This window comes from Engraulis encrasicolus, chromosome 2 (assembly GCF_034702125.1).
Source record: "Engraulis encrasicolus isolate BLACKSEA-1 chromosome 2, IST_EnEncr_1.0, whole genome shotgun sequence".
Taxonomy (NCBI): domain Eukaryota; kingdom Metazoa; phylum Chordata; class Actinopteri; order Clupeiformes; family Engraulidae; genus Engraulis; species Engraulis encrasicolus.
Window position 1 is genome coordinate 28,494,686 of NC_085858.1, and position 72,089 is coordinate 28,566,774.

Sequence of the window (72,089 nt, forward strand, 5' to 3'; positions counted from 1 at the left end):
GACTATGTCCAACATCGCTCTCCCCTGCAAGAGAGACTGATAGGTGGGCGAGCCGGTCCGATTGCTCTCTGATGCTGTCACCAGGTCCAGACGGACACGGCAAAACAGACACTCAGGCATCATCTACACGCTGCACCAAGGGCCCGGCGCTGTGCCGGTGAAGATGAGGGAGACAAGGTCTCGGCAGGCAGAAGGATGATGCTCTCTGGGCGAGCCTGACACACAAGCCGCCCCCAGGCCCCAACCTCCCAGACAGGTCAACACTGCCAAGGTAGTCATCCTATGGAGAGAGAGGCCATAGCCTGCACCCTAAGGGCTAGAACGGTCAGAAGCTCAAGGTGCTTCAACCCAGAACAGAGGCCCAAACTGTCCAAACGGCCTACAGGACCCAGTGGCGGACCTGACAGCCCAGGCTCACTTGTTCCCACGTCCTCGCCCACACCGGAGAGGAAGATGGAGAAAAGGTTAAGTCTTGCAGGTGTTCAAAATCGGAAACTGCAGTGTCACCAAGCTCAAATCACCCCCAATCTCAGGGTCCAGTAAACATACATTATTCGCACCTAGGCCGTGGGCCAAAGGCGAATCTGTTGATACAAAATAAACGCCAATGCTACACAGAGGGTAATTTCACCAAACTGTTCAGTATACCAAGGTGTTCAGTATACAAAGATCTTTATCTTCCTAGCAAGGGCCAGGAACGATTTGGTCAACACATAAGATGCACATAATGCATGAGAGCGGTCTCATCTCACTAAGGTGTTAAGTAGACTAAGGTCATTCGCACCAAGGCAGAGCCAAAGGCGAATTTTATTAACACAATATACACACATTGTGTCTCACCAGACTAAAGTGTTAAGTAAACAAAGGTCATTCGCATCTAGGTAGGGGCCTAGTGCGAATTGTATTAACACATAACAATGTTAACATGTTATAACATGCACACTTTGCATCTCACCAGACTAAAGTGTTCAGTAAACAAGGGTCATTCGCATCTGGGCAAGAGCCAAGGGCGAAATTGTTACTACATAACTTACACAAGTAATGCAAAGCAGTAGCCTCTGTCTCACCAGACTAAACTGCTCAGTAAACAATTATCATTTGCATCCAGGCAGGGGCCAAGGGTGAAATTGTTAACATTATGCACACAGGGGATACTATCACAGTAGTCTCAGCAGTGTTAAGGGAACAAATACCCCTCGCACCCAGGCGAGGGGCAGATTTGGTAACATAAAGTGGCTCCCCTTGCAGCCTAGGGGTAGCCTCAACATACCAGTGTGCTTTAAAATAAATAAAGAATGCCATCCCCATCCAGGCCTTGGGCCAAGGACGGAGTTGTTATTGAGAAGTCACACACGAGGTGTACAAGTACAATGTACTGACACCAGAAATCTCTCTCAAAAATAAATACGGTACATAAATTTAAAAAAGAGGGGTGCACCACTGTCATAACACCACCAGGGCGCACCATTTCCCCTTTATTGGCAGCGGAGACATAGCAGAGATCTCTCCGGTGACGCTACTAGTGTGCGTCACGTCACGGCTGCGTGGGTAACGTGACTAACGTCATATAAGAGCGACGGGTCATGCTCATCCATGACGTACAGTACACAAACGCAACACTACTTTATTCCACTGTAAGTGGATAAAGAACTTCTGTTGATTAGCCTGGTAAACCAGCGCCACCTGCTGGACGCTGAAATTTTTTCAGCTGCGGGTGGGTCTGGTATCGAACAACTATTCATTTTGAATCTTGCCCTGAATCTGGCAAGATGGTAACTAAACCAATCACAACGCAGAGATGTGTTTTGAATCAACGCGGGCGGGGCAGAGGGTTCTGGGGCGGGGTTTTGAGGGAGTGACGACATAGCAGTGAGACGCTGGGCAGTGGAGAAAGCACAAGAAAGATGGCGGCGGCAATGGAACAGGGCTCGTTTGATTCTGCATTGGCATCACTTTTGGAAGAATTAGACTTGGGGTTTTCGTTAAAATGTGAGCAAGAGGAGGCTCTACGTTCATTCATTTTTAAGAAGGACGTTTTCGCCGTGTTACCGACAGGCTATGGCAAAAGTCTTATCTACCAGTTAACTCCACTGGTAGCCGAAATGATGGGGCTCTTTGAAAACCCGATGGTAGTACCGGTAGTTCTAGTCGTCTCGCCCTTGTTAGCCCTAATGGTAGACCAGGCGAAGGAGGCGAGCAATTTTGGACTCACTGCCATGCAACTGGGCGTCGATAACCCAGCAAACATAAAAATATGTCGTCAGTGCCAGTTGGTCTTCGGAGCAGTCAGGAGGCATGGCTTTTGCTGAACGCGACGTGTTGTCTTCCAAGACAAGGTCCTCGGAGTGGACGAGGTTCACCTCATATAATGGTAAGTGGCATGCTCTTAACAACGTCAGGGTGTGTGTAAAGTATATTCCTAAAAGATGACGGTAATGATTTGGTAAACGCTTCACCCTGTTGCCATTGTAACAGATGGACTGTCGCCCCGGACGTCTCCCTTTTTAATCTCAGTTTACAGTCTTTAATGTTGACTATCTAAACAAAGTCTGTGGTCGTAAGATTGAAGTTTACATGGACGTTGTGTGAGATGAACGTGGGGTTGATTGACTGGGAATGACAGATAAACGGCTGTGTACGGCGGCTAGAGGATACACATGCTGCGTCTTAAGTTAAATTTTACACTTTGGAAATTAGTACACTGCACTTCGACGAGACCAGCATGGCGTCGCACTAAAATAACATCGATGTTATGGAGCTAATGGTGCCATACCGGTGGAGTGATCTACACTAGAATCACACTGATACCGTGTATTCAGACAGTTAATACACCGAGTAAACCAACGAAAACACTTCTGAGACTCATTCTTGTGCGTGATTGTATTCTCAAACACTTCAGTGCGGTGAGCATTCCGAGAAACCATCCGCAGTCAATCAAGCCCCACGATGATCTCTCACAACGCACTTGCTCAATTATGTTGAATTAATTGTTCCGTTGATGTGGAAATAACACTAAGAAGCTAGTTTATATGGACTTAATTGCTTTGTGATTGAAGAATAACGTACTGATTTTCCACAGGGGGAAACGTGACAAAGGGAAGGCCTTCAGGTATTGTTTTGGCAAGCTAGGAGAACACATCTGACAGACAAAAAGGTTTCATCAAAGACACACAGACAGGTAAGCTAGTTCTATCATCTGTGGAAAGATGTCTTGGTTGTACTTTACCATAGCCAAATGTTGTGTTTGAGTTAAGGACTGTTCCCCACCCCATCTGAGTTATTGAGGAGGGTCTGTGTTAACAATATCCAGCAGTCTATTAGGCCTACAATCTGTTGTCACAAGTTAACACACTGATTGTAATAGGTAGTGTGAATGTTAATGAGGATCATGTCTGTTTGCTTGATCTTAACAATATGCAACTGTACCAGTTCACCAGCGAAAATATAGGCTACTGTTTGTCTGCCAGCTACATTCTTTTTTTTTTTCTTTTGTGCAAGCTCCTGAAGTAAAGGACCTACACAGGACCTTCATATCAAGGACATTGACTGTGTGGATCTCGAGGTGCAGTTACCCAAAAGTTGCTACCCACGGAATACCAGGTTTGAGGGATCCTGCCAGAGCAGAGAATCAACAGTAAGTCATATCTTAACTTCACACAAATACACATACAAGGTTGTGCCCAACACACATGTACTTTATAATAGATATTATTTTCTAAGTAATGAGACAAATTGAGGAATACATATTGGCCTGGTTCAGTCAAGTGGAGTTGTTGTCTGTTTCAAGCTACAGGTGTTTGCAAGGCAATTTATTATTTGTCGAAATAAAGGCAAATTTCATACATGTGTGTGACCATTCTTCTTGCCACCTGTATTATTTTGTAGTAGGAAGGCAGAAGTCTTATGGCAGCGTGATGCTACAGTAATGCTTACAGTAATTTAAAGAGTATAGTTTACCTTCCTTAAAGCAATGTTGGGATATATGCCTTGCTCAAGGGCACTTTAGGCATGGATGGAGGTGTATGCAGTGGTCAGAGATTTGAGTCAGCAACCCTAGTCTGATCTTAAGACCACCTCACTAATCATTATGCCACACTGCCCACCATGTTAAGAAACTACAATATCAAGCCCCCCTTTGCCGGTATTCATGACTCATGAATTTTTCTGTTTGATTTGTTATTATTGACAGGATACATTGAAGAGGAGACTCCGACATGACCGCCGGCATCTTGTGTTATTCACCCCCACCACTTGTAATACTGAATGCCTGAATTGTTGTTTGCTGCTCAGACTTTGTCAACAGATATGGTCTTCGACATGTTACCCTTAGGTGTGGAAACAGATTGTGACAGTCCAGCAAAATGAGCCAGACAGATAGTAACACTGAAAAAGGACAACGTTGTTCCCATGGCCTCCCACTGCAGAAGACTACAGACGTTCAGTGAAGCACAAACAGCTGTTCCTCTTGTACTTAATAATTTAGTCAGCTGGATTCTAGGTGCCACTAAGGAGCCAACAGTGGATAATTTTGTCAACATTTCAATGGCATACATTAAAGGGACAGCCTGTAATTGTTTGCCTTGCCTCCATCTTCCTTGCCACCAAGGGGTTGTAGACCGATACCCTACAGTATTCCTCCTGTTTAGTTACAACCATGCATTTAGGCCAGTCTATTGAAGCATATACTTATGACTGTTTGTATGTGTTGTGTATCTAGTAATGGATAAATTACCACATGAATAACTGCATATTCATTATATTGATAATTATAATGGCTTCCATTATTGATTAAAAAGGGATCTACCACCACTTGCATTATTGTTTTGTTATAAATGAAGCACTGTTAGGAATCCAGGAAGACGGATGCTGAGGCACTCAAGGTTGCATTTTTTTTTTTTTTTTACTTTATTTGGCTACAATGCCTCAGCATCTGTCTTCCTGGACCAAGTTTGACAGCCCCTACACTGATGAGCACCAAGGAAAAAAGGTGAAGACCCAGAAGCACTCCAATTACCTGCTTGTGTTTGATAATGTTAGGATCCATTTATCCCACTTTAAATGCATGAATATCACTGAAAATTGGAATTGTTTCCATTTATTTTTATTTTTTTTAAAATGTATATATCATGAAAGGTAACTTGCATTGCCTTTTGAAGCACAGTTTAACAGTTGGACCACTTTGTATAGCCTATATGAACGATCATTATTGATCTTGGATATTATTGATATTGTAGGCCTATTTCTATTTGGGCTCATGTCTTTGCCTTTGGCACCCTCATGCATTATTGTTCTTCAAGATAGAAATTCATCACGGTCATTCTTAACTGTTAAAAAATCAATCTGTCTTCCTTAGAGAGATATATATTTTAAAAACCTAAGTTTAGTACAATTTGTGGAACGCAAGAGGACTGATAGCTGTCCAAATCGGCAACGTGATTGGTTTAGCGCGGTCACGTGGTGTATCGTGTCTCCTCATTCAGCTAAGGAAAATATTCCTTCTGTAAACGTCTATACCCTTGGATGTTTTCACGATCCGAACCTCTCTGAAGTGAAACATAGTGTAGCGTTTGGTAGCCAGGGAACACACAGGATGTAGACAGAAGTGTCCGTTTAATGGAGACAGTTGGCCACAGCCACGCCACATAAAAATAATGAACAAGTAGGGCTACACTGCTTACCAGTAACCCAACTGTAGCACAGCTGCTACGTAGATCTCTCACAGTAAACAGAGAGAACTCCCCGCTCCCCTTATTCGAACCCCAACAGTGCCTCGCACCCACCAAACCATAGAACAGAATCATAGAACCGATGCGTACACAACTTAAGTAACCCCCCCAGACTCGCTACAATAGCTTTGGTCAGTTCATCATCTTATGGGCATCGTGTTCGGATGCTGTGGAGCGAGAATGAACGAAAATTGAGGTGACCTGACGGCCTATAAATACAGGAAGATCTCTTTCAAGTATGTTTAACACCGTGGGCTTCCTCGATGCATGCGAGACGTTAGCTGAAACCGACAAAGCTGAAGTTGAACTTTGGAACAGTTTTGTATAGTGTTGTAGTACACCGGCAACTCGCATGTCTTTTTGGCAAAAGCGACAACTAAAGTCCGACTCCATCTCAAAACGTTAAAGCTATCCACGGTCCTGCTCACAGCTTCACTACTTCCCTTGTTTACAGTCCCCTCTCCACCACAGCTGTCTGTCGCGCTTACTACGTCACAGTCAGTTGCGCTGATTGGTCAGAGCGTTGGCCTATTAGCACAGACATGGTTTGAAAGACAACGGGTTGTGCTCATCAACAATGTTCCGTTTTATCCATTCATCAGAGCCAGACTAAATTAAGACATCCAATACATTTAGGCTGGTTTATCAGGCTATCTGTTGATCACAAAACCACCTAGGTTCAGTGGAACACTAATTTAAGGCCAGTAGACTGAGTTCTCGAGTTACGAACGAAGAGATCCCTTCTTTTCTACTCTAAGGAGCCGTCAATGGGCTCTGTTCAACATACTGCGCGATCTCAGCTGGAAAGCGCATTTTACAGACCGTCTTATAAAAACAGGTATGCCACAATCGCATACATCTGACAACAAGGTGCTTTGTCAATCATATCATCGTCTCGATTTTGGGGTTGTTGTCACAAGAGTTACAGCAGATGATCGTATCACAAGGCTGTAGCCTGTCTGAAATCAGAATGTGTATTATGAGTTTCGCCGCCACGGCAAAACATACAGCATCTCGCTGCCTCAACCGGCGATTGAGGACGGCGTTAGCCCCTCTGACAGGCTTGGGATCAGAATACTGTAATTAAGACAATTTCCCCTATTGCTCCCTCTCGAAGGAGTCAGCATTAGATTCCAGGACGGCGCTAAAGCATCGAGTGAATTTGGGTTCAACAAGTCACCGTTAGTAGTAGTCAGACAAGGTCTAGACTACAGTTGGTGTAACGGCATCCGCTATTACGGTAGCGAGAGGTGTCTCTCTATGATGAAGGGCTTTTACAGTAAAGCTTACAGTAAAGCTTACTGGCCACGTTGTTCATGCAGTGGTTTCACCATCGCACGTCCAGGGCGACCATATACATTAAGTGTTCTAGGCCCTGAAACATTTCCAAAACGATGTAGGTGGTTGAGGAAACTATTGCTGGGTCACAGTTTCTGTTAAGTCTGCAGAACAGGGCCAAGGGGAACATCCTCTCTACTCTCAAACATCGGCTTGTGTGGGGCAGGGGTTGGTGCAGGTTTTTGCTATCTCTACACCTTGTAAGGAAACACACAGTGCCCTCTATTCCTCCTTGGCATAAAAGATGCACTAGATTGCTATGGGCAAAACACCCTGCTCTATGCATTCACACCAATAAGCATAATAACCCCCACACTGGTCAGAGTCAGGCAACAGAGCCTGCTACTGATTTTGTTGGCCCAATTATGTCACCCTATGGGGTCACGATTGTGTAAGGTTGTTCGGAGGGCCCTCAGGGGCCCCACCTCTACTGAGAGATCCTCTCAGACAAGAAGCGATATTTATAATTCACACCTAGACAGGCTGGTCCGGTAGGCTCATTCTGTGAGAGGTAGAATTCAGACGCAGTCGCCCTCTCCCAGCAGTCACCGAGACTGTATAGGGGCGACAGCAGCGTACACACTTCATACTTGGTCATAAATGGCGTGTGTTCAAGGTATGGGGCACACGGAGACACTTCTCCCTAACGCCCTGTTGTGCAGCTTCTTAGCTTCCTACGGGATCTTATACACAGGGTTAAAGTCTTTCCCAATGCAAATGCAAAAGTTTACCTTGCTGCATTTTCAGCCAGCCACTTAAGTTTTGAGTACAAGCCAGCAGGGTAGTACTCCTTGGAGACTTAGTTCTGGTTAAGTTGAGCTACACGCTCACCCCTCCAAATCACTGGTTTGAAGTTTAGCTTGTCAAGACTGTTCTAATACAGCATTAACCACCATGAAATGAGTGAGTGAACTAAAAGCCTTCCTTGTGAGGCCCTCTTGGTTTACAATCTGACTCTGATTTGAAGAAGGTGCGTCTTCTCCCCATTACAGATTCGTGCCCAGAGCAGGACTTTCTTTAGATGTCGGAGAAAGGACCTGGATGCCCCGCACCCTGCCCCCTCACTCAGAGGAGGGTCAGGAGCTCAACTATGTGTGTCCTGTTAAAGCTCTGTGACTATACAGAATTTAGCAGAGTTCAACTTTTTGTGGCGGCCACACACCATAAAGGACTACCACTGCCACGTCAGGGGTTGTCTCATTGGATTGTGAAAGCTACAGCGGTTGCCTATCAGAATAATGTCTCGCCGGCCCCTTAGGGACCTAAGAGCTTATGCATTAACAGGAATGGCCAATTCCAGGGCACTGCCCACGGGGTTGCCAATGGTAGGCCTGTGCAATGTAGCGAACAGGGCCCCAGGGTACACGTTCGCCCGCTTTCATGAGCTAGAGGTATCTGGCCGACACTTATCTCACGCTGTATTAGGTTCTGACTCCCCAGCAGCGATCTATACATTCTGACCGATGCTACTGTAATAAGGGCTTTACATAGCGTGCATTCCGGGAGTGGGCTATATCTCCCATAGTGAAACACCGAGCGAAGTTAGAAAAAGAACGTTAGGTTATGGCTATAACCCTCGGTTCTTTGATAACAGAGTGAGGTGTTTCACCTATTTTTCCCTCCTTGCACTAGTTGTTAGGTGGGGAAGAAACCGTTAAGAATGCTGGACTCAGCGTGTCGACGGGGGTAGACACCCCAAGCGGGCGGAGCCCGACTGCGTCGACTGTCTGTCTTTGACAGACGTAATGTCATTGGAGCTTCCATAGATGGTCACGCCCAAGCGTATCCCATAGTGAAACACCTCACTCTGTTATCAAAGAACCGAGGGTTATAGCCATAACCTAACGATTAGTTTTGCTTCAAAACTATTATTCTAATGTTCTGCATTTATTTTGGGGTTTTTTACAATTAAAACTCAGTGGTACATAAAAAAAAATACATCTCACCAACCCACCGCCATTGACAAGTGNACGTTCCCTCCTTCCCAGATAACATTAGGTTAGCGGCCCACTGGTGGCCCACCGGGGGCAGAGTTGGCGGTCCAACGGTGGTACCCACCGGCGGCCCTCTGGAGTTTTGCTCATCGGTTCTCTGGCGGTCCGCTGGCGGCTCAGAAGCGGTTTTCCGATAAAGGGCCACCCTTTTGCCGCTTACTACCCACCAGCTTTTTATTGGCCTTATTTATGGCCATAATAATGAAAATTATGCACTACATACTAACTAAAGACATTAATTAAATGCATTTTTGTTTATTTTTAGGTTACAGTCAGCAATGTATGTGGAAAGAAAGGAGCATGCTTGGTGCAAGGGATAAAACATGAGGTGTTTTAGGAAAGCCCCTTCTGTTGGATCCTTTGTGTTGTTGTTTCTTCATACAGCTCCTGGGGTAGACATAAAGAAAGAGTAAGAAATATGCCTGCTCCTGGACAAAGAAAGAGTAAAGCATATTTTAGATATAGGCCTAGGCCTAGAGATATCTATCACATGAATAAAATAAGTCCACAATTACAAAAGCTGTTACAAATCAGTCAAATATCTAAGAAGGCCTAAGAGTGAAATAGGCTAGGCTAGGCTAGCTTACTCCTAATTCACAAGTTATTGACCAAAACACAACATGTCATTGCCTGTTTGTGCAGCCAAGCAGGAGTCTGTTTATCCATAAGACAAAGTTTGACTTTAAAAAAATATTTAAGTGTTCACTAATCTTACATTTTTAAAGAAAATTAAGCCATTTCGAGACATCCAACTTACCGTGTCGTTGTTATGATTCATCTGATGTAAACGACAGTTATTTGCTGGCACATGAGTAGTAGGCTATAGATCTTCCAGTGGTCCACCAGCGGTGCGAGGGTGGCATGTCGCCGCTGGAATGCGCGCTGTAATGACAGTTGCTGGCGCAAAATGACTAGTGGTCCACCAGTGGTGCGAGGGTGGCATGTCGCCTCTAGACCAGCTGAAAGTACTCGCGCACTATCGCGGATTGCCAACCAAAATCCGCCGCTTGGCCGATGTGTGTTTTGTAACTGTCAGTGGTCCGATGTCGGTCCACAGTTGGCACACCACCGGCGGCTTGCCGTCCAAAAGCCACCAGTGGTCCGCTATATGCATGCTAGCTGGGTTGCTATATAAAGGCTCCTGTTACCTCCCTTCTATTGTTATGAATACGACAAAACTAGTAAACTCCGCTGGGAATGTGTAAATCATTTAATTTAACCTTACACTTTGTAGATCAGGGGGCCAGGTAGTGCGGGCCTGGATGGTGTGGGGGCCCTAGGTAACGAGGGGGACTTTGGTAGTGCGGAGGCCCTGAGTCATCTGGGCTGACCAATGCATCACTTTAGAATAGGGACCCTTATTCCGCATCTGTTTTCACGCTGTTCAGGGTTTGTTCACACAGTGTGTCGGGAGCTTATACACATTGTATTCTGCCACTTACTACTTACTAATAAATAGAAATATAGGCTTACTGGTCCGTACTAAGGTTATATTAGTAATAAATCCCTAATTGGGCGTGAACAAGACATTTGTGAATACATGCTTATTTTGCTTAGTACATGTCTTACAAGTTACTTACACAGGCATTAATATTGTATGTATTAGTGCTAATAAATGTATCCCTAAAATAAAGTGTTACCAGTAATCCATATCGTGATATTGTTTTTCCATATCGCCCAGCCCTACATAGGGTCAATATTAACCATGCCATGCAAGGATGTACAGTACAGGCCAAAAGTGTGGACTCAGCTTCTCATTTATGCATTGTCTTTATTTTCGTGGATTTTCATTGTGTTTTTTCATGCAGCGCATCAAAACTGTGCTTCAACACATGGAGAATTACGTGCTTACCAAAAAATATAATTCTAGCTGTTGTCCAACAGCAATGTCAGCTGTCTATCCACCTGACGTCAACACAGCACAACTGATGGCCCCACACATTTCAATGAGTTTATTTTTGTCAATTTTCAAACAAAAATGCCCAGTAAGTCATGTCAATCCTAATTGAACATTTAAGTCCTCCAATAACTCACTAGAATTCGCCTTTGGCTAAGCCCCGCCCTCTTTAGTTACAGTTGCTAGGTCGGACAGATAAACTTTCAATGCTGAGATATCAACGTGATTTATGCAGTGACTGCAAATTGCAGCAGTTATTCACTCATAATAAATAAAAAACGCATTCATAGTATTGTGAATATAAGTATTTATTTTCTGAACGGTCATGCGATGCATCACAGCTGTTATGGGCTCTTCTATGGGTATCGATATTTGTAACCAGCACCATGGTAAGCTGAGCTCGCATATCTTTTGAGCCCTGACTCAAACTTGCTAGACGAAAACGAAATCACACAACTTAATGGCTGTAGTCATCTTCAAAGCTACCACAGCAATGTGTAACATTAACGTTTGGCGTTTATATCTTCAGTAGCTTAACAAAGTCACGTCCATCAGCTGCTAGTCAAAACACTCCTGCCGTGACCGATAGTTAACTTTGCTAGCGGTGTTTCTTCATTAATTAGGTCAGAAATCCAAAATCCTACTCTGAAACAGGTTCGTGGTTTGCTTACAACCTTACTGAAAAGGGACATGAATGAGATGGTGTCATGATCGGAGCACACAAAGTATGTTTTTGATCCGTGTGCTTTCTAGTCGAGTGTGAGGCTGCCGAGACCCTTCAAGGCAGACTATTCAGCTGCTATATAGTAATATTAGTCCTGTTTTAGGTAAAGAGGAAAGTGATTACCACCTGTTACATCGCGGGGAAACTTGCACATNTGTCACAAATATCCCAGGCACAATTTCCAATCATATTTTAATAATAATACGACAGTATCTCGCTAACTACTTGAAAACATGCGATTTCAGCATTGAGTTCAATGGAGCGCTGTCAAAACTGTCCGAGGTTTGTCCGAGGTCGTCCTTTTGCTGCACTGTGATTGGTCAAAAAACACTTTAGGGTGGGCCTTAGCCAAAGGTGAATTGTAGAACTAGAATTTTGAGACCTAAAACCTAGTTTTAAACACTTGCCAATACAAGCATTTTACAGACATTTTCTTGAGTCATAGCCAGTTACTTGGAGAGGTCAAACCTGTGTTGGAGGGAATCTGTGGCAGGGTTTTTCACTTTTACTTTTGTATCACTGTTTCACCTAACCAGCTATGCTGACCATGTGACACATTATCAGATCAAGAAAATCTCTCTTGTATTGCTTGTATCAATTAAAATTGACTCGACTGACTGGGTATTTTTACTTGAAAAATAAGCTTGTTGAAACATGAGGGGCCCTCAGTTTTGCTGTGTTGAAGTCACTGTTTGGCATTTTTGATATTTCTTGAAATAATTGTTTTTATTTTTTATATATTTTCATTTTTTTGTTACGTTCATAATTATACATGTGTTCATTCACAGTTTTGATGCCCTCCCTGAAAATGTATTAAGTTCTGTAAATAGCCACAAAAATAAAGAGAATCAATTAAATGAGAAGGGGAGTCCACGCTTTAGGCCTGTACTGTATGTTTCCGCCGCAGTAAACAATGGGAAGGTGTTTGACGATAATCATTCTCATCTCACATTCTCATGAGTAGCCTGCTTGCCTGAGAGGTTTTGAACAAAGCTTCATGCAAATGCCATGTCAGACAAAAACACAATGGCAAACAATCGGAACAAGAGCCGAGGGTTGAACAGTAGCAGCAATCGCACAATTATGAGGGTGTGAATGAAGCTCTCCTACTGTCAAGAAGGGTCATCTTCTGGGTTTGGCTGACAATTACAATCAGCATAATTTCGTGAACTGATTCACTATTCATCACTCCATAGAGGGGATATATAGGGCTTCAGCCTAAATGGATGGTGCACTAGAATTACTGCAAGGAGCACGATATCACATTAGATACCTCTTTTCTTTTCATGTATTCCATGTTCCTGTGGATGAAATACTGAAATATTTTGTCTATATCTATTTATGGAAATTCAAAATGACGGACGTGGAAAAGACCACCCTTTTCATGTATGAAAAGTGCAATTTTCCCAGTCATAATGAATACTTATTTGATGGGAGTGGTATTTGTTTAAAAATGTTACATTTGTGAATGGCCAGCATGAATTTTGGAAATAAACTAGGCCTACTAAAATAATTACACAGTGCACCTTTAATAAAAATGTACTGCATGCTTTCCTTGCTCTTATAAATCCTATCATCTCATATCATCTGATGATGCCAGAATTTTTCCAATGTCAAATGCATCTATTTTCAATCTGAGAAGATACATGCCAAAGGCATAGGCTGTATTCAGACTATTTGCTTACCCATATAAAGTACAATTCACATAGGTAAACCAACCTGTGCCTGTGTGTGCAATGTCAACTGAATAATTCTGGAGTCAGTCCAAATTAATGCAATGATCAAGGCATTGGCCTGTCAGGGTTAATACTGGGCTTACTAAGGATGACTTGTTATGGCATACTCATGAGGCACACTTGATGGGATTGGTGCATAATTGGCCATGGACCTTGGAGCCACAACGCTTGTGACAATGTTGCAAGTCGCCTGCAATTAGTTGTACCCTAGAGCAGTGTTTCCCAACCTTTTTTGTCTTTCGTACCCCCTAAGCCTTTTTGTTTTACCATGAGTACCCCCGCACTCATGCTCTATGTCTCTTCCCCTATCCCAATGGGACTATGCTCCATTAATTTTACATTTTTCCAAGTACCCCCTGCAATGTGCTCACGTACCCCTGGTTGGGAAACACTGCCCTAGAGGAGCCATCTGTGTGTGTGTGTGTGTGTGTGTGTGTGTGTGTGTGTGCGTGCGTGCGTGCGTGCGTGCGTGCGTGCGTGCGTGCGTGCGTGCGTGCGTGCGTGTCATCATTCAAGCCACAAAGTCAAGCCATTCAAGTCACAGAGCCTTTAAAGCACAGCACCACTCTGGCTTCATAGGATCCGGTCTGCACTGATGAATGTGCACACAACGTAATGAGGTCTCTCTAGCCTTTTTTTTCTACTGAAGATAATGAATCATTCTTTCTTGTCTTGTGATGTTTGAAAACTCAACTGTTTGGTAGTTTGCTTTTGTTTTGTTTTTTTAGTTTTTTTATTTTCTTTTCAAGCTCAAAGTTATAAAATAGAACAGTTTTCACAGCTTCCTGCAAAGTGCATTGATGACGTGAAAACTCCTTCTGTTCCAGAAGACATTCACATGCAGTGGGCAATTTGGGGTAGGGGTTAGGGTGGGGGGTGTTATGTTGATTTCCCAATGGGGGAAATTGATTTATTTGAGACATTGCCCAAATGGGTTTTAGAGAGTCAGTTGTGCAATGTATGTCAAAGACCTCTAACTAATTACACCATACTGGCAAACATGTCATGTCACCCGAACCACCATGAAGCCGAACCAATCAGAATTGCAGGATTTTCAGAGATGTGACATTGTTACATGTTGACTAGTTTCAACCTAGTGGAGAAGGGGAAAAATAAGTGAACCACGACAGTTGTTTGAAACCCATGGGCTCACTCGTTGACCTTGATTCTGTAATTTCAACTGTATCGAATTTCATTAAAACCTCTATGGAAATGTCAGACAAGTGGTTTGTATCATGTGCAGGGATTTTTTGATAAAACCACAAATTCACAGGCCAGCATAGCTCCAGATGAATATTTGTGGAGCAAGGTGGAACCCATTAATCTGGTGTAGCCTATAGTCTTTGCATCAGCTAGTGCAACTTTTTAATGGCCATGATATCGCTCATCTTTTTAAAAAATATTGTTTTCATTTTTTCTCTTTTGTGGCTGAAATTATCCGTTACCGTTTTTCTATGTGTTTTTTTTTTGGCTTTAATTACCTGCATAATCAGCATCAGCAGGTTGTAGCTACGGCATCCGGCAGTGTGACTGTTGACTGTAGGGATACAGGCAGTGTTTGTGCACACAGCTGTCTGCCTCCGCGGCGAGGTGTGAGTGTTAAAGAGGAGGGGAACAGGAGGAGGAGGAGGAGGAGGGGATTTTGCCTTGTGAAGGGAATAAGAGAGAGCACAGGAAAAGATGCGAGAGAGAGAGAGAGAGAGAGAGAGAGAGAGAGAGAAGGCAGGGCAAAGGGAGTGTGGGAAATCGAAAGGAGAGGGATAGAGCAAGGGGGGGGGAGCCTGCAGGGGTGTAACTACCTCCGCTGATAGATGGTCTAGTCGGCTCAAAAACTGGTGTCAAGGCGGTATTTATTAAAATCAAACCGAAGTAAACATATCCGCATAAACCTTACACATACATAAACTTAGTAGGAGTACACTATTAACAAAAAATAACGCTCGACAACGTAAGAGCTTTGTGCCCTATCAGCGAGGCATTCAAAACCTGGCTTTCTTCTCCGTCCGTGGCTTTGCCTCAACCAGTCCTTTTCCCTCTGAGCAGTCCAGTGCAAAGCACGTTATCAAAATAAAAGTCCTTTCGGTAATGCAAAGAAGATCAGTAAAAGTCCATCTTTAAATGCATAAAATGTCCATGAATAAATCAGATGAAGTCCATTTCTGTGATTCAAATAATGATATGACTCAAAATAAACAAACGGATGGGTGAGTTAGACAGGGTCATCTACACTCCCACCAAATCATGAGTGCAGGTTACAACAGGAATGAATGATTTCACAAGAAAATGACCCTGAGAGAGCGTTCCTTAACAAGGTAACATTCAAATACACATTGAGTACAGACCCTTTTAAATCAACAGTTGCACATGAACAACTTAAAGCATTGATCTCCTTGTCAAAAATCACATTAACTGTGTACAAAGCATTTAACCACCTTTTTAAATCATATAATGACCTATAAATCCATGTAGCATGAAAGTACCCTTTTTAACAGTAAACCTTTAACCTCGTGAATCACAAAGTAACCTTTCAAACAATTAGATCCTATTTAGATCACCATGAATGCATTTTAACCCATTCTTAATGTTTAAACCTGAGTAGTAAAATCTTAGTAGTCTTCTAGTAACAAAACTAGTTTCTGTATAGGGCGCTCAATTATTGAAGGTTTACCAACACGCTCACCCTTGTGGTTCAAGTGTCTGTCCCCCAGTTTGACTTTGACCTTTCTAACTAGCCCATCCTTGCTTGCATTAGTGTCCATGACTCGTCCGAGTCGCCACTCATTTCTTGGTAAATCCTCCTCCTTAACCATTACTATGTCATCTATTTGCAGATTTCTCTTGGGGACATGCCAGCGTTGTCTGAGGGCAATATTGGCAAGATACTCTTTGCGCCAGCGGCTCCAAAACTGCTCAGTTAGAAACTGTACGTGACGCCATCTTTTGCGTGTATAAAGATCTTCTCTGGTAAACTTGCCTGGCGGGGGTAAGGCTACTGTGGACTTGAGTGTCAGCAAGTGGTTCGGCGTAAGGGGGTCAAGGCTATTTGGATCACTGATATTCTCGACAGTGAGGGGCCTGTTATTTACTATGGCCATAGCCTCATAAAAGAAGGCACGGAGAGATGGATCGTCTAAACGACCTGGTGAGAGCGAGAGCGTGGAATTCAGAACAGCCTTAATCGTCCTAATTTGGCGCTCCCACACTCCGCCAGCATGACTTGAATGAGGTGCGTTCATGACGAAGTCACACTGTTTGTTTGACAGGAAAGCGGCTATCCGTTCATGGTCAACTTCCTTCAGTGCTTCCCGGAATTCATTTCGAGCTCCAATGAAATTACTTCCTTGATCTGACTTTATTTGCACAACAGCGCCTCGTATTGAGATAAAGCACCGCAGCCCATTGATAAAGGAATCTGTGGATAAGTCAGTCAGCATCTCAATGTGTACGGCACGGGAACAGAAGCATGTGAAAAGGAGGCCATACCTCTTGTGAGTGCTACGCCCTTGCTGAACAAGATAAGGGCCAAAACAGTCCATTCCACAATAGCTGAACGGTGGAGAGGGGTCTACTCTTGATGTTGGCAGATCAGCCATTCTCTGCTCTTCAGTGGGCCTCCTCTGTTTCCTGCAAATAACACACTGCTGAATGTAAGACGCCACTACCTTGTTCAAGCCTGGTATCCAGAATCCATTTGATCTTATCTCATTCATTGAGAATCCTTTGCCTTGATGTTTGACCTTTTCATGACAGTCCGCAATAATCATTTTGGTTATAGGGTGACTCTTAGGCAATACCATGGGGTGTTTGAAGGTATATGAAGAAGAGGAGTTGTCCAGCCTCCCTCCCACCATGAGCACGCCATCTTCACCTATGAAGGGGTCAAGGGTACACAGCTCATTGTTTTGAGGCACATTCTTTCCTTGGCTTATTATGCTCATTTCATTCTCATAAGCCTCTCTTTGTACGGCCTTGACTATGACACGCTCTGCCTTCCTTCTTTCAGTAACAGTGGTGAGGTGGTTTCCTTTGTTTTTGTTTATCCATCTCAGGAGACGAGCGACAGCTCTGGTGGCGCGGGACCAAGAGGAAAATTTGGACAACCGGTCAGGTAAACTAGACTGATCAGTAGGCCTACTGTTTACGCTTAGGACTCGAGCTACCTTTACCTCTGGATCGCCAACTGACAATTCTGGCGGGGTGTCAGCAGGGAAAGCAATCTGCTCCTTCCACAGAAATGTGGGTCCAGAGAACCAGTTAGAGGCCAACATCTCTTTAACTGACAAGCCCCTGGAAGCGTGGTCCGCTGGATTCTCATCTGTGGGGATGTATTTCCATTGATGTGGTTTTGAGCTAAGGTGTATTCTTTCCACTCTGTTTGCGACGAACACATGGAAGCGTCGTGCATCATTATTGACATATCCAAGCACTACTTTGGAGTCTGTCCAGAAAATTTCATCTGAAATTTCATATTCTAACTCAGATTTAAGCAACGTGCTTGCCTTGACAGAGGTGACTGCGGCTGTTAGCTCTAATCTGGGAATAGTAGTCACTTTCAGGGGGGCTACTCTAGATTTCGCAAAGACAAGAGCGCAGTGGATTTTCCCCTTTTTGTTGCTGAGTCTTAAATATGAGCATTGGCCGTATCCTATTGTGCTTGCGTCTGAGAAATGGTGCAATTCTGCTCTCACAATTTCTCCGAAATCAGCAGGTGCGTAGCAGCGGGGTATACTAATGTCCTGTAAGTTGGTGAGATCCCCTTTCCAAAGCTCCCACCGAGGCGTAAGTGCAAAAGGTAAGGGTTCATCCCAGTTGGCGCCATTCTTACACATTTCTTGCAGGATTCGTTTGCCATTTAACAGCACAGGTGCAATGAACCCGAGGGGGTCATACACAGAAGCTACTGTCGACAGAATGTTGCGTCTCGTAGCTGACTGTTCTTGAACATGGATTCTGAACTTGAAGTTGTCAGATTCTCTTTGCCACTGGATACCCAAAGTTCGATCTAAGAGAATGTCATCAGAGGCAAAGTCAACATTCTTTACTTCAGCTCGCTCCGACGGAGGGAGGCTCTCCATAACAGCAGCATCGTTGGACATGAACTTATGCAGTCGAAGACCACCCTTGGCACAGAGCATTCTTGCTTCTGTAGCTAGCCTGATTGCATCTTTTGTGCTCGCAACGCTAGTGACCCCATCATCGACGTAGAAGTTCCTGATCACAAATTGTGCGCCAAGAGGGTAGTCACTACTGTATTCTTGAGCAAGGTGAAGTGGCACCAAAGAGATGGACTTTCATGCGGAACACGTCTGGTTTTCTGTCTATCTCGCCGTTCTTCCACCAGAGAAAGCGCAGGTAATTTCTGTCTGCTTCTTCAACGTGAAATTGGTGGAACATCTTCTCGACGTCACACATCAGCGCTACGGGGTGCTGACGAAATCTAATGAGAATGCCGTTCAGATTGTTAATCATGTCTGGCCCTTGGAGTAAATGATCATTTAGACATGTATTCGCGTGTTTCGCGGAACAGTCAAAGACCACGCGCAGCTTTCCCGGCTTCTTTGAATGATACACGCCGTGGTGGGGTAAGTACCAACTCTCTCCCTCAACACCGATTTCCTTGGTCTCCTCTGCATCTCCCCTGTCTATAATCTCTCTCATGAAGTTTGTGTAATGTTGATGTAGGGTTTTGTCTTTGGACAGCTTTCTTCTCAAGTGATTGAGTCTGGCTGTGACGAGCTGTATGTTGTCTGGTAGTGTGGGCCTTTCCTTAAATGGCAGGGGCATTTCATAGTGACCTTGACTGTTTTTCTTTATGTTTTCTTTCATTTTGTTGATGAAGAGGATGTCATCCTGGGACACCTTTTTACCATCTTCACTGACATCTTTGAAGTCGGTTTCCAAGACACGAATAGCATCCATAGGAGTGATAGCCGGGAGCTCTTTGACCGCTATGCGATGGCATATGCCACTTGCTTGGGACACACCAAGGTGCGCTGGTGAATGACCCACTATGCTCCAACCCAGATCTGTATATATACCATAAGGTTCCTCATCTTTTCCTACAATCACCTTTCGCGGGGCCATTGCCCTTGAGCAGTTGTAGCCTATCAATAGACCGACATCACAGTCCTGAAGGGGTGGCATTTCCTTTGCAATGGCTGCGAGGTGATTCCAGTATTTGGCTGTGTCGCATGTGGGAATGTGGGTCCGATTCACTGGTATGTAGTCCTTTGTGTAGGTTGGTGGTAGATCGATGTAGGAGTCTGAACTGTAGCTTCTCACCTGAAGGCCAGTCACTCTGCAACTCTGTAGAATCTTGTCTTTACCTAGCATGGTGGTTAGCTTTAGTTTGACTGGGCAAGACTCTGCTTGAAGGGAATCGCTAACTGTTTGATCAATGAAGGTGGTGTCGCTCTGCGTATCAAGTAGCGCATACACCAGCCTTTCGTTGCATGGATTGCTCTTTGTGGACACCCATACTGGGACAATCATGGAGGTGTTGGTACTCTGGCTTGTAGCTACATTTAGCGCCGTGGCACGTGCCTCATCCTGCACTCGGTCTGAATTTACTACTGGTATAGACTTCACATAGTTGTCATCGTGTAAGCTAGTAGGGTGTTTGCCTTTGCAAGTGCTGCACGTGTGTCTGAAACGGCACTCCTTCGCTATGTGCCCGGCCCGTAGACACCCGTAACAAAGCTTTCTTTCTCGAACAAATTTCTTGCGTTCTTCTAAATCTTTAGTGATGAATTTGACACAACCGGGCAGCTGATGATTATCTTCTTGGCAAAACGCGCACGGCAGCTTCGCACTACCCTTTTCAGTGTTTTGTTCGTTGTTTGTCTGTGTACTTAGCACCCTAACTCTCCCTCCATTGTCTCTTAAGTTTCGTTTTTCGGTCAGGGTTTCGGGTGAATGAAGGGCATAGAACGAGGTAACGGGGTTGCAAGCTATTTCCGCTTCTAAAGCCACAAATTCAGCAAATTCTCGGAAAGAGGGATATTCTTGGGATTTACTCAAGGTTTGTGTGACTTGTCTATTCCACCTAGATATGGCCCAGTCTGGTAATTTCTGTACAAGTTTTTGGTTTTCTTGACAATCATTTAAGATCTGTAAACCTTTCACATGAGGCATTGCATCTTGACAGGCAGTGAGAAAATCGGAGAATTCTCTCAGACCACATGCATCCTTTGGGTTGATTCTCTGCCAATGGGACAGTCTGTCTCTGAAAGCCTTTTGTAGCATAAATGGCTGTCCATAGCGGGTCTCCAGTCTGTTCCAAGCATCGAGGTACGCGTCTTTGTCATTTCTGTAGAATGCACCCTCAAGTGTTTTGCGAGCGGATCCACTCACATATTTCTTAAGATAGAAAAGTTTGTCAGCAGCAGAGATGTTTTTCTGATCAATTAGGGCCATGAAGGAGGATTTCCACTCTATGAACTGGATTGGGTCTCCAGTGAACACTGAAGGCTCCGGCGTTGGTAGTCTGCTTAAGGCTAAGCTATCCTGAAGAGCTTGTGCCAAAGAGAGTGTAGACTCATCCGATGGGCTTTGAACGTTAGGTTTACGTTGGGTTGTAACCGTTTTCAGTTTTGGTTTTGGAATGTTGGGTTTACTTTGAGTTGTAATTGCCTCCTGTTTAGGTTTAATGTCAGCACAAGCATCAAGGGGTAGGGTATTCATTTCTCTTTCCGATTCTTGTGTATAAACTCTTAATTTAGCGTGGGCTGCTTTCAAGTCTTTTTCTGCCTTTAACTGCTCTAATTTGTTTCTTTCAGATTGAAGAGCCCTTTTGTGTTGTTCCTCTAATTCCTGTATTTTTTCTTTGTACTGTCTTTCCTGTAGCATCACTTCGTATTCTGCTTCCTTGGCTGCAACTTCTGCAGCAGCATCAGCTCGTTTGACTGCTAAGACGGATGCATTTGAGTGTTGGCTAATTTCAGACACAGCAGACCCGTAGATGGAATGGGCATAGTCACAATCAAGTAGAGCATGAAGGCGATTTCGTTCCTTTACCGCGTCAAACTCATCGAGGCCAGCTATTCTATCGTAGGCTATTTTGATTATGTCAGCTGTGACAGCTTCACAAGCATCCATGCGCCGCCTTATATCAGGCATAGGTGTGACGAGTTGCCTTATCTCCTCATACAGTTTTATCATGTTATTCTTTGCTTCGTCTAGCACCTCTACAAGAATGGCTATTTGAGTTGTATTAATGTCTGCTTTTAGCTGATCACGTGTGTTTCGAACCTCAACCTTCCAATTTTGATAAGCGCCGAGGAATTTTCCCTCCCTTTTCTTTGCCTCTTCTTCCTGATAGGCGCGCATTTTTTCAGTAGGGACACGATCACGCTCTGAGCGCCGTGGGCCTTGGTCCTCAGTTTGTACATGTTTGGTTGGATTTTCTATGTCAGTTAACGTCTCTTCTACCGTTTCACCCTCCTCTAACTCTACTTCACCATCACCATCTACTTTACCATCAATATCAGCATTGCATTCAAGCTCCTTTGAACCCAAGTCTAAATCCGCTGAGTTAAACTGAGACATTTTAGATACCTTTAACTTGCATGCAAAACACATGAATCATCACAGTAACAGTAAATGGTAAATTTGTAGAAATACATTCCAATAGACTGAGGAAATAGGCATATCAATGTGACAATTAACTTAGACAACCCCAGCTTGAATGTTAAGTCAAACGCCACAACATATAAATCACAGTAGTTGCATCAAGCCCATATGACAGTAGAAAGGGGTAGCTTTAAGTGTCCATGCACCCAAAAGAACAGGTTTTTTTTTTTTTTTTTTTTTTGGTGTGCGCGCGTAGTCTCTTCAGAATCCACTGTAGTTAAGTTGGAGACGGAATGTCTTTCTATCACAGGTCACGTTGCTGTCCGTAGACTGTACAATACTCACGTTACCAAAACGTTGCAGAAGCGATCCTCTATGTTCACTCAAACCTGCCAGCCATGTCTGACCATCCACCAAGTTTCCGCCTGCTGCCCGTAGTGCCCTGCTGCCTAGTGTCCCGGTGCTCCCTCTCGCCTAGAACCCAGACGACCGTCGCTCGAAGCCTTCTGACACTCTCTGTCCGCATGAGTCGAGGAGCTCCGCGCCGTGGTCGATGTTAACCCGTCGGATGATTAGCTCTCATTCTTCTTAGCTTGTCGTCATCTCGTAGTAGTCTAGTGGAAACTCGGTGGGGGGAAAGCTCTTACTGTAACTACCTCCGCTGATAGATGGTCTAGTCGGCTCAAAAACTGGTGTCAAGGCGGTATTTATTAAAATCAAACCGAAGTAAACATATCCGCATAAACCTTACACATACATAAACTTAGTAGGAGTACACTATTAACAAAAAATAACGCTCGACAACGTAAGAGCTTTGTGCCCTATCAGCGAGGCATTCAAAACCTGGCTTTCTTCTCCGTCCGTGGCTTTGCCTCAACCAGTCCTTTTCCCTCTGAGCAGTCCAGTGCAAAGCACGTTATCAAAATAAAAGTCCTTTCGGTAATGCAAAGAAGATCAGTAAAAGTCCATCTTTAAATGCATAAAATGTCCATGAATAAATCAGATGAAGTCCATTTCTGTGATTCAAATAATGATATGACTCAAAATAAACAAACGGATGGGTGAGTTAGACAGGGTCATCTGCAGGGGTGTGTGGGTGAGAGAGAGACAGAGAGGGCTGAGGGAGTATGTTGAAGTATGAGAAAGAGAAAAGGGGAGGGACAGACAAAGGAAGATAGATAGATAGAGAGAAGCAGCCTAATGCTGCTGGAGGAGAGAGAGGGAGAGAGAGAGAGAGAGAGATGGAGAGAGAGGCAGGGGTATCAGAGTTGTGCGCTGGAGGAGAAGAGGGCGGAGAGAATTACAGGGAGAGAGAGAGAGAGAGAGAGAGAAAGAGAAAGAGAGAGAGAGAGAGAGAGAGAGAGAGAGAGAGAAAGAGAAAGAGAGAGGGGGATGAGAGCACAGTGCTGGAGGAGGCAGCATTGCAGCACATGCTGTCTTCCTCTCCGGGATGCTGCACAGCGGGCATGACTCTATGGCTATGATTCTGGGTACCGATTCCACAGGACCGGAGCACAACACTAGACTGGGTGAGTACTGCACTGTGATCTGCATGCAGCTTTTTACTTGTTATGACGGTACGTCTGTGTCTGTCTGTCTCTCATGTATGCATTGCATTGCCTCATTTGACATGAGAGTATCTGACAAAAAGTGTTTTGGTCTCCGTTGCAGACGACCAATAAGTAATGGACACTTGAATCTCTCAATTGTTTGATCAGTACAACTCCATGCCCACGGTCATACAAAACAACTACTAACCATGGCCATTTAATAACATGCTGACTTGTCTATTATGTTGGTTTTTTTTTTGGTTTGTTGTGATTTTTGTTCATGAGGTTCAAATTCTGCTGTGCATCTTCAAGAATTTGTGGGAAAGGTAAATGAAGTGCATGTGTACCTTGTGAAAAAAGACTAGAACGTATCGTGTTGGGGGTAGTCAATAATGTTAAGGATGAAAGAAGACCAACTTACACACACGCACGTACACACATGCACACGCACACAGACACACAGGCGCACGCACACGCGCGCGCGCGCGCACACACACACACGCACACACACGCACACGCACGCACACGCACGCACACACACACACACACACATCCTTTCCTAACAAATCCTTGTAAGGAACTCTGATTGACTGCCATTCACATTAACCATAATCCGAACTCAAGAAGAGTGCCTTGACCAAAACACCTGTAACCTTTACCTATCAGTAAATACATTTTCCAATTTTACCAGTTGCAACACCATTACAGACAGAGGCACTTTTATTGTATAGCTGAGGTTTTTTTTAATCTTAGTGGACATATTCGCCTCTCAGCATGGTACTGTACACACAAACACATAAACACACATCAAGGTCCCAACCCTTGAATTGTCAACCTTGAGACTGTGCAACAAATATTGTACGCCCCCCACACGTTCATGATGTATTCCAAAACACTGCTTCCTCGCACACTGATGGCCCCATACTGTACAGATGCTTTCAGCTCATCTCATCGTCGCCAATATCTCAGCATCTCTCCCCCAAGTCACTAACGAAACCCAAAGGTGTCTTGTATCTCCCTCTGTGCTGCTTACTGTGTAATATGGTATATTTTCTTTGTGACAGCAGTGCTTCCTCAAATGCATAATACTAGGCTTCAGGCAAAGAAAAAGACAGAGCTGTGATCAGCCCTATGTTGCAGTAGTCTTTCCTCAAATTCTGAGGCTGTGCTATCCAGAGGCATCCTGATTGTGGTGTGGAGTGTGGACTGACTTTTTATCACACATCAAACGGTGACATCGCAATCAAGATCACACAAACCAGTGCCATTCCCTTGATTGCAAATCAGCAAGTGAATCATATGAAAGCAACCAGGGTCTTAAGGGTATGCATGTTGAGATTAGAAGCGTACAGTATGTTGAGTAGCCTATATATACTGTATAGAGTGGGGATATTTTATTAATCACACAGGAAATTGAGGTGCCTAGCAGCATACACATGCACTGTACACACACACACACACACACACACACACACACACACACACACACACACACACACACACACACACACACACACACACACACACACAAACGTGTACACACACACACACACACACACACACACACACACACACACACACACACACACACACACACACACACACACACACACACACACACACATCCACTGGGATCACAAGGATGAGCCTGCACCCATACCACCCGCCATGTTTAATTCAGAGATGTGAGGGGGGAATAAGGAGACCCCGATGTGACCTGTGCTGTCAAGCTGTCTCCCCACTATAAAGCCGTCCAGGCATGAGGGAGACAGTGGGAGATGTCGCTGCCACTGTTCTGTCCTCAGGAAGTGACAGCCTGTGGCTTCAAGCAAGGCCCAGCAGTTTTGGAATACTAAAATAACATTTCTCAGTTTGGCATTCAATTTGTAACACTTTGAAAGGCGATTTTTAAATCCGGTTTGACTGGGGTTTTTCTGCAACTCCCCATGGGATATAGCCATACTAAGCATACTTTTGGTAGAACGTTCATCTCTTTTCAATCAGTGACGAGTCTGTCTCCAACCTTTAATATTTTACCTTTACTAGGCCTACTATTGCATTTTGCACAGCACCCTCTTGCCAGATCCCAAATAAGGAATGTAATGTTGTACACAAAAGCCTGTCAATTGTGGAACGGAGAAGCCCGGAGCTGCATCCGTTCGTTTTAAGCGTTCCGTTCATTTTCAAAATGATTGAAATGATGAATTCTTCCTCAACCGCAATTGTCCTTTGTCTTTCCTTCCTCCCCCGATTGTGCAGAGATCTGAAGACATCACTTCAGAGGTCTGAAAGGAACTTAGGAATTGGACATTTAGCTTGTTCCAGCTTAGTTTCCTTGGAGCTCCTACCCTGTCATGTCTCTGCTTGACACCCCCAACGATCAAAGTGTAGCCTACATGAAGCTCCAGCGTTGCAAGACGTGCGGAGCTCCCTGGAGCGTAGTGGGTAGCGGATGGCAAGGTACCTGTAAGACAGCACGGAGAGAAAATACAACAGGACTGTTATTACACAGTGCATATTTTGGGGCTTTTGAAGAGGCGAAAGTAGATTGGTGAGCACAGGTCCGTAGCACCAGTATAAAATTTACAGCTGGTGCACAGTACTGGTAAGACACAAAAAATACTTTCAGCCCTGGGCTTTTGTGACTTTATGGACAGGACTCTGAAAGAGATGCTATGAAATTATTGAGAGAGAGAGAGAGAGAGAGAGAGAGAGAGAGAGAGAGAGAGAGAGAGAGAGAGAGAGAGAGAGAGAGAGAGAGAGAGAGAGAGAGAGAGAGAGAGAGAGGAGGGAAAACAGAGAGGGAGAGTCAGTCCGGAGGGATATGGGCTGGGAATTACGAAGATCATCAGAAAAAACACTAAGTAGGCTACAGCAACCATTCCAGTGGCGATTCTTTCATTTTGGGTATGCACTAATTCTACCCATCCTGATGGGTCTGTGTTTGCTTTTGTTTGTTTATGGGATGTAACTGAAGGTCATTTTGATATTGATGTATCATGATTAGTTTGTCCTTTGAAGAATGAAAGGTAGTCCTTTCAGATGTTGCTCGATGTCTGCGCAAAGGCTTCCTCTCATTCTCACCGTGCTATTGGTGTGTATGTATGTTGCCTACCTGTGTGTGTGTGTGTGTGTGTGTGTGTGTGTGTGTGTGTGTGTGTGTGTGTGTGTGTGTGTGTGTGTGTGTGTGTGTGTGTGTGTGTGTGCATAATAAGAGAGCGGATATAGAGGCATTTATTGGGGGGTCAAATACACAAAACACACAGAATCAATAGACTGATGACAGCTCTTTCCACTGAGCCACACACACCTCATAACCTTGGAGCTCAGTGATAATTGTTTTGCCTGCCTGAGACCACAACCTTGGTGGATTTTGTTCATATAAAAAAATAGAACTGGTTTGTTCGGGCAAAGACATTCATCTGCTCCTTGAAATCATTCTGGCAGCTTCACAATGAAGAAACACTGCGGTTCACTGTTGATCTACCTACTGCTCTCACTCTCTCTGTCTCTCTTTCATACTCTGAAATCCACATGAAAGCACTCACTCACTCTCTCTCTCTCTCTCTCTCTCTCTTTCTCTCTCTCTCTCTTTCTCTCTCTCTCTCTCTCTCTCTCTCTCTCTCTCTCTCTCTCTCTCTCTCTCTCTCTCTCTCTCTCTCTCTCTCTCTCTCTCTCTCTCTCTCTCTCTCTCTCCCTCCTTGCCTCAATCTCTCCATTCTCCTCTACCTCTTTCGGCTCTTCTTTTTATGTGTCTTGGACGTCTCTGTCATTTCAGAGTTTTCCATAACTGTTGAGGCACAAATACACTGTAAAAAAGGCGGTGTTAACTCAACACTTACAGAGTACTCTGCAAATACACTCTAGAAGATGTTAAATTTACTTCCTAAGGCTTGAATCAACACTGCATTTTTATATTGTGTAGCTATGGCTGCCTAAGCATCCTTTCTCTGTGTCTTGAGCTCTTCCTTGTTTTGGCAAAACTTTTGGCAATTTTCACAGTAGAACACAATTTACAAAAGACATACTCTTTGTGAAAATGTATGCTCATCCCATTGTTATTCTCAAAATAGTACAGTAAATAGATATAACAGTGAATTCTGCCAAAGAGTTAATATTTAATCATAAAATAAATGGTAAATGCCAGAAGCATGGTTGAGGATTGATTTTACTTCTTGTCAACAGACCTGATACCACAAGCCAGTTGAGAGTGAGTCAGGTTGTTGAAGGTTGCAGCTTCAAAAATGGATGCCAATCAGAGACGATAAGGAGAGATCATTTGAATGGGATGTGAGTGGTAGAGAACAGGGGATAGAAAAGGAGCAGGAGAGAAAGAGGAAGACAAGAGTAGTCGTTCCTAATCAAATTACTGTTTAAAAGACACGAAAGTAGCCTGCAATGATGTAGGCAATAGACTTACGAGACTGCGGCATGCTCTTCATTTATTGCCCGGAACAATTTTATTCACTCTCCCACACAGTCAAGGTTCCTGTGAGTTGGTGAATAGGAGGAAAACGTCTCTTTGAAAATAATCGCATTACTTTGGCTTGCTGAGGCATTTTGACTTGGCCAGGCCTGTTGATGTTGTTTCACGGTCATCTTCAGGCAGAATATTGACGTCAAGAACGAGTCATTCAGGGTCAGATGATGCGAAGTGAAAAATGGAAAACATGCCATCGTCGCCTTTTTTATCTATCTAATCTATTTTCATCACAGAAAGGACAGGGGAGGGAAAAAATCAGCACCTCCTTCCTTTGTTGATGGGCTGATTTTGATGCTGTCAGCTGTTTTTGTTTTTCATTCGTGCCATCGGGAGGATCTAAATACGGATGTTCAGACAGGATAATTACATTATTATATGTCATTTCAGATTATGTAAGTTTCTCGAGGATGGAAAATAAGCACTATAGGCTACATACAGGGAGCCTGACGACCTCAGCACCTTTGGAAAAGTACAGTGTTCATTCTGGCTTCTGTCATTTTCAACATCGTTTCTTTTTTTTTGCTTCTATTTCATGGCATCATCTGATACACGCTGAAAAAACAGTTGCATTTTCTGAGAATTTGCTGCCTGTAAGCACCTTGAAAAGGGTGTGAAAAGCACGATAAAACAGCAGGCACATGCCCAAACACGTCAAGGGTCATTCAGCTGTGACTGCATCATTAGTTTGGGTTCCATGAAGTGGCAGGTGGGTTGGGAGATGGTGAGGTCAGGGCCGCCTACAGCTTTTGATGGGCCCAGGACATAGTCATCTGAAAGGGCCCCCCCATCCAATGCATACAATGTAATGAAAGTCAAATTTTGGGCCCCTCTTTCTCCCTGGGCCCGGGCCAACTGACTCCTTTGCCCCCCCACGCCCCTGTCGGCTTGCCTGGATGAGGTTGTTAGAGACCCACCACCCCCGTCCACGCTCGGCTCGTGCCATGACCAAGACCTCTTGTTGCCTTTCATCTGAAACATGGAACATCGAAAACATCACTCATTCTGCTCAAGTCTCTAAGATCAGAGAGTATAATCGCCCACGCTGAGTCGTCAATAAGCCAATTAGCGCTGCCCGGCTTTTTCACTGAACCATCAATTACATCTTTTGATCGCTTCCCACGGCTATGTTTATCTCTCACTTCACATGGTGGATTATTCGCAGAAGTGGCCAGTTACTTGTTTTCTGTCTCCCTGAAAGTAGCGCTACTAGCAGAGTTTTACTGTGAGTTCCCTAAATGGGTATTGTTTGCCCAGGTCTACTTTTTTGATGAAAGCAATAGAGCTGGCTAAAACAAAACAGCAAACATCCATATTCTCTTCCTATACCTATGTCCAGATCATTTTAGTTATTAAAAAAACAATGAAATAAGCTCTAAATTGTCTCAGACAAAAATAAAAACTGTGAGAGGATCTGCTGTACAATCAGTCCAACCAATCCTCCTTTCTCACATAAACAGGCTCCTCCTCCTAGGATTGGTCGGCAAGACGACGACGACAACAACAACACCATCGACATCAACGCCACCGCCACCACCACCACCACCACCACCACCAAGATGGCGGAGCAGGAGGACCTGGGCAAGATGGCGGAGCGCTACTGGAACGCGTCACCGGACAGCCACCAGCAGCTGGACGCGGCCAGCGTGATCGTGTCGGTGGTCTTCTCGCTCATCTTCCTGCTGGGCACCGTGGGCAACAGCCTGGTGCTGGCCGTGCTGCTCCACAGCGGCCAGATCGGCTACAACACCACCAACCTCTTCATCCTGAACCTGGCCGTGGCCGACTTCTTCTTCATCATCTTCTGCGTGCCCTTCCAGGCCACCATCTACGCGCTGGAGGGCTGGGTGTTCGGCACCTTCATGTGCAAGGTGGTGCACTTCTTCATCAACCTCACCATGTACGCCAGCAGCTTCACACTGGCCGCCGTGTCCGTCGACAGGTGAGTGGTGGGAGGATGGATGCATGGATGGATGGATGGATGGATGGATGGGGATAAATGAAAAGATATATTGTGTAAATTGATTTATTGATTGATTGATTGATTGATTGATTGATTGATTGATTGATTGATTGATTGATTGATTGATTGATTGATTGGAGGGCTGGGTGTTGGGCAACTTCATGTACAAGGTGGTGCACTTGGTTGTAAACAGGTAAGTGATGGATGGATGGATGGATGGATGGATGGATGGATGGATGGATGGATGGATGGATGGATGGATGGATGGATTGTAGATGGAAAGGTTACTTGATCGATTGACTGAGTGGCAATTGGGTTGGGTTGAATTAGGAATTAATTTATTGGTTGGTAGGGAGAATGGGTTGTTAGTTGACCTATCTATCGATTGATTGATTTGCTTTATTGATCCCAAGCTATGGAATTTAAGGGTGGCAGCAGAACTAGACACACAATCAATATGATCAAAAAAGAGTTTGAGCTCTAAAATATAAACACAGAGGATAAAAGGGTGATGATGAGTTGCAAGGAACAGATGAAACATGAGAGAGATCACAGCAGGGCCTCTTTAGAAGACAGACTCCTCTTGTGTCATGTGATGGGCAACCTTGATTCAGATGTTGTAATCCAGTGACATATTCTAAATTTCCAGGTTTTACCAGTCCAAATGCCCTAATAAGATGGGTAAAGCCAGGTCACTTGGAATATGTGGCACTGGATCGTAGCCCAATAGTGCATGTGCAAATATGCAATGTTAATTTACATGCTGTGACTCCATGTCATCAGCCACCACACAGGCATGTAACAAAGTTTCATTATTCCAGCCAGGGCTTTGTCCCTGGAGAAATGAAGGATGTGCGAATATTCACTCACACAAGCACTACAAACGCGTGCACACACACACGCGCACACACACACACACACACACACACACACACACACACACACACACACACACACACACACACACACACACACACACACACACACACACACACACAAACACAGAGGAAGTTAGGAACCATAATTAGAGGTAACATTAGACACTGCATCATGTGCTGTTTCAAGTTCCATGTCCAATTATGCAACAACTGGTGAATAAGTTAACCATGGCAATTCATCATCATGATGCTTGGTATTAACCTCTGAAATGCCATTATTTATTTATTATTTTTCACCGACACCGAAGCACTGTTACATATCATCATTTGTTTAACCTTTTACATTCAGACACAGGTTGGTCTGTTAATTGGACATTTTTGTGAATTAATGCATACGTAGGTTCCTGCATTTTCGATATCTCTGCCAGTCAGATTGAAAATAAACATTTGAACTTTCATCTTTTTCATGATTAGATTGCAGTAAAGGAGATGGGAATGGGAATGGCGTTTCACAAGGACAATGAGAGTGGAGAGTGAACACAAAGCTTTTATACACGATACGATACGATAGAGCAGCACTCGCTTAAGACAGGACATACACATAACATCACAAGACTATTGCACAACTGACAAAAAACAAAAACAAGACAAAACAAAACAAAAAACAGAGGACACAGGCCTATATGCAGGCATACATGCATTACATACAACCCACATAACTTGAAGGTCATACTACATGGAGTGATAACTCTATGCAGTCTTATGACTGATTTAACAAAATAATCGATTGATGTATGAAAGCATCAATCGATTCTTTTGTTAAATCAGTCAGACTGCATATGCAGTAGCATTTGTAGTGTAAGCCCATTTATTTGCTCACACAAGAAGAAATGAAGAAAGAGTACGAGAGATTAATGCAGCGGTGGCAGAGCAAAGCTAAAAAGTTTATGGTGTAAGTACTCTAGCAGATGATATTACTACCAGTACATATTGGTTACACCAGTTATTAGATTGTATCTAATGAGGTGGATTGATGTTATGGGGTGAATAAACACATAGCCCCTTCATGCACGCGGTACCCTCTGAGGCATGCTGTAATAGTCATTGAAAGGTTAATTACCATAGTACTACTCTACTATGACCTAACAAAGGGCCTTTAGTAATGCACTACAACTCAGTTATTGCCATTCTGGTACACTAACAACGAATTTATAACTAGAGATGCACAGGATCCAAGATCCGGTTCCGGATCCGGCAGGATAATAGGGTTTTTCACAGGATCCGGATCCGGCAGGATCTTAAGTAGTGGATCCGGTATCCGGCAGTTACCTAAAAATCAGGATCTGGTGCATCTCTAGCCTAGGTTTTTCAGTCAGTCTTTCACAATCCCAATTGCTGCATGGAGTGAAAGAACTTCGGAAGCGGCCAGTGCAGGCAGTGTGGCAGTAAGCCACTGAGTCTAAAAAATAGTTTGAGCCAACGTAATAAAAAGGGCCCACGTGTGCGAGTAGACCATGTGTTTCAAGCCTTTCGTAGGGTCCGGTATCCGGTTCTGGATCCGGCAGGATCTTAAGCAGTGGATCCGGTATCCGACAGCATCCTAAAAATCAGGATCCTGTGCATCTCTAGTTATAACGCAGTGTTTTAACGGGTTAAAAGAAAAACCCCTAAATTTGATCCAGCCAGCTCAGAGTCAGGTACAGCACTCCATACTAACTGTAGACCAGTTACTCAGTGAAGTAACTTGTGTTGGAAGGAAACTATGGCAGGCATGGGTGCCGGGTAGCCTGGGAACTCCCATACTGCCTTTAGTTCTACACAATCATTTCGATCTGAAAGACAGTCTGGCGAGGATGACTCATAACGTCCAAGATCATGGGCAATGTGTCATAATGGACAAGCATTCCGACCTTAACAGTTTCTCTGCCCAATCAGAGAGCAGGGCAGTGTGTCATAATAGCCAAGTATTCTGCCCCCTACGGAATTTACAATAGGCAACTCCCCAGACCTAATCTCACTTGTGATTAGGTCTGGTGTTAACCAGGCAAGGTGCCGCGAGGGGGGAAAGGTGTTACAGATTCTAAGGGCCCAAGCACTGACAGCACTGACAGGGGCCCTTAAAGGTGCACAAAATTCCAATCTTTCATGGGGCCCAACTGTTCTGGCGGCGACCCTGCATGTTTTGTTATTTTACTTCCACTTTGTATTTTACTACTCACTTTGGCCACCTCTGGTTTAATGCTACCGGTGGATGACAAATGAACCACGTTTATAAGAACAGAAAGAATTCCCAATAGTAATTAATTCACACTGGCACACTACGATAGATTTTAACAGACAACAAAACTTTTCTCTGGCTTAGCCATTAGTTCCCCAAGGTCTGCCTTTTTTATTTAATCACAGACACAAACACATAACTTTTCATTATTTCACATGCAGCGTGGATGCTGTGCGAAATAAATGGCTTCCTAGAAAACACCCAGGGAATGAATGGAGGTGCTGTGATGCATTGTGCAAATGTGACCTTGCTATGAACGAGAAAATTGCCCAGGGAGCTCCTGATGAAGAATGAATACTTGACATAAAAAGCAAAATGGGAACGAGTGGACATTTCATTTTATTATATGTCATACCGTTTTTGTATGATTCTTTTTGTCCTGCACCTGCTGCGTTTATGGATACTACGTACTCCCCTTTTTCTTCGAATTGACCATGGGAACATGGTTAAAATATGGCTTTAGTCATTTCCCAACCTTACCGAATCACTCTCTCTCTCTCCCTCTCTCTCTCGCAATCATTTCCTAGCATCTCCTGGTGCCCACCTGCAAACAACCAATAAACAAACAAAATAAGCATGTGCACTACAGATCTACTTTGCTACATGCCTATTCTGAGTCTCTCGAATGGCATAGTGTGGTTGTATGTGTTGTCTAAAATAGCAGAACTTGGGCTTCTGGGCAGCATTAAGCCTATGCTCTTACAGGTACTGCGAACCAGCTGTACATTTTATACTGGTGCTTACGCGCCTGTGCGCACCTGTCTACTTTCACCCCTTGCAAATGCCCCAAAATATACAAAAAAACAAATAAACGTTTCATTTTCTCTCTGTGTGCTATTTTACAGGTACCTCGCCATCCGCTACCCACTACGCTCCAGGGAGCTCCGCACGCCTTGCAACGCCTGCCTGGCCATGGTGGTGATCTGGGGCCTGTCGCTGGTCTTCGCCGGCCCGTACCTGAGCTACTACGACCTGGTCACCGTGGACAACCGCAGCATGTGCGTGCCCGCCCTGAAGGTGTACAGCCGCAAGGTGCTGGACACGTGCACCTTCGCGTTCGGCTACGTCATCCCCGTGCTGATCGTGAGCCTGTCGTACACGCGCACCATCAAGTACCTGTGGACGGCCGTGGACCCGCTGGACGGCATGTCGGAGTCCAAGCGCGCCAAGCGCAAGGTGACCAAGATGATCATCATCGTGACGGTGCTCTTCTGCATCTGCTGGCTGCCCTACCACGTGGTGCTGCTCTGCTACCTGTACGGGGACTTCCCCTTCAACGACACCACCTACGCGCTGCGCCTGCTCTCGCACTGCATGGCCTACGCCAACTCCTGCCTCAACCCCATCGTGTACGCGCTGGTCTCCAAGCACTTCCGCAAGGGCTTCCGGAAGGTGTTCAGCAGCTGCGTGCTGGTGGCTGGCGGCAAGGGCGGACGCAACAAGGTGCACGTGGTGCACGTGGCCAACACCGTGCCGGGCTTCGAGGCCGCCTCCACCGAGGTGTCGCAGATGATGCAGGAGGAGAACGGAGGAGGAGGACGTGGAGGAGGAGGACGACGTGGAGGTGGAGGAGGTGGAGGTGGAGGTGGCCGGTCCATCGAGCGTGAGATGGAGAGCAGACCGGCGGCGCCTGGGATGGAGGTGGTGTCGCCTCCTGCTCCTGCTGCTGCTCCCTCTGCTCCTCCTGCTGCTCCTCCTGCTGCTCCTCCTCCTCCTCCGGTCCCCACGGCGACAGTTCCGGTGGCAGTCACAGTGAAGGCCACAGCTGCTCCGAGTACTGAGGCTGCCATGGCCATCTCGCTACCCTTTCAGAGTCAGCCTTAAGAACATGTGCACACACACACACACACACACACACACACACACACACACACACACACACACACACACACACACTGCAGCTGATGCTTGAGCTAACAGCTACACACACGCAGACAGAGACAAGCACATAAGTATGCACAGACACAACATCACACAGAGTCACACAGACTGTCTCTCACACACACATGCGCTCGTGCACACACACACACACACGCACGCACGCACGCACGCACACAAACACACACACACACACACACACACACACACACACACACACACACACACACACACACACACACACACACACACACATACAAAGACTGAAACTAGCAGAGCCAGCTGATGAACAGGAAGCCATACCTGAAGTAGCCAAACACACACACACACACACACACACACTCACACACACACACACACAGACACACACACACACACACACAGACACACACACACACACACAGACACACACACAGACACACACAGACACACACACACACACACACACACACACACACCAACATGATCACACACACAGACAGACACACACACACACACACACACACACGTACAGCTAGAGGAGCCAGCTGATTCACACCCTAATGCAAAGCCATTGCTGAGTGCAGTACACAGCTATAACGCACGCGCGCGAGCACACACAGACACACACACACGCACACACAGACACACACACAGACACACAGACACACAGACCATGGCTGTCGGATGAGATATTTTGATTCAGGACAATTCCGGGTGCGTGGGCACCAGTTTCCACGTGAAAGAACATCCACTGCAGTGACTGTAGCTGGGCTCACTTTTAGACCCAATGCCAAACCAGGGCCTTCACACGGAAGCTAAGGGCTCCACATTCTCACATTACAATTATTTAATTTGTACAATGACTATGTAGAAGATTATTTAATTTGTAAATACATATACCAACATATACTGTGATGACGACAAAACCGTTTCATTTTCGTTTGACTGTTGACTATGTGGACAGGTATCGTATATGTTTTCCTTTCAAGCTGTTTCTCTGAATCCTCTTGTAACAGATGTTGGCTTTGTTCGCATGTGGCTTTGTGATGGTTTCCAGGGTCAAACGGCCCTTTTCATATGACGTCAGACACCTTCCACTCAGTCCCTTCGAAGCAAGTATACATCCGGTGGCAATCATAGACGTAAATTTGTGGTATTCTACGGCAGTTTCCCAACCAGGGCTACCTACGGCAGAGGTATTATGTGATTTTATCAAATGCATGGAACATATTCATGTTGGGATAGAGGAGGCACATATAGAACTTGAGTTAGCGGGTACTCAAGGCACAATGAAAAGGCACAGGGGGTACACGAGACAAAAAAGGTTGGGAAACACTGTTCTATGGAAAACCGGTAGTCATTACCCGCTTACCCGCCTTGCTTCACAATGGAACTTGCCAATGGAGGCAAATTGATCCGTTTCAATCCATTGAAGTGAACAAGGTTTCGAGAGACACTTCCTGCACTTTAATCTGTCATCTTGTAGCCTTTTCCAGCTGTACCTTTTGCCTCGATTCGAAGCTGTGATTTCTAATCTAACTTTGCCCTGTTGCCTTTTGTAACCACTTTCTAGTCACAATTGTGAGTCACTCTTTTTCGTAACTCATCACATGCACTTTGCTAGCTGCCTTTCTTTGCTTTGAGTGTTCATGGGGGTATCGCAGGAAGGTGGCTTCACGCGAGGGGGGGGGGGGTAGAGACACACGTCATTGCTTTGATCGTAATTGCTTTGTTTGGCCAAATTCGTGTGTATGTGTCACCGCCGTTTTAGTTTTTTTTACATTGGGCCCTTACTTTCATCATAGTCTACTCACCCCTGTTACGCAAGTGTCATTTGGAGCTCAGCCGAAGATATTCGGTTCGGTTATATCCATGAAACGACTTCCTTTGGGCCATTTTTTGCAGGCCCAACATATGTTGTTTTGATTTTATTCATTATGGTACACTACCACACATAACGCGTAGGATTGCTTGCTTGGAAACTTCTCAGATTTGCGGGTTATACAGTTTTCGAAAAAAGGTGGACGTTCGTGATGTGACGTCACATCCACCTTTACCAGACTATCAAAAAGTGTTTCATGGCCGAATGTCTTCGGCAGGGCTCCAAATGACACACAACATAAAGGAGTGAGTAGAACATAAGGTTATAATGGGAAATTAAGGGCCCAATGTAAAAAATAAAATGGTTTTCTCCTTTAAGTTAACCAGAAGGTAGTCGAAAATTGGCTAATAGAAGAGCCTGGAGTCCTCATCTTTGTAACTAAATAAACCATGCAGGCTATCTATGAGCAGGTTTACCTCTTTCTTTTGGTTAATTTAGCCCGGTTCATCACTTAATCATGTTTGCGGAATACCCCCATGGTCCGATTGTTTCTGCTTTGTGTGTTGTAAATGGGTAATTGAAAGGGAATTGTTTACAGAATGTATATACTATACCCTATATATTTAATTCTATATGAAAAAATATTTAGTTTGTGCTGCTGTCTTTATTTAACACATCCTGCTTATGAAGGACTTATCTGAATTGTTGTCATGTCATGTTAACATGGATTTTTCCTGTTGCCCTATGGGCTCCATGAGAATATGGAAGCTGTAAATTCAATTGAAATAAAGCTATTTGTCTCTTATATAATATAAGTAATGTCATGAACACTTTCATCCAGATGGCAGATAAATGAAAATCGCCTGCTGTGTTTCCAGGGTCAAATACAACACAACAACAATGTTTAGCAGATATTTAGCAGTGCCTCGCTAATAGGAAGGGACAAGTTAAAATGCATTGGGCTTAATTGGTATGTTTGATTCTGTTCCTTGTTTTATTGAATGGCTATTGTTAACAAAATGGTGTGACAGCGAAATTACGGTGGATGACATCAATACAAAGCAATCACTTGTGGAGTGACCATGGGGACTGTCACACATGCCATCATGCTGAAAGTATGAATCTCAAATGTCTCACTCTTTCGATCATGCGCTATGTAGGTAACAAGAAATATTACTTTCAGCAATATTACTGTACTTTAGAGACATTTATAGAGGTATTTTCCAAAACGCTATAAAAGCCATTCGAACAGTTTTAGAAATAAAATCTGTTTTCGAGACGGCATCAGGAAAATTTAAACTGGGTAAATGTCATCCGATACACGTATTTTGCAGACGAAAAAATAGCTTTGTATGTGTCATTTGGAGCTCTGACGAAGATATTCCGAAAAAATAGCTTCTTTGCTTATTCTGGCATGTTTACAGTAAGTTAAGTAAGAACTTTTGAGGGACTGTTTTTCATTCACCACCCAAATAAGAAAATGACATTAGAATTGTGCTATTTTGCAAGATATTGAATTAACTTTCAGTCGTCAGTGACATCATCATGCAGGCAAGTGAGCAAAGGAGGACGGAAGTCTGGCAGGCAAGTGAGGGAGGACGGAAGTCCGCATATTGGAATCCACCCATTGTGTGTCTTTCCAATTGACCCGTTTAGAACTTACATCATCACTGCTGCGCGCACATTGTTGGCTCAAACACACACAAACAAACAGACAGTGCGGACCATGAAGAGAGAAGACGTGCTGTCCTGAAGCGTGTACAGTTGTAAAATAAATCCTAACAGTACACTTGTTACGTTATTCCTAGAGGGAACAGCCTGTTCCAGTTACAAGAAATTAAACGTAGCCTACCGACTGGACTGAACTGAGGACACCATCAGGAATACGCGTGTCTGTGTCACCCTCCTCATATCTGAAGTTATTATGACCATCCACTTTCTTATTTCGGAATAAAACACCTGGCTTCTTTACAAATGTGCGGTACATGGTCGATTCTGCTCTAACAATGTACGCGCAGCCAGTCGATAACGTCACGTCTTTGTACAAACAGTAAAGGGGTCTATTAAGACTTGTCAACACATTGTCAGCTGTGTGACAAAGCTGTTCCCATGCCTGTGTGCAGAAGTTGGAGATGGATAGTAACCCTAGCCTCTATGCACTAGCTAGAACATTCAAGTTATTTACTATTATTTTACACATGGCCAAGTTCCACTCTGAGTATGATGTCAATGACATATAGATGGAGTGAGTTTGTTCAATATTTTCATGTCATATTTATTTTCTCCTGCTGTGCAGGCTTACTCAATCTATTATTCTCAATCAGCCCCAGTGGTGAAAGCAGGCAGGTGCGCACAGGTGCGCAGCACCGGTGTAACATTTACAGCTGGTGCGCAGTACCGGTAAGAGAATAGTGTTTATGCTGGCCAAAAAAAACAATTTGAACACTCTGTTAAGATAGAACATATCCACAACCACAACATGCCATTTGAGACAAATGTTCTATGAAGAGAATAGCTCAAATGTATGTGAAATAGTCATGCAGTGATATAGATCTGTTAGCCTGGTCCTGACCATCCCATAATACTACCATTTCATTTCGTATTTATGGTCTGGCATTTGTTTGCTCTGAAGCGATTGTAGGAAGCAGGAAGTTTGCACTCAGTTATGGTTTGAAATTATTGGACACCTCTCACCCAATTGCTGGCAGTTACTCAACAACAACATAGCGCAGACCAATGGCTCTGGCGCAGATGTGTACGTCATTGTCACGAGCGTCCTCCCCCTTTCGCCCCCACGTGGGGGGCGTATTTGATTATTGGCTGTTTTCTGGGGGTGGGGGGGCGTTGCGATCAAAATTCTACTATTCCAGGCACTCCACAGAGAAGCACGGCCAGACTACAGTAGTGGAGCCAATCAAGTCAAGTCAAGTCAAGTCAAGTTTATTGTCAATTTCTTTACATGCACTGGTCATACAAAGAATTTGAAATTGCGTTTCTTGCTCTCCCATGCAGACATAGACTAATCTAGGTAAGGACATAGACAGTATAGACATAGACAGTACTCATACATGGACATAGACAGTATGGACGTAGACATTGCTCATACAGACATTTAAAGTGCAAGACTGGACAACAGAAGACTTGTAGAGAACATACATTAAGAGGAGGTATTTTGTTGTTCTTTTTTCTAAAAGTCCTTTATAGCGTTCTGACATAGTAATAGTAGCATTTGAAGAAATAAATAATTAAAAAAAAGGTTTTTATTAAATACACCAGCAGCAGTATGTGTGTGTGTGTGTTTGTATGTGTTTTGTGTGCGTGTGTGCGTGTGTGTGTGTGTGTGTGTGTGTGTGTGTGTGTGTGTTAGGGGTGGTACGGTTCACAAAATTCACGGTTCGGTTCATATCGCGGTGTCAAGCTCACGGTTTTCGGTTCTCTACGGTACTTTTTTTTTTGTTCATGGAAAATGGTGCACTGGCTAATAGAATCGGACTTATCACTAAATATCCTACATGTAGTTTGTATAGGCTTATAATGTGAAAATGGTGTGATTTTAATTGTGTCATCCTCTGATTTGGTCTTAAACGCTAATGTTTTAATCAGAGAGACTGGATAAGATACTCCTAGAATCTCTGTTTTACATAATTTTCTGGGCAGTACATGAATTGCGGTTTGCGATGGATTGCACGGTTCGGTTCGGTATGTGTGTGAATTGTACGGTTTCGGTTTTCGGTGCGGTTTGTGCCATCCCTAGTGTGTGTGTGTGTGTTTAGTGCAGGTAGAAAGTGCGGTGTGCGTCTGTGTGTGTGTACCTGTGTATGTGTGTGTGGTGTGTGTGTGTGTGTGTGTGTGTATGTGTGTGAGTATGAGTTGTGTGTCAGTGTGTGTATGTTTGGGTTTAGTGCAGAAAGTGCAGTGTGCTTGTGTGTGTGTGTGTGTGTGTGTGTGTGTGTGTGTGTGTGTGTGTGTGTGTGTGTGTGGTGTGTGTGTGTGTGTGTGTGTGTGTGTGTGTGTGTGTGTGCATGTGTATGTTTTGAGTTAGTGCAGGTTGAAAGTTCAGTCACAGATGTAGTAGTGCAGGTGGAATGTTCAGTCGCACATATGGTGGTGGGGGATGAGGGGGGGAGCGTTGTCAGCGGCCTGGCTGGCTAGAGGCTGACAGTGAAGGAGAGTGGGTTGAGTGTTTCAGTATCTTGATTGCTTGATGCATCGTGCTGCTTGCAAGCCTGGTGGTACGGGAACGGAGGCGCCTGTACCTCTTTCCAGAGGGCAGGAGGCTGAACAGTTTGTGTGCAGGGTGGCTTGTGTCTTTGATGATCATCAGTGCTTTTCGGGTGAGGCGTGCGGTGTAAATGTCCTGCAGGGAGGGGAGTGGTACTCCAATGATCTTCTTCGCTGTGTTCACAACACGCTGGAGTGTCTTCCTGTTTTCTCCGTGCAGCTTCCTCCCCACACTGTGATGCAGCTGGACACGACGCTCTCTATGGTTCCTCTGTAGAATGTTGTCATGATGGAGGGTGTAGCACTTGCCCTTCTTTAGTTTGCGCAAGAAGTAGAGACGCTGATGGGCCTTCTTCGCCAGTGATGTAGTGTTGGTGTCCAAGAGAGGTCGTCGCTGATGTGCACACTCCAAGGAACTTGGGTGCTGCTCACCTCTCTCCACAGCATCACCGTCGATGGTCATGTGGCAGTTGTTTTTGGACCCTCCTGAAAGTTGACAACAATCTCCTTGGTCTTGTTGACATTCAGCAGGAGGTTGTTGTCTTTGCACCATCTGGCCAGCAGGTCTACTTCTTCTCTGTAGTGGGTCTCATCGCCCTTAGTGATGAGGCCCACCAGTGTTGTATCATCCGCAAACTTCACTAGATGGTTAGTGCTGTGGGTCGTTGTGCAGTCATGTGTCAGCAGCGAACAGCAGGGGGCTGAGAACACAACCTTGCGGAGCCCCCGTGCTCAGGGTCAGGGTGCTTGAGGTGTTTTTTCCCTACCCGTACTGCTTGTGGTCTCTGCATCAGGAAGTCCAGCAGCCAGTTGCAGAGGGAGGTGCTGAAACCTAGTTTGTCCAGTTTTCTGATGAGTTGTTGTGGTATTATGGTATTGAATGCTGAGCTGAAGTCAATGAACAGCATTCTCACATATGAGTCTTTATTGTCCAAGTGAGTGAGGGCTGGATGGAGGGCAGAGCAGATGGCATCCTCTGTGGATCGCTTGGCTCGATATGCAAACTGGTAGGGGTGCAGGGTGGGGGGGTAGGGTGGCTTTTGATGTGTTGACAGGACTAGCCGTTCGAAGCACTTCATGATTATGGCGTCAGTGCTACAGGACGGTAGTCATTGAAGCATGATGGTGATGATTTCTTCGGCACGGGTATGATGGTAGCAGCTTTGAAAAGTGATGGGATGACTGCTTGCTCCAGAGAGAGGTTAAAAGATGTCTGTGAAGACATCCTTCAGCTCTTCTGCACAATCCTTCAACACTCGGCCAGGTATGTTGTCTGGGCCAGCTGCTTTGCGTGGGTTGATGGTGGCCAGTGTCCTCTTCACACTGGCAGAGGACAGGTACAGGGGTTGATCATGGGGGGGAGGGGGAGTTTTCTGTGGATGAGTGTCATTTTGTGCTTCAAAACGGGCAAAGAAACTGTTCAGGTCGTTTAGCAGAGAGGTGTTGTTGTCACAGCTTCGTGGTGCGGGCTTATAGTCCGTGATGGCCTGTATGCCCTGCCTTGCCAATCCTTTGGCGGAAGTACGTAGGATGGCTCGCGAGGCTATAGATCTGTAGCACACATGTTTATTTTGTTTGCGCTCTTTCTGATGTTGCCATTGGAAGGGCGGTTGCTTGGAAGACCAGACAAAACAGCACCCCTGAACAGCCCCTTCCTCTAGCACTCACAAGACAACCAGTGCCAATGATGGTCCATAGTACAGTAGAATATGAATATCTATGGGACCATATAGGAAGTTAGTGGAGAAAAAACACAGCGTAGTAGTCGTGGTACAGCAAGTGTCTGGGGCACGGCAGCCCAAATAGGATATTTTCAACAAGCATTTTAATGGCGGTTTTGCTTATCCCTGGTCCGCTTTACATCAGCAATCCACTTTAGATAAAAGCAGGAGTAAAATTATTCGAGGAAAAAAAAACACTAAAGCGAAAAAAAACTCTTTTTCAATCTCAGTTCAGAGTGCAACCATTCTAATGCAAATGGAAAGCACAAGTGCCTCTCTGCAATGCAAAAACCCTGGGATTCAATTAGGTAATTTCTGCTAGTTCCCAATAATGAGTGGCATATTTGAAAGCTCAAATCGCACAAACATCTCTGCTGTACAGGGCTCTCTCTCTCTCTCTCTCTCTCTCTCTCTCTCTCTCTCTCTCTCTCTCTCTCTCTCTCTCTCTCTCTCTCTCACTCACTCACTCACTCACTCACTCACTCTATCTCTCTCTCTCTCTCTCTCTCTCTCTCTCTCTCTCTCACCCCCTCTCTCAAATACTGCATTTTCTGTATAAACACAGTCAGTAGCTTTTAGAAAATAGAAAAAGGACCCACTAACATTGTTGTGCAGTTGTAATGTGAGCATAGAGACAGTATACAAATCAATTGTAAGGCTGCAACATGGATTTCATCATGCAATGTCAAAAGTAAAGTTGTTGCATCTGATTTAAAGAGGTGAAATTGTGAACATACTGTGTCTTAGCAGTAGACAACATTTAGTATATCCTACAATAATTGTCATAAGACAAACGTTAAAATGAAATGTTGTAATTAAATCTTCAAGCAAACACAACAGTGGTTGCTCAATAGGCCTACACGTATCCCAGGAGCAAAGTAAAAATAAGGAAAGTGTTGCACTACTGTTTATCTCTCGGTTTCGGACTATATTTCAGCATTAAGCTTTTCTCTGCTGTTTTGATCACAATTAAGCATTCTCAAGTCATTAGTATTTTATACACATTTAATCATACTTAGCTATTGCAATGCATCCGAATTCTGAATCCTAGACAATTATGTAGGGGTACTTGAGGAAACAATGTCCTTATCAGAATCATATTGCACACAAATCTGCCTTCTTATAATTGTTACAAGCTACACAGTAACAATGACAGTATTAATTTAACACTTGGAGTCTATTTAACACCCTCTAGAGTGTATTTGGCCCGTGCTTTCCACTGTACATGTCCCCAAGAGTGCCTGCAGCTCCCGTCCTCTCCAACATTGTGCAATATAGCAGCAACAGCAGAGTCAGGGTTGGAAATAAGCACCCGTCCACCCGCCAAGGACGGCTACATTTCAGGACTGACTGGTAAATTTTTGCAACCCACCAGTCAATTTTACTGGTAAAAATAGCTAGTGACTGGTAGATTTTAAAATCGACCTGCCACTGTGACTGGTGGGGGGGAAATTTAAGTTCCATCCCTGAGCAGTGTGTCTCTTCATTCCTATCCCTCTCTTTCTCCTGTCTTTTTTCTACTCCTCCTTCTCTCTATCACTCTTTCTCTCTCTCCACAACTCATCTCACTCTCCCCCTTCACAGTATGCCCTCTCTTTTTCCATCTCCTGCTCTACACCCCTCGTCTTTCTCTGTCTCTCTTTCTCTGATCTCTCCATCTCTGTCTGTCTGTCTGTCTGTCTGTCTGTCTGTCTGTCTGTCTCTCTCTCTCTCTCTCTCTCTCTCTCTCTCTCTCTCTCTCTCTCTCTCTCTCTCTCTTCTCTCTCTCTCTCTCTCTCTCTCTCTCTCTCTCTCTCTCTCTCTCTCTCTCTCTCTCTCTCCTCTTTGCAGGGTAAGGCACCCCTCCATCTTTATTCTTTCCTTGTGTCTCTGTCTCCTGCCTGTCGTTCTGGGATTTCTCTCTACAGTCCTGCATTTCCCTCTTTTCCCCTCTCAGCTCCCTTCATTGGAGAACGCTTTGCAGGGGAATGCACCACCAATGTTTCCTATTATCTCTATCAGTCAGACAGTCAGTCAGTCAGTCAGTCAGTCTGTCAGTCTGTCTGTCTGTCTGTCTGTCTGTCTGTCTGTCTGTCTGTCTGTCTGTCTGTCTGTCTGTCTGTCTGTCTGTCTGTCTCTCTCTCTCTCTCTCTCTGTCTCTCTCTCTCTCTCTCTCTCTCTCTCTCTCTCTCTCTCTCTCTTGCTCTCTTGCTCTCTCGCTCCCTCTCTGTTTGGTATTGAATTGGGAATTCTTTACAAGTGAATGTAAATGAGCATAGAGATAATTTGCATACAAACTGCCACTGCTTCTTCTTCTTCTTCTTCTTCTTCTTCTTCTTCTTCTTCTTCTTCTTCTTCTTCTCTCTCTCTCTATAAAAAAGGAGGCACTCAATTAAAGACCAGAAGACAGATACTGTGTGTGTATTTAGCTGGGAAATGAACTATGCTTCAGTCTCGTCGAGATATGAGCTTGCAACAGGCAGACAGTTGTTCGGTAAACAGAGGTGTATGTTGGCGTAAACAACACAATCATGAGTCATAATTGCGTGTAATTATGGATGGAGGAAGCAGACACATGGGAAGAAGGGGAAAGAACACCAACAGGGCTGCTAACAGCGGATCTGAGAAGGAATATTACTGTAAATTAAGTAGAATATATGTGTGTGTGTGTGTGTGTGTGTGTGTGTGTGTGTGTGTGTGTGTGTGTGTGTGTGTGTGTGTGTGTGTGTGTGTGTGTGTGTGTGTGTGTGTGTGTGTGTGTGTGTGTGTGTGTGTGTGTGTGTGTGTGTGTGTGCGCGCTGTCTTTTTCACTGTAAGGGGTCCTCTCAGCTTGTGGGGTCGGTGAGCACTACTTGATCTAATTTAGTCAATAGAATCATACAGTGCCTCCACTCGTATCAAAACATGCCCCTAATAAGCACACCAAACAACATACGCCAACAGCATGGGGAGGCAGTGCATGAACACACTGAGTAAACAACAATAGACCTACTGTAAACATACTAAGAAAACACAACAGACACACAAAAAAACAGCAAAATGAGTACCGTATTTTCCGGACTACAAGTCGCACTTTTTTTCATGGTTTGGCTGGACATGCGACATATACTCTGGTGCGACATATATATGTTTTTTTTCTCCACGGGAGAGCACTATGTGCGCAACTAGGCCTATGTTGTGTTGCTTAATACCACTGATAGAAAAAATGTTACAACTTAGGCTACCACAACAAAAAATAGCATTTACAATGACGACTGAATAGAAATATAGCCTACCACCCAAAAGAAGTTAATATAGCCTACTGCTGAGTTCAAGCTGAAAGTAATTAAATATGCAGCCGAAAATGGCAATAGGGCAGCTGAACGAAAGTTTGGATGCAATGGAAAACTGTTTGGGGACTGGAGAAAAGCGGAGGAAAATGTGCTGATGAATACAGGACAAATGTGTTCTCGAACAACGCGCGCGCTGCGAGTCAACGGTCTTGTTACGGGCTCCATGACATTGCCAAAGAAATGAATAGGACTTTTGCGGAAGTCAGGGAGCTCGTGGATGTATCGCGTTATGCAATGCAATCCCCTCTCGTGGATTTATTTGCGCTATGCAACGCAATCTCCTCTCTATCCGAGAACGAGCGTCTGTGTTATTAAAGACAGTCAGCCGACTTCCAGGTGAAAATCGGTCATTTCCGCGAGTTTCTGACAAACGAGCACAACGTGACACTACCATAGGCTACACAACATGGATGAAATCCCCCTCACCTTTGATACCGTCATGGGCTGAAGTCTCAGAAAAGGGGGTAAAGAAAGGCGTGCTCTGGAGACGGAACAAGTTGCCTCGAACCCTCCCACGGTCCAAACGCAAAATAAAGCCGAAAATTGAATGTTGTTCTGACTACAAGGCAACATGGCGCGTTATCACTGTTTCTTCCTCTTTTTCTTTTTGTGGTTTTATGGCGGTTGGCAAACCATCTTAGTTGGTGCATTAGGCTACCACCACCTCTGAATGCGTTGCCACTGCTTCAGATGCTGGTTTAAAACAATGCCGTCTTTGAGCAGCAGCTTACCATGCGCCAGTTATCACAACATAGATTCCATGGATAGAAGAACCTTTCAAAAATGTGCGACGATTAGTCCGGTGCGACGTATATATGTTTTTTTCATCTTCAAAATGCATTTTTGGGCCGTTGCGACTTAAACTCCGGAGCGACATATAGTCCAAAAAATACGGTAGTCTGAACCTTATCCATACTCCACGTATAGTAGTAGCAATACATAGTGGCCTATTATACAATTGAGAAGGGTGACAACAAAACAAATAGGACACATTTCCAAACGTCATTTCAGAATGTTTGTTGACATAGTAATTGCTTTGGCCTTGAAGGTGTCGAGTTGCAATAAGTCTTAGACGCAAAGTAATAGGAGTCAGGTCTCAGCACAGACTCCTGAAAAAAATAAGCTATTAGTTCAACAAGCACCTTCATTTAAAATCATTTTCTTTTTGCAGCGGTCGTGCCAGAGAAAACGCTCCCAGTATGCCAAGAGGCATCCCCTATCCTCATTCTACATGGAAAGAGAGTAGAATTGATGACTTGGTGAGAGGATGCATCAATATCACCGTCCAGGGACCTCTCTAGATGCACCACGCAATCAAAAAAAAGAAGGAAATAGGTGAGGATTTAACGATAAGTGTTTTTTTTTTTTTTTTTAATCCGAATCAGAGAAAGACATCAGAAATGGCCATCTGTTATTCTGTGTATTATAGAGGTCTGAAGTCCTTTAGTCTGAGCCATCCATCACTGGGTATATTGGATCATCTTCACTGAGTTGATGCATCTCTTAATTACCATTTTTAATTAAAAAATGCATCACCGCTCGCAAACAGACGACGGCAGAACGATTCTCTCTGCGAACCTTCTAACAATAAGAGATTAAAAAGTCACTCTTTGTTAAATGGACAATTCAAATACTTCTGTCTCAAGTGGTCCCGAGCAAAAAGAAAAAAACAAATGACCATGTCCTAAATTGAAAGCCCTTTTCATAACTTGGGGATTACGATGAATACCCATGCTCTCACACACAGTCTAACAGAACTTCTAGGAAAAGTCCCATTGAGCCACAGTGGCTCTTCTTCCAGGGTACTTAAAACCAGTGGTGTAGTCTACTTTTTTGAAGTGGGTATACTGTATATTGGAAAACATTTTGAAGTGGGTATACTGTATATATTTATTCCATTCTAAATAATGGATCAATCTATTTTAAGTGGGTATACTGAAGCCCCTAAAATTTAGAAGTGGGTATACTCTGTATACCTGCGTTCTACATAGACTACACCATTGCTTAAAACAGCATTGTGAGTTGTTATCAGTAGGCCTATAGAAAGTCCTTCATTTCAGAGTTCAGGCCATCTTGATGTATAAAACTGACAGAGAATAATGATGCCTAGAGCTTGAAAGTCCCGCCCCTTAGTTTCGCATTTCACGCTGACCATCTAACAGCATGGTAGCGAGTAAATATCTTCTGATCTCAGTCTTTATATGCGCTGGGCTACAAATATGCCGTTTAAGAGGCTAGATAAAGATGTTTCATGCAGAAGTATCAAATGTTTTGTTCCGAGGCCGTCTGCATGAAAAATGTGAAGAAACACAGCTTTCTAAAAAGTTTGGGGGTTTGTACGAAAAATTAAACAAAAATATCAGAAACAACATATGTGGAGCTCGTGGCACAACTCTAATGAGATCGAAATATCATTTCAATACCGCCATTGGATTACATGCTACGATTTTTGGCTAAAAACGCTGTTGATGTCCCATGAAATCGGGGGAAGTGACGTCACTTTCAAGCTCTATATGAAGAGGCTCATACAGGTATAGTGTCTATTAGGTGAACATTCCAGTGTAGCGGGTAACCTCATATAACGTCCATTAGGTGACAACAGTGGTTAACCGCTATCTCCACATGATTGCTTATCTTCTAATGAGCCTGGTCATGGTGAGTTGAGATCTTCATTGTGAAGAGCAGACAGGCCAGCATGGTGTGTGTGCAATTACCACCTGGAGCACCGTGCACTCCGCCATGACCTTTTCTGGCTACACCATTTCGGAAATGACCAGTTTCTTTAGTAGATGGGTACTGGAATAAGAGGCCTCATTAAAACGTGTGTCGCTACTGTAATGTGTGCCTGTGCAGAGATCTCAAGAAAAGATATATATAGTAGAAGTAGAAGTAGCTATTATGGATATAATAACAATACCTATTACATAGTAGCCATTATGTAATACTACAATGTTGTCATTACATCTGTAACAATACTTCTACCTCTACCTCAACCAATACCACTACTTTATACACCTCTGCGTAATTGTGGTAAGAACTTCTTTGTGTGGATATGGTGGTTTGGTGCTTTTAATGAAATAGAATTGAAACGTGAGGCAAATGATAATACCATATATGGGTTCTACATTTTTTTATCCTGACTGCGGGAAATTAGCTGTGCACAATTCAACCTCTGGCTGCTGGAAACCGCTGTCAGTCAACAAATTAGCTCACGTGGTTGGCTGCCAGTGTCTTGCCCCTCCTCACAACACCGTGTTTATAAACAAAACAAAAATCCATCTATAGCAAATATTTTGCCAAACAAATGAGGTTACAGAGAAAAGCAAGGAGTCAATCAAACGGGATATGACATTGTCATCATAACAAATTATGCTTGATGAATGTGAATCCATATGCTGCCACTTTCGATGGAAAAAAGATGAAATTTCCTGTCAACGAATATGCTCTACCTCAAATGTAACCCATGGAGACATTGTGCGTCATCATCAATCTGTACAACTGCTTGATTGCCTGTATAGTGAGTGCTGTATTACTCAGTGGAAGTGCTGCACTGTTTCTAAAAAAAATATTCTATGAACCGTGAATGAGCTCCTGCCCAGCTCAACATCATCGATTATCTCTCTTACTCTGTCAAATCAGGCCCCCATTTTAGACTGCATAGAGTTCGAAAAGCCTTGCAGCTATTTTTTTTTTTGCAGCGCTGATTGTGAGGGAAGAGTAGCAAAAGCAAAAGAGTGATTTGACTGCTGCTTTGTGTCATTCTGACAGGGCTGTAGTGCTGACGTGAATACCCCAGAGATCATAGAGGACGAGAAGCAAGGAGGATGACCTTCACTCCCAAGGCCACCGCAGCACCTTCCTCCTCCTCCTAGGTCTTATTATGTAGGCTGCTGACGTACGGGACAAACAAATTCTAGGTTGTTTCGTCCGGAGGGGGTATTACGTGCCTATGTCACAATAGCTATGCGCGTCCTTGTTGCCAACGATGTTTTAATCATCGCCATGACAACCGTCCATACCGTCCCTAATCTTAACCCTAAACCTAACCTTAACCCTAAACCTAACCCTAACCTTAACCTTAAACTTAACCCTAAATCGCTTGTTTGAAACCAGTGCCCAGTCCCAGTGCAGTGCCCACTGCAGTTCGGCAACGAGGATGCGCATCACTAGTGACGTAGGCACGTCCGGACGAAGCACCCTAGTTTTTGTGAATCCCGCTGACGTACAGCCATAGTAGCAGCACATACAGTGCTTGATTTGGGAGCTCAAGTGGCCTTGACTGTCACAACACATCCAGGCAGTTGGTGTCTCAGAGCCGTTCGGCAAACCCCAAGGTTGCAAATTCGAGCCCCGCTCTGCCTGACTCCATCAATGTATCCTTGAGCAAGATACTTAAAGGGACACTGTGCAGGAAATGGTCAAAAAAGGTACTGCAACTATGCTGCTCATTGAAACTGGGTTGCCTATTGCCAAATTTGATCTTTACATGAAAGTTTACTAATTAATAAACAAATATTTTCTAGTATGGTCCAAGTACAGTCATTTTTGTAGCAAAAAATGGCTATTTTTGGAAATTCAAAATGGCGGACCATGGAGAAGATCCCCCTTTTCATGTATGAAAAGTGCAATTTTTCCAGTCATAATGAATACTTATGGTGGTGGTAAGTATTCATGGAAAAGGTAACATTAGTGAATGGACAGCATGAATTCTGGAAATAAACACCTAAAAATCTCACACAGTGTCCCTTTAACCCCAAGTTGCTCCTGGTGACAGGGTGGCACCCTGTGTGGCAGCCACTGCCACCGATGTGTGAATGTGAGTGTGAATGGGTGAATGTAAAGGGCTCTGCATACTTCGCGTGCGCACAACCATTAATGATGTCATCACTTGCGCCAGACTATTCATACTTATAAACGCCAGTTGCGCCACAAATGCAATTCTCTCCAGACCAGCGGGCGTCACTGTTGAGAAAATGAGAAGAACTGAAGGCCGGCAAGAACCGCGCGAGGAACGAAGAAAGCATACACAATGCCAGCAGTGCTGTCACGTGAGTTGCTAGTGGAAGTGCGCCAGCTACGAAATGAAATCGTATTGAATATAGAACGGTATATGCGTCGCAGAGCAAGGAGGAGGCAAAAACAGAAGAGACGGTGGAATGTTCGTCCTTTGCACCAGAACAGAGAGGAGACTGGCGAGTTCTTTGTCCTTGTTCTGCCAATGAGACAGATTGATGAGGAGAAGCACTTTGGCTACTTCAGAATGACAGTTCACCGTTTCGACGAGTTGGCTCATCGCATAAAACCCTTCATTAAACACAGTCGCACACACCGCAGCCCTGTCAGTTTGGAAGAGAGACTTGCTTGTACACTCAGGATCCTGGCAACTGGAAAAATATGCCTGTCGGTCTTGTCGTCACACTCCCTCGTTCACACATCCTACCTGCCCAGTATTCATATTAAAACATAGGCCTACACATGAAGTCTAGAACAAACAAAAAAATGGCGCGATGGCAGAAGCCTATGGGCTATTGAAACTGTCGTACAGCGTCTCAAAACAACCCCACGAGAAATTAATGTCGGCTTATTTTCGCCTGGCACGTAGCCAATGAAGGCTATTTTACATAGGCCTATAAGCGAGCTCACAGTGTCTCACAACAACCCCACGAGAAATTGGCTTTTTTTCCTCAGGGACGCAGCCATTGTCTTGCCATAACATTTAACAAGTGAGCTCATAAACAGTGTCTCACAACAACCCCACGAGAAATTAATATCGGTTTATTTTCGCCATATCTCATTTCACATTTAACATTTTGACGGGTTGGTTTGCCGTCTGTGTCACAAAGGAATAGATAACCAAACACAGGTTGTAGTTCTGAGGAGGTTTATTGCCAATTTGACGCAAATTGACGCACATGTTTCAAATAAGTATATAGGCTAGGCTATATACAAAGTACAAAAAAGAGCACACTGGCAGCCTGACCCACTCGGTCACACAGACCTGGCTGTCTGTGCTCGGTCACCTCTCTCTCTTCCTCGTTGATCCTGCTCATTCTTCCTGTTGTTTCTGTCAGCTGTTTCCGCTTTGGCGCACGGCAAGTTAGAAAAATCCTTTTGTGCACGACGTTGCGACACGCGTGGAATTTTGAGCTTACGACGGGGGGCGTGTCGAAATTTTGGGTCACGTGACGGCACGCGCCATCGTCGCGAGTGAGGTATGAAGGAGGGTAGCACCAGTCACGCCAAGTATGAATCCGCCTTAAGACATATCATGTAAAACACTTTGAGTGCTCAAAAGGAGTTGAAAGGTGCAATGTAAATGCAGTCCTTTTACCATAAATGTAGCCCATTTAACACTGTGTGTGTGCGCGTGTGTGTGTGGGTGGAGGGGGGGGGGGGCGTGTGCATAAGCATGCATAAGTGCATGCCTGTGTACACGTGTGTGTGTGTCTGTGGGCGTGTGGGCGTGCGTTCGTGATATGTGTGCGTACATGCAAGCCTGTGCACCCGTGCATGTGTGTGAGTGTGCATGTGTGTGTGACCTTTCGCACATCAAGCCAATAATCTGAGGTGGATAACTTCCTAAGGGGCACTAAAAAGCAGCCTGCAAAAGACTGCTACCATAGGCAACATAAGCAATACATGGGTGGTGGTTTTTATTTGCAAACTTTTCCCACCAATAATGTGATTGATTTTGGAGCTCGTGACTGCGATGGCACATGTTCCCTTTCACACGTACAGATCATGTCCCTCTGAGGTGGCCAATGCCCTCAGGGAATAGGAAGGCAGCCCTTCAAGAAAGGCCTACAGCTCTGGGAAACTGCAAGGCCAGTCTCGGAAATGGACTTCGCACATACAGTAGTGATTTCCACGGCTATGGCCACCCTGACTCCTGGAAGATGTCTGCTTTTCCTGTTAAAGCCTTAGCCTTTTATGCATGCGTATTATCTCTTCAGTGCCTACTGTATACATTTGTAAACCCAAATTTTTTAAAAAAAAAAAAAAAAAAAAAAAAAAAAATCCAAATAGGAACTACCCACAGGGGTGTGACTCAATAGCACTCCCCACATTTTCGTGTATTTATTTCAGTCTTCCTGAAACCTTAAGTAGGGGCTGAATTGTGAAGGGTTTTTTTAGGGCCAATCTCAAGCAGCAAGCCTTTAGATTAGTTTCCTTAATGAGTGGCTAAGTCTCAGCTCCATTGCAAGTCAGTCTCCCCAGGGAGCAGACGGAAGTGATTTCTGCAACACTTTCATCCATCCATTCCAGTCATTCATCATTCCCTCTATCCTTTCGCCCAATAGAAGCTTTAAGAGCATTCTTCTTTGTGTGCTTTGTAATGAGACAGCTGTTGCATTGCCCAGTCACCTCTGAAGTACTAATGAGACCAAAAAGCCCCAAGTGCTGAGGTTTATTGTGTGTGGAAAAAAATAAAAAATAAAATAAAGAACACAAAACTAGAAGAAGTGCTCTTGAGGTTAAGGAGTTCAGGGGAGAAAAATCAATTATACAAAGCAGCTGAAAGTAGCTAGTGGAGAGCTATGCTGTGTAGGAGTGGGCAGATTGATGTTTTTCACCTGGAACAAGAAATGTAATGACAACTGCTGACAGAAGCGCTCATTAAAATCCACACGAATATGTGGGTGCAAAAGGTGCAACTTTGTTCATAGTCCATTACGTTTTCATAATGGCACGTTTGAATGCATATCACTGAAATAGGACATAAAGTACATGAAAATGAAATAAATGGGTTGTCCATTATTCTTTTGGTATTATGTTGGTATTGTGACCTCACACACCCACTCTAATCTCAGGTTTCTAAACATGAATACATGACCTGTTCATTTTTCTGCGAAAGATGAACTTGAAATTTATAAATGAGTATTTTCTGGCAACAGGTGAATAAAACCAAACCGGAAGCACAAATGAAGACCAGCATATCTCTCAACAATACGTTGTACAAGCACAATAGACCGCCTACACTTAAATCCATGAATGTGGCCATTAGTGCTGGACTCTGCATGCCCATCATGAGATGCGGGTCTCCACACATAGCACATAGCAACATGGCAGATAGGGCAGCACAATTAATCGAAAATAATCGAAAATAATCGAAAATCGTGATAAATTAGTGAAATCGAAGTCGAAATTTTAATCGTGATTTAATCGTGGCAATAGTGACCTACCTTCGAGAGCGTCCTTGAAGCCAGAACATATTGACAGGCTGATGTTTCTGGCCAGAAATCTGTCCATCTGTCGAAGTTTCATGCTATTACCTTTACATAATTTTTACAATTCATTTTATTTTGCTCATCCCGTATGTAATTCATTCTTGGTTATATTTCATCTTGATATAATTTTTAAAAAAATCTGCGAAATTCAATAATCGTGATTAATAATCGATTTTGACAAAAATAATCGTGATTATGATTTTTTTTCCATAATCGTGCAGCCCTAATGGCAGACAGACATCACTGAAGCACTACGCGGCAGCTCCACATGCAGTTGGGAGCTAGGAGTATATGGGGGTCACCGCCGTGACACTAAAGCACGCTAGGCTGTGCATTAATCATTCAGGATGGGCAGAATAGTCTGGCTGGAGCATTGACACAAAAGGAATAATATGTTGCACTGCACACATACAGTTGAAGATCATGGTTGTTTTTTGGGGGGTTCAAACCAGCTTGGATATATGGAATTATTAGAGGGTGTGTATGAAACTCTTGTTTGTTCCAAATAGGGCTCCTGTTGCATAAGTATGCATTTATGTTGTTTTTTTCCTCCTCAGTGTTTCTCATTAGCACACCTTGCATAATGTAGTGTAATGTATGAATGAATGAATGAACGAATGAATGAATGAATGAATGAATGAATGAATGAATGAATGAATGAATGAATGAATGAATGAACGAACGAATGAACGAATGAACGAATGAATGAATGAATGAATGAACGAATGAATGAATGAATGAATGAATGCAATTAGTCTAGATGTAAAAACATTGTATAGCAACAGTAACCATACTTTGAGAGGAATAAATAGACAGGGATGAACACAAAGTCCCCAGACTTATTTACATTGTCGTCCCTTATGTGGTAGCAGGCTAGGGCATAAGATGGCGTTCTTACACATACTCACATACATACCTACATATACGTACATATTCATAACGTAAAGCTCAGTATTGTGCTGTCCAATAGTGGGAGATTATTGGAAGTTCCTTTCATTTAGTGGGACCCCGGTTTGTATTGTACGAGGTGACTGACAGCACATGGCATGGTGCTTCAAATGCAACAAGGGCCTCTACTGTAACATATCATTACAGCAAGGATACCCTTAATTTGCCTTTGAGTATTAATACAGTTACTCTACGCTACTCTACTCTACCTATGGGTGATACCATAGAAGTGTAACGGAGGCTAACTAGCACAGAGTTGGCGTGGAACGTTGGTAAACCTCCCTCCGATAGCCTCATACAGTCTCGTGCCGTTGGGCCGAGAGACTAGTCTCTTGGCCCAGCGGTATCGTACTGTGTCTCCCATTGCCGTTGACGAGGTTGCATGTTCGATCCCCGAGGGGGGTGAACAGGTGCAAGATGACCTCCGTCACAGTGGTGCCGCTGACCCGGGATGGGAGTGAGGTTTAAGGGGGAGAGTGTAACGGAGGCTAACTAGCACAGAGTTGGCGTGGAACGTTGGTAAACCTCCCTCCGATAGCCTCATACAGTCTCGTGCCGTTGGGCCGAGAGACTAGTCTCTTGGCCCAGCGGTATCGTACTGTGTCTCCCATTGCCGAACCGTTGTAGTTGACGAGGTTGCACGCTCGATCCCCGAGGGGGGTGAACAGGTGCAAGATGACCTCCGTCACAGAAGCAATGGCAGCATTACACTGTACAACTCTACTGAGGAAAATTTGGTAACACTTTACATTATGGATCGCTAGTAAGATAGTAATTTCAGTGTAATTTCAGTGTAATTTCATGGTATTAACTATTTTTAGTAACAACAGCAAAATAACCATACGGTTTCCAGTGCAATTACGCTATAGTTTACAAAAAGTGGAATAAGTGATAATGCATTTTACGGCCATGATTGTATGTAATTTCCATAAAACTACTCCGTTGTTTCCAAGGTAATTGGCAGACACAATACAAGGATGCTTGGATGGTTGTTTCTATGCAATAAAATAGGAAGTGGAAATAATGCACTTTACAGCAGTGACACCATGTAGTTTCCATGAAATTACTTAGCTGCTGCAGTTTAGTTACTGGCTTAGCTACCTACTACGATAACACAGTCGCTGTTTCCATTGCTACTAACTAGAAACTACAGCATAATTGCACTGGAAATCGTATGTTATTTTGCTGTTATTAACTAGAAACCATAGCATAATTGCACTGGAAACCGTATGCTTATTTTGCTGTTGTAAGGTGTTATCGGAAAATCAGAGGGCATGGACAAGAGTATCATAGCAAAGACTAGAAATCGATGCCGTCGGCCAATGCTCACACCAGTCACTGCCCCAATGCACTGACGGCCAAGGACACCGTATTGACACCCTGCCGTCATACGCCATACTGTACATTTGACCATGCAGTGTATACACTTATTGTTAAGTCTGATAGAGCAGCCCTTTAGTAGACCACACTTCATTTGGCAACTGGTCTGGCTTTCATGCTGTTGTGCTTTTGGAGGATGGACTCGTACCTAGTGAGTCAGTGACCATCAGATGTGTTTGAGACAGTGCTGGCTGAGTCAGAGATTCTTTAAGTATATATATATTTATATCTCTACTCTCTCTGGCTGAGTGGCTGAACTTGTGAATTAAAGTGCATAGGCAAGGCATGGTCACAGCCGGGATGACTGCACATGTCATCAGGGAAGCCAACTGAGGGGGGGGACAAAGGGGTGTGTTGTCCCGGGATCCAGGGAGAGAGGGGGCCCAGAAATGGATCCCCATTACATTATATTTTATCAGGTGGGGGACCCTTTCAGAAGACTTTGTCCCGGGCCCTGGAAAACCTGTCAGCGGCCCTGCATGTCATATTTCATGACAAGACGTTAGTGACTGTGCAAAGGAAGGCCGCATGAGTTTAAAGATTTAAAGATCAAAGACTTTCAATTATGTTAGAGACAGATAAAGCGTGGCATGCGTCACCAATGCAATGAAGTGGGATCAACTTCGAAATTGACGTTGTATTCCGGAAAAAGACTATTTATAAAACAACTCCTCCTTAAAGGGACACTGTGCAGGAAATGGTCAAAAAAGGTACTGCAACTATGCTGCTCATTGACACTGGGTTGGCTATCACCAAATTTGATATTTATATGAAAGTTTACCAAGTAATAAACAAATATTTTCTAGTATGGTCCAAGTAGAGTCATTTTTGCAGCTAAAAAAGTCCGTACGGCTCGCGGTCAGCGAAAAATAGTCCCAACAATCCTAACTGCCAAGATGTCAATTAGGAGACCTTTTTTTGTTATGTGTACTCGGTATAAAGAAGCGTGTATCGCGAGTCAATTATGAGTGAAAAAAGATGTTTCTCAAATCATGTGTAGGGGGTGGTGCTACATGTTTAGATTGACTCTTGCTAGCTTAGCTACATTTCACCTCCCAGAGGGAGTCTAAAACAAGACAGCCACTGACGTGAAAAATAGGACCAATTTCCTCCTTACTAAACCTAGGGCAGGCATTTTAACAGTACTGAGCCCCAAAATAGTGGCATACCCCTTTAATGCAATTTTTTCAGATGACAGATAAGACCATAGATTGCTATTTTGTTCATTTTGTATGAAATGTACGGAAACTTTTTTGGTTTGTTTTTTGTTTGTTTGTCTTGGGTTAGGGGTTAGGGTTTTCTTGTGCCTTTTTGCTATTTAGTTGAATCTTGCAGCCTTTTCCCTCCTCCGTAACTCTGTGTTGTTCTCAGCCTTTTCCCGTCTCTCTCAGACTCACACACAGTTTGAAAACAAGAGGGAGCATGGCCTATGGTGCCGCAGCAGGCCAGGTAGCGCTGCCTGCTACCGATTGCAATCGCGGGGTGGATGAGCAAGTTCACCGCTCGGCTTCTTGAATTGATTACCGCTCGGGCAGCGATGCTCATGCACCTTCAGCCGCCAATAACGGCCGCCTAACTAATCACCCTGGCAGGCCAGCGAGGCCGATAATGAATGCTGCGCCATGGGGGAGCCGGATCACTCCATCCACTCTCTCCATTTAGTCTGGCCGCTGACACCATCCCTAGCTGCGCTTAACTTGCCAATAGCAGCATGGCAACATTAACGGCGTGACAAATGAAAGAAACGTGCGATAATTACTTGAGAAGTTTAGACTGCTACTGTACCGCATTATTTAGGTAACCATGGAAACACACACGGATTCTGAGTTGGCTGTGTAGCTCAAAACATATGGGCTCAGTGCCAGTACGCAGGGATGCTGACAAGTGGGGACAAAGGGGTCAGTTGTCCCGGGCCTTGGGAGATAGGGGGCCCATAATTGGGTCCTCATTACATTGAATGTACTGGGAGGGGGGTGCTTTCAGATGACTTTGTCCTGGGCCCAGGCAAAGCTGTCAGCGGCCCTGCCAGTAGCTAGGCTATATTCACACCACACGGCAAGTTATAACAATAGTCGTGTTCTTCAGCATACCTTTTAGCATACCAGCATAGCTTTTAGTTTCTTTATCCTTCTTTCAAGGGGTAAGGATTTCATTTGGCACTTTTGTAAGACGAGGAAACACAATCCACAGCATTCAACATGCCATGTGAGCTACCACTCTACTGTACACAGGGCCGGGTTAAGATGGCCTGGTGGCCCCTAGGCTACAGGCTGCTGTGGCCCCCCCTGGAAAGCAAATTTCACGACAAATTTACATAGACAGTGTCATTATTACCAGCTAGAAAGTATAGCATGTTTACAAACTGTACTCAACAAGACAGATTCATTTTTCATTATGACATTTTGTCACAATTCTGAAAATGGCAGGTGGGGGCCCCTAGCTGCAGCCATATCTGGCCTTTGCGTCAATCCTGCCCTGCATATAATGGAATGAATGTCACCCATTAGGCTCAGGCAGAGCCTTTGTAACTGACCCAGTGTGTATCAGCTATGGATGAGCATTGAAGCCTTGATGAGATCATTGATTCATATTGTACTCAGGCGTGCAGAAGGCTGCCCAGCAACTGGAAAGGATCTGCACACTGCTTGCAAAAGACTTAATTTATTAGGAGCAACGTTTCGATCATAGATCTATGATCGAAACGTACGTTGCTCCTAATAAATTAAGTCTTTTGTAAGCAGTGTGCAGATCCTTTCCCGCTCCTACATGTGACATTTTTTTGATTTGGCACCTGCTGATGCTTTTTTGCTGGATGTGCGCACTTTCCACTACACTCTATGCCCAGCAACTGGAGCCTGCAGTCCACAGCACCACACGGTACACCGCCAACGGCATGGAGAGCTCTGAGATCTGTTGCCCACCCCCGTTCTCTTCCCTTCCTTCCACTTCACACACTTACCCTACATCCGGAGCTATGAAAAAAAACGGGTAAGCACTCTGTGTGTGTGTGTGTGTGTGTGTGTGTGTGTGTGTGTGTGTGTGTGTGTGTGTGTGTGTGTGTGTGTGTGTGTGTGTGTGTGTGTGTGTGTGTAAGCCACCAACAGGGCTGCTACCAGCGGATCTGAGAAGGAATATTACTGTAAATGAAATAGAATATATGCGTTTGTGTGTGTGTGTGCGTGCGCATGTGCGTGTGTGCGTGCGTGTGTGTGTGAGAGACAGACAGAGAGAGAGAGAAAGGTGTGTGTGTGTGTGTGTGTGTGTGTGTGCGTGTGCGTGCGTGCACATGTGTGTGCGTGCCCATCCATCAATGTTGAATTTGTGCAAAATGTGTGTGTGTGCATAAATGTGTATGTGTGCACATGTGTTTGCATGTGTGTGCATGCACACATACTGTCAGGTCGGCAATCACAAAAGGCAATTACTGAGAAAAAACACAAGGGTGTTTACAGATCTTGGCTCGATGCATGGCCTTGTGGCAAAGTGTCCCTGACCACCACCACCACCACCACCACCAAGACCACCAGGCCTGCCTACACCCACACACACACACACCCCCAATGGATACCACCACCGCCCCCATCCCTGATGCTAGAGGAAGGAGGATAGGCGTCATGTCATTAATATTTCATGCACTGAGAAAAGGCTGCTGGATGAATATCAAGACAGTGGCACACACACACACCAGAGTACAGGGATGAGTGGAGTTATGTGGACTAGCATATAGATGTCAGTGTGTGTCTGTGTGTGTGTGTGTGTGTGTGTGTGTGTGTGTGTGTGTGTGTGTGTGTGTGTGTGTGTGTGTGTGTGTGTGTGTGTGTGTGTGTGTGTGTGTGTGTGTGTGTGTGTGTGTGTGTGTGTTTGTGTCAGTGTGTGTGTGTGTGTGTGTGTGTGTTTGTGTCAGTGTGTGTGTGTGTGTGTCTGTGTCAGTGTGTGTGTGTGTGTGTGTGTGCGTGTGCGTGCCTGTGTGTGTGACTGTGTGAGTAAGTGTGCGTGTGTATTTGTGTGCACGAGAAACAGAGAGAGAGAGAGAGAGAGAGAGAAGGAGAGGGAAAGAAAGAAAGAAAGAAAGAAAGAAAGAAAGAAAGAAAGAAAGAAAGAAAGAAAGAAAGAGAGAGGGGGGAAGAAGGCAAAGTAAACAACAATAAATCACAGCTCTTAATTATTTCCCTTATTGGCATGTGTGCTGTTTTGAACCAAGAGCAGGTTAATTAGCCGGCTTGGGGTGATTGATGCTTTTGGGCGCGAAATTGAAAGGAATTGAATAATTCATGTCAGCGCGAGATGACAACAAGTCCCGAATGTATGTGTGGATGTTTGTGTGGATGTTTGTGTGAGTGTGTCTGTGTGTGTCTGTCTGTTGTTGTGTTGTTGTTGTTGTTGTTGTGTGTGTCTGTCTGTGTGTCTGTGTGTGCTAGAGAGAGAGAGAGAGAAAGAGAGAGAGAGAGACACACACAGACAGTGTGTGTGTGTGTGTGTGTGTGTGTGTGTGTGTGTGTGTGTGTGTGTGTGTGTGTGTGTGTGTGTGTGTGTGTGTGTGTGTGTGTGTGTGTGTGTGTGTGTTTGTGTGTGTGTGCAGCAGGTGAGTGAGTGTTTGATAGCAGGCATGTGTGTGTGATAGCAGGCATGTGTGTGTGCACGCGTGTGTGCGCACGCAAGCCTGTGCATGTGCAATGGTTGAGTGTGTAATAACATGCGTGTGTGTGTGTGTGTGTATGCATGCATGCGTGTGTGTGTGTGTGTGTCTGTGCGTGCGTGTGTGCCTGCGTGCGTAGCCCCTACTTTGGCATTCATGAGGGACTCAGAAGCAGTGAACTCTGGAATAATATCCAAGTGCTATTATGAAGAACTACTTTTAAAGGGTCCCTTGAAGGAAGACCGTCTGAACTGCAGGGCTCTGTGGTCAATGTATTCACATTAGTCTATAAGCTGATGAAGAGGAAGTCAAGGCTGTATGATATGGTGGTCGATGATAGGTGCTCAACAGTCAATTACCACAAAGACAATTATTACATTACATTATATTGCATTTGGCAGACGCTTTATAACCAAAGCGACTTTCAAAAGAGGACATATTCAAGCCAACATCACAAGCAAATACAATGTGCACAGGAGACATACAGAACAACAAGTGTAGTTGCAGAGGGGTTAGTTTTTTTGTTTTTTTTTTAAATTAAAGAGTAAATAACGAGTACACACACAAAAACTAACTAAACTAAACATCATGTCAGGAGTCTGCCCTGGGGCAAGGCCAGTTCAAGCATTAGTCTAGTAGATTCTCTCGAAAGAGGAAGGTCTTTAGTTGTTTCTTGAAGGCTGCAAGAGATGTGCTTAGTCTTGTTGCCTCTGGGAGACCGTTCCACCACTTGGGTACCACAACGGAGAACAATCTTGACTGGGAGTACCTAGAGCGACTGGATGGCAGAGCCAGACGGCTTGTGCTGGATGAGCGCAGTTCTCTTCCAGTAACATAGGGCGTTAGTAGGTCCTTCAGATAAGCTGGGGCCATTCCTGTGATGGTTTTGTAGGCAAGGGTCAATGCCTTGTGCTTGATCCGGGCGGCGATCGGTAACCAGTGCAACTCAATAAATAGAGGAGTAACATGGGTCCTTTTGGGTTGATTGAATATCAACCGTGCCGCCGCATTCTGGATCATCTGCAGAGGTTTTAGCGCACAAGCAGGTAGGCCTGTCATGAGTGAGTTGCAGTAGTCAACGCGGGACAGGACAGTGGCCTGCACCAGTCGTTGTGTAGAATATTGTGTCAGCACAGGTCTGATATTCCGTACGTTGGACATCTGGAATCGACAGGTCCGGGTGACTGAGTCGATGTAGTTGGAGCATGACAGCTCATCATCAATCATGACGCCAAGGTTTTTGGCGACTTTGTTTGGGGTCACGATGGTGGAGCCTATCTTGAGGTTGATGTTGTGACTGAGCGACTCTTTAGCTGGGATCACCAGGAGCTCTGTCTTGGCCAGGTTCAGCTGTAGGTGGTGGTCCTTCATCCATGTTGACAAATCGGTGAGGCAGGCAGAGATGCGTTCCGAAACCGTGGTGTCATCTGGACGGAACGACAGGTACATCTGGGTGTCATCAGCATAGCAGTGGTAGGAGAACCCATGTGTTTGAATGACACGTCCCAGGGAGGAGGTGTATATTGCAAACAGAAGGGGTCCCAGCACTGATCCTTGGGGTACGCCTGTGGAGAGGGTGTGAGTCGTAGACAGTTTCCCTTGCCATGACACACTGAAGGTGCGTCCAGAGAGGTAGGAGTTGAACCATGAGTGGACAACGCCTGTGATTCCCATGGCTGTGAGTATCCTCAGGAGGATCTTGTGGTTGACTGTGTCAAAGGCTGCAGACAGGTCTAGTAGGATGAGGACTGAGGATAGTCCTTCCGTTCTTGCAGTCCTTAGAGCTTCAGTCACTGAGAGTAACGCAGTTTCAGTTGAATGTCCGCTTCTGAAACCAGATTGTTTTGGGTCCAGTAATCCGTTCTGGTTTAGGAAGTTGGTGACCTGCTTTGCAACTGCCCTTTCTGGCGTCTTGGATAGGAAGGGAAGCAGTGAGACAGGTCTGTAGTTTTCGACATGAGCAGGGTTCAGTGTAGGCTTCTTCAGTAGTGGTGTCACCCTTGCTTGTTTGAAGGCGGAGGGGACAGTGCCGGAGGAGAGTGAGGAGTTCATGATGGATGTGATTGCTGGGACCACTGTTTGGGCAATGTCTTGAAGAAGGTTCGTGGGCACTGGGTCCAGTAGGCAGGTAGTGGGACGGCTTCTTGTGATGAGTTTGGAAACGTCTTCTTCAGAGAGCAGAGTGAATTCTTTAAGTGTTGCAGGAGTCGGCGTGTTTCCCACGGGGGTGTCTTGTGGGCGGGAGGTCGCCTCACAGAATTGCTTGCTAATATTTGCCGTCTTTTCCGTGAAGAAGGTGGCAAAGTTGTCTGGTTTCAGGTCTGAGGGCGCAGGAGGGGGGGGGGGTTGAGCAGTGACTTGAATGTAGAAAACAACTTACGTGGGTCTGTAGTGTTGCTGATCTTGTCGTTGTAGTAGGTCGTTTTGGCAGCTGTTACAGAGGCGGAGAAGGAGGCAATGGCACATTAGCCTCGCAACGCCATCCTATGTAATCCACCCAAAGATTTTGGCTCCGCACATCGTCTGGCAAAAGCCTCGAGCTCGGTTCTCTCAGTGTTTAGCCAATCAGCAAACAGTTGAGAGTGATGACGCGGAACTCACCGCGAGCTCCGTTACTGATTGGTTAAGGTAGCTTTATTCTAGAGATGTACAGGATCCAAGATCCGGTTCCGGATCCGGCAGGATAATAGGGTTTTTCACAGGATCCGAATCCGGTTCCAGGATCCAGGATCCGGTAGACGAGGCTTTTCAGTCAAAATAGTTTGAGCCAACGTGATAAAAGGGCCCACGTGTGTGAGTACGCTATGTGTTTCAACCCTTTCGTAGGATCCGGTATCCGGTTCCGGATCCGGCAGGATCTTAAGCAGTGGATCCGGTATCCGGCAGGATCCTAAAAATCAGGATCCGGTGCATCTCTACTTTATTCACACTTTCGTTTTGTTATTTGTTTGCTTTTGGGACGGTATATCGTAACAGGCATGCTAATAAAGCGCAATATGGGTTTTAATTTGAGTTTGGAGCTCCAATTAATTTAAATGATAGAGTAAGATCAGACCATCTACCACCCTCCATGGAGACGGATTCCTCATGGCTTTTGCCAGACTGATTGACGGAGTCAACAGTCGGCTTTTCGCCCAGGCTAATGGCACATACCCATGTAACCACAACTCACACTCACTCAGATGTCCATACACACACACGCATGCACCACACACACACACACACTACAGTTTTCCTCTCTTCTGTTCACAAAGTCTCTGTGAAGATTTACCACAACATTCAACAGCTCCCTCTGATCATTCCGTTTATTGTCTTGGATGAGAGGGTGTGTGTGTGTGTGTGTGTGTGTGTGTGTGTGTGTGTGTGTGTGTGTGTGTGTGTGTGTGTGTGTGTGTGTGTGTGTGTGTGTGTGTGTGTGTGTGTGCGCGCGCGTGTGTGTGTGAGAGAGAGAGAGCAAGAGAGAGAGAGAGAGGTGTGTGTGTGTGTTTGTGTGGGAGAGAGACAGAAAGTGAGATAGGTGTGTGTGTGTGTGTGTGTGTGTGTGTGTGTGTGTGTGTGTGTGTGTGTGTGTGTGTGTGTGTGTGTGTGTGTGTGTGTGTGTGTGTGTGTGTGTGTGTGTGTGTGCGTGACACAAAGTGAGTGCTTACAGGTTATTCATTTAAACACAACTACCCCTCAAAAACCCTGAATTCAATCCCTCAGAGAGAGAGAGAGAGAGAGAGAGAGCTTCAACAGGGAGTTTTTATTAATTCGCTTCAACAGCTCCTCGAATCAATGTCTTGTACCCTATTTATATTCATCAAGGCATATATGTTTTGTAATTTACTTTAATGTTTTATTTTTACTTTGCTTATGCCTAGCGTCGGCCCTGGTGGGCTGTATACCACATGACAACAATTGTTGAGTGAGGTGTGAGTTGTGTTTTGCTTCACAGAGTATGAACGGGAGGGAGGGGAACATGCTAATGATGTGTCGGTCGCAAACCGTTCTGCTCTAAGAGCCGGCTCTTTGAAGTGAACGACAGGAACCGGCTCTGCAATCGGAGCCGTTTTGGGATTTTTTTTTTGGGAGCCGTTTTTGTTTTTTTGTTTGTTTTGTCCTTGTCTCCCCCTTCCTCTCATTGTGTGTATCCTCTAAAAGTGCCAGGGAATAGAGCAGGTGTTACAGACACACTCACAGCGATCAGAAATGCATAGTATGTATTAATACCTTTTTAATTTACTTTGTATTTGGGTATGTTGGGTCATGATTAACGACTGATTATGATAAAAGTGTTGTTCATAAAGGCTTTTACACACTATACACTGCCCAAAGTGCTTCACAATGTCAATAATGAAACAAAATGTTGTAAAATAAAATTAAAACTTTTAATTTATTAATTATGTAAACACTTATATAGGGAGCCGTTTGGGAGCCGAAAGAGCCGGCTCTCCACAGTAAGAAGAGCCAATAGAACCGCATCTCAAAGAAGAGCCGTAAATCCCATCATTAGAACATGCAGTTTCTTTGAGGGCACTCACAGCACTTGCCATCAGCTGAAGACAAGCTATTTCCTCTCCCCAAAGTGTGTGTGTGTGTGTGTGTGTGTGTGTGTGTGTGTGTGTGTGTGTGTGTGTGTGCGCGTCTTTATGTGCGTGTGTATGTGAGTGTGTGTATGTCTTTACGTATGTGTGCGCGCACGTGTGTGTATGTGGGCGGGCGTGTAGGCCCATTAAACCATGCTTGCGCGCCTGTGAGTGAAAAATATGTGTGTGGAACTGTGGTCTGGATGATATCTGTGAAAATTAGAGATGTCCGATATTGGCTTTTTTGCTGATATCCGACATGCCGATATTGTCCAACTCTCAATTTTCGATTCCGATATACCGATGCCGATATATGTGGGTTATTTTTCCTCATAACAAATTTTGGGTAACATTTAGGGGTGGGCATAGATTTTTTTTTTTTAATCTAGATTAATCTCACTGTAATTATGAAATCTAGATAAATCTAGATTAATCTATATCAAAATGGCTCATTCAGAATATGCACGCTAGCGAAATGATGAAAAAAACCTTGAGGATTTCTCAAGACAGATGGCGCATTAGACCAGAGCTCATCTCTTTTTTCCAAAATGCATCTCAGCTTCAAAAAAGTAGTCATGTTGATACTTGGTGATGAACAAAAATTACCAAAAAAAAATCTGCCACTGACTGTTAAAAAGGGCGGCAGCTCCTTTGAAAGAGGGAGGAGCTAGGCTACTACGCTCAATATATCTAGAACCTACAGCTCTGGCCCACAGCGATTTGACAGTTGTTCTCAGAGTTAGAATGCCAGAGGATTCACAACTCGAAATGAATTCAGTTTGCAAAAAACAAAAAGAAATGTCAAGCGCGACGACCGCGCTACACGTTTGTTACCGTCTGACATGACAATATCTCCCTGAGTCGCAAATGCGCGATTGTAACACAACATTTAGCGAGAGTAGAAATTGACAGTTTCAGTTTGACAATCTTCAAAATGCATATCACACGGAATGTTTTGCAATTATGGCACAGGCAAGATTTCTGGAACAGGACTTTTATTTGTTTTATTCTCAAACAACGCCTACCACGGTAGAGATATTAATGTTTACAGCATGCAAACACTGTTCATATTTAGTAGATCTGCTGAAGCAACAGGTGGAGAGGAGAAGCGACTGGAGCGCAGTCTGAAAGCGTCTGTCAATAGACTGCTATGGTGACGTGCATACCCAAACTCCAAACCCAATTTTGAGAATAGATTAACGTGCGATATTTTCTTTATCGCCCGATAAGAGTCTCACATTATCGCAGCACGTTAACGCCGATAACGGCCAACCACTAGTAACATTACAAATCTGCTGTTGAGGAACAAAATATGCTTAATTTTATTGTAATGCCCCACTAGATGCATTCTCGAATCCAACAAAGCTTTCCAAATATTAACATCGTCTGTGCAAAATAGAAAAATAATTAAGGAGAAAAGTGTACAGTAATTCAAGCATTATTATGTCGGTTTTGATAGGTCAAAAATCCGATACCGATATTGACCGATATTACATTTTATGCTATTATCGGGCCGATAATATCTGTGGGCCGATATTATTGGACATCTCTAGTGAAAATCACAGCGGGGCATGGTTTCCAGTAGCCTGGTTCACACCAGACGGTGTATGTGTAGCTTCGGCGCCCCCTGGCGGAGCAGAGCTACACACACTACCGTCTGGTACACAGCCGTAGAGCACGCTCCGTCTCCAACCAGAAAATAGACGGAGCATTTATTGCTTCAAAATCAACGGTAACTCACATTGAGGAGTCACAAGACAGATTAGAGACTATATTGACTCTAATGATTAACAGGAAGGTTTTTGAAGGAATTTGTTGGTGAGGAGGCCGTGCCGAAGCAATAAATTCTCCATCTATTTTCTGACGGAGCGTGCTCTATGGCTGTGTACCAGACGGCCTGGCCTTGGGCTGGATTTTGTGCTTCTAGGCGGGTTTTGAGCATTTTTTTGGGGGCTGGAAATCATCATCATCCTCATCTGGCAACCCTGGCAGTGTAGCAGTACAGTGGCCCCCAGAGAGGCTCCTCTGACCTCCTGGCCTGTGGCACAGCAACACTCTGAGTCACTCTCACTGGTCAACGGAGAGAGAACACAGACCAACACAGCATAGCACTCAACGCTCCCGAATAGTACGTAATGGTGTGTGTGTGTGTTTGAGTGTGTGTGTGCATGCGTGTGCATGCATGTGCGACGAAAAACAAAGGGGGAAAAAAACGAAAGAAAAAAAACACAGAATCTTATTCTTTCCAGAACATCTGGAACACAAATGAGGAATCATGGGAATTATTTTCAGTCTGACAAAACATGCACACACACACACACACACACACACACACACACACACACACACACACACACACACACACACACACACACTGCACTTTCTGAACTAAACCCAAACATACACACACTGACACACAACTCACACACACACACACACACACACACACACACACACACACACACACACACACACACACACACACACACACACACACACACACACACACACACACGCACACCGCACTTTCTACCTGCACTAAACACACACACACACACACACACACACACACACACACACACACACACACACACACACACACACACACACACACACACACACACACACACACTGCTGCTGGTGTACTTGATAGACCTATTTTAATATTTATTTTTCTTCAAAATGCTACTATTACTATGTCAGAACGCTATAAAGGACTTTTAGAAAAAGCACAACAAATACCTCATGTATGTTCTCTACAAGTCTTCTGTTGTCCAGTCTTGCACTTTAAATGTCTGTATGAGCACTGTCTATGTCCATACTGTCTTATGTCCATGTATGAGTACTGTCTATGTCTATACCGTCTATGTCCTTACCTAGACTAGTCTGTCTGCATGGGAAAGCAAGAAATGTAATTTCAAATTCTTTGTATGACCAGTGCATGTAAAGAAATTGACAATAAAACCAACTTGACTTGACTTGACTTGAAGAGGCTCAGGGAGATGAAGGCGGTTCACCAAGTGTGCTGCATATGGCGGTGTGGGTTTTATAAATATCAGACAGGCACTTTTGATCCGATGATTTTCTGCAGATTCATTTTATTGACTGCTCACGTGTAGCAGGAGACATCTTTTCAAGAGACACCACTGTGTTCCTGGTATCCCTGGTAAAACAGCCTGCCAGGGTCTTCTCTGCCCCTGGTTAAGTAGCCTGCCACAGCCCAGTGGCTCTTTACACATGCTAATTAGCCCCATCACACCTCAGGCAGAGGCAGCCAGTCTCCTCCTATGTCCTGGCCCATGGCTATTTTACAGTAACCGAACATACCAAACGTGGAGTGACATATGAAGAGTTCAGATGCAAAAACCCCTAACTCCATTTCTGAAGACCTGCACTTCTATATTTTTAGAGAACCCAGTTGTTGGTTTGGTTTACATTCATGTACTTGATAATACATATAAATAGTTATATTACATAAATAAAATAAAAAAATATGCAATTTTGATAGCTTTGTATTAAATAAAATTGAATTAAGATTATTTTCTGAAAAGGCATTTAGGGGGTTTTGCATCTGAACCCTTCATATACACATACATCTATATTCCTACATATACATGTACATATAAGAATCTACATAAGAATCATATAAGAATCAAAAATTTAACCACAGCAGCATTGTGTGGTCTACTCTGCCCTACAAAACAAAAAGACAGTGACTGCATTGCTTCTGATGATTTTAATGACAATATATATATATCAAAATATAAAGTGAAGTAAAATGTCAGCAAAGAATGTGGTAAAATACAGTAGAGTCACAAAACTACAAGATAATTTTAAAGCCGTTTTACTCCGTTTGGAGTTACTGCCTATTTACTTTGCAGTACAGTACTAGGCCTATATAATATATTGAGAATCAGGGCTGCAAGAGATTGAATAAGGGGAATGCAATGCACCAAGGTAAATCACAGTAGCGGTGTGTGTGTGTGTGTGTGTGTGTGTGTGTGTGTGTGTGTGTGTGTGTGTGTGTGTGTGTGTGTGTGTGTGTGTGTGTGTGTGTGTGTGTGTGTGTGTGTGTGTGTGTGTGTGTGTGTGTGTGTGTGTGTGTGTGTGTGTGTGTGTGTGTGTGTGTGTGTGTTCTGGAGTTCAATTTTTATGTGACGTGATTGACATCGCCATAAGCCAGCTGAGGTACGTGTACATGGACAGACTGTAGGCACACAAGCCTGACTAGACCTCTTATGAATGAGAAATTGGCAAGGAAATTGGGAGCAAAATACAGAACCATGACTAAAGAAAACTCTTATTTTAGGTATGAGCTCAGGGCACGTCACCATTTCAGTCCATTTAATGCCTACGCAGGGCCGGCCTGCGGCATAAGCAGACTATGCGATGGCTTAGGGCGCCCGAGACACCAGGGCCCCCCATGAGCATCAAAGTTCCAGGAAGAAACGACTTCTCCTCTAGTCTCTGTAGTCATATTTTTTTTCTTATGTGCCATTTACTACGATTAATGAAACAGGAGCCACAATATATTGGGTATATATTGTATATATTGGGAAATTTTGCTTAGGGCCCCATAAAGGCTTGGACCGGCCCTGTGCCTACAGTACAATATTGTTTCACTGTGTGTGAAACTGTGGTAAATGGATGAGTCATAACTGTCAACGACTTAATTAAACTGAAACGCCTGTGATGCCTCTCTTTATATGAAGCTCAAGTCATAAAGTGCCAAGAGATGAAGTCCTTCCCTTGAAAAAATGACGTTCTTTATATAAAGCCAATTGCCAAATCCAAAAAAATACATCAGTAAGCCATTACATTTGAGGGAAGTGTTGTCAAAGTAGTCACAAAAAAATCTGTTCTGTGCTGAAAAATAATACCTTCCCACACTGAAAACGTGATTCTGGGGCATTGCAAGCCTGATCCGAGCGCATTAATTCTGTGCTGGAAGGTAAGCGGTTATTCTAGAAGACCTTGGAACACATTAATTCACACTTCAAACACTTATTCTTAGATGTAGGCGACTGGAAGAAAAAAAACATCAATCCATTATCCACTATCCATTCACTGGAAAGCCTGACTTGCATGGGAAACACGGGATACATGATTATCCATTTCCTTTTTGTGGAGTGACACTCAAAATTATCTGCAAGTATCGTATGTGACAAGTATTGTTCATGTAATTGCCTCAAAGTTGGTGCAAAATGATACTTTTGTCTGATAATTATCGCGATCCAAGGCAGGCTTTGAGTTTAAAATACCATCTACATTTCACAGGGCATTTTTCTGGGTTAGAAACATTATCCAACACAGTCGTGCCCGTTTTATATATGATGGCATTTGAACTGACAGCAAACAATAATGCCGGCAAATCACAAATAAATAACTAGATTGCATTTCCTCACAGAAAATGCTGGAGTATGCTTGCCCGTCTTGCATTCGTTGCCCTTCATGCATGCCTTGCCTTTCATGCATGAATTGCCCTCCATGCATATGCTGCCCTTCATGCATACACAGCATACAGTTAACCATCTATACATGAGCTAACTTCATGTTTGGTATGTATTATATTGGCAAAAACACATTTTCACTAACGTTAGCGCCTCCCAGTGACCGTATTGTACTGAATTTGGTAGGTACCCTCTGGGTGTACTGGAGATCATGCGTGAGAAATTTCTTTAAGATCTGTCAAGGCCTTGTCTGAGATATGAGCTAACTTCCTGTTTGGACGGTGCATTTGTCTTTGTTGTCAATTTTGATTGGCTGCTGTGCGCCGATGCTTTCAGCTATTGCTCTGTAAATTTCAGCATACGTGCAGTATAGTCCAATGGTGGTCTGATAAAAATTGTAGGACAAGCAGACAAAAATTGTGGGCGGAGCTTCATTTTTATTGATTTTTGAATATGTCAAAATGGCGGGAAATTCATGATTGTAAATATGACATCATAGTATGCGTTGGATTTGGCTTGACCCAAGGATTTCAGCGTTTGATGAAATGAGGTCAATACGGGCCAATATGGGCAAAACACGTTTTTGCTTATTGTAGCGCCCCCTAGTGGCGTATTTGCACAAAAATCATTACGTGTCCTCAGGAGATAGTGCTGATTATGTGTATAAAATTGGGTTCTGATACAAGTAGCCGTTGCTGAGATATGAGCTAACTTCCTGTTTGGCGTCTCCGCCGCCAAATTTGATTGGCTCCTGTTTGGAGCTGGTTTAATCAATCATTCCAAGACTTTCGGGGTAGATGTATCTCAGTCCG

At 44.3% G+C, this 72,089-nt stretch overlaps 1 protein-coding gene and 2 long non-coding RNA genes across 3 annotated transcripts; 2 read left to right on the forward strand and 1 right to left on the reverse strand.

Moving 5' to 3' along the window:
- The first annotated feature begins 2,158 nt into the window (after positions 1-2,158).
- On the forward strand, positions 2,159-3,595 carry LOC134461736 (uncharacterized). The gene is made up of 3 exons (XR_010037386.1): positions 2,159-2,371; positions 3,080-3,178; positions 3,499-3,595. It is a non-coding gene; the product is annotated as an uncharacterized LOC134461736 (long non-coding RNA).
- Positions 3,596-9,297: 5,702 nt separating this feature from the next.
- LOC134461744 (uncharacterized) lies at positions 9,298-10,171 on the reverse strand. The gene is made up of 2 exons (XR_010037391.1): positions 9,816-10,171; positions 9,298-9,445 (listed from the first exon to the last, which is right to left on the reverse strand). It is a non-coding gene; the product is annotated as an uncharacterized LOC134461744 (long non-coding RNA).
- A 19,404-nt stretch (positions 10,172-29,575) lies between these two features.
- On the forward strand, positions 29,576-38,957 carry galr2b (galanin receptor 2b). The gene is made up of 4 exons (XM_063217463.1): positions 29,576-29,958; positions 33,981-34,660; positions 38,578-38,601; positions 38,941-38,957. Exons 1-4 carry the CDS (start codon positions 29,576-29,578, stop codon positions 38,955-38,957), a joined length of 1,104 nt encoding a protein of 367 aa, XP_063073533.1.
- Positions 38,958-72,089: the final 33,132 nt, after the last annotated feature.

Bases quoted from the DNA above. Each gene is read 5' to 3' on its own strand.
- galr2b (XM_063217463.1), top strand. From the start codon at position 29,576: ATGGCGGAGCAGGAGGACCTGGGCAAGATGGCGGAGCGCTACTGGAAC. The intron at 29,959-33,980 runs GTGAGTGGTGGG...GCTATTTTACAG, and splicing joins GCCGCCGTGTCCGTCGACAG to GTACCTCGCCATCCGCTACC. The intron at 34,661-38,577 runs ACGGAGGAGGAG...CCTGAAGCGTGT, and splicing joins GCAGATGATGCAGGAGGAGA to ACAGTTGTAAAATAAATCCT.